This window comes from Pelodiscus sinensis, chromosome 4, assembly GCF_052426305.1.
Source record: "Pelodiscus sinensis isolate ZL-2025 chromosome 4, ASM5242630v1, whole genome shotgun sequence".
Taxonomy (NCBI): domain Eukaryota; kingdom Metazoa; phylum Chordata; order Testudines; family Trionychidae; genus Pelodiscus; species Pelodiscus sinensis.
The window spans coordinates 99882697-99954474 of record NC_143055.1 but is presented as its reverse complement, the minus strand read 5'-3'; the positions used below and the strand labels follow the sequence as shown (position 1 = coordinate 99954474).

General features: G+C 43.8%; 1 protein-coding gene across 3 annotated transcripts; it reads right to left on the bottom strand.

Annotated features, from left to right (window-relative positions):
- Window positions 1-30609: 30609 nt before the first annotated feature.
- Window positions 30610-69322, bottom strand: NDNF (neuron derived neurotrophic factor). Of its 3 annotated transcripts, none has more exons than XM_075929821.2 (4): window positions 68619-69322; window positions 37414-37602; window positions 35079-35203; window positions 30610-33306 (listed from the first exon to the last, which is right to left on the bottom strand). In XM_075929821.2, the coding sequence occupies exons 2-4, from the start codon at window positions 37599-37601 to the stop codon at window positions 31913-31915; spliced, it is 1707 nt and encodes a 568-aa protein (XP_075785936.1). In that variant the 5' UTR covers window position 37602; window positions 68619-69322; the 3' UTR covers window positions 30610-31912. The 3 variants fall into 3 exon arrangements, with proteins under 3 accessions (XP_075785936.1, XP_075785938.1, XP_089634138.1); XM_075929823.2 differs by lacking the exon at window positions 68619-69322 and adding an exon at window positions 67995-68261; XM_089778012.1 differs by lacking the exon at window positions 68619-69322 and adding an exon at window positions 64404-64425.
- Window positions 69323-71778: the final 2456 nt, after the last annotated feature.

Below are 71778 nucleotides of genomic sequence, written 5' to 3'. Positions count from 1 at the left end.
CCAGTAATGGGCCTATGCTATTGCTAGGATTTATTTTGGTTCTGATGTACTTAAACTCCTTCTTGTTGTCTTTGGCCTTGCCAACCATGGTATTTTCCCTAACGTGCATAGCTTCTCTTTCCTTTTAAATCAACATTGGCAAAATTACCTATTTTTTCCATTTTCAGAAACATCTGAACTATTTTTCTTGAATCTCTCAAACTTGTCTTGCCCAGCAAATCAGTTTGAAGCAGAGATCAAGCATGGACATTTCATCCTCACCTGCTAAAGTTTGGCAATTGCTTAATACTTTACCTTATAATACTCTATTTTCAACTTTACCTACAAGGAATAGAGTCGATTGAGGGAGGGGGAAAGTAACAGAAAATGTTGAGGATTTTACAGAACATTCCCAAACTCAGAGTTTCTTGTTTCACCAGAAAACGATAATGCAATTTTTTCAAGGAAATCAAACACTTTCCACAAAAAGTTTTGTTTAATTGAAAACTCAGTTTTCCGTTAGAAAAAGGTGATTTTTCAACCAGTTCTAATGCCTTTTGCTCTACCTATAATATATACATAAAATCACTGTTTATTTTTCCTTGATTTTAAGTTTTCATGTAAAAATGAAAGTCAAAATCTGCAAATTAGCATCATAAACCATTTTTTTTCTTGCGTAGACAAAAGCTGATTCAAGTACTGATACCTTTTACAGTATATCCCAGTGAATATTAACTTGTGGTACTGCTGCCTGTGCTGGACTATGAATAGATTTCATTCTACATGATCTGTCAAGACAGTATGTTTTATGAGCACAATGTGTTTCTACACATTTTTTGAATAAGGAAAGATGCTTAGACACCATTTACCAATCTACATATTAGTCCATATTCACCCTGCCATAAACCCACTGCATGAATGGCTAACTTCTGAGTATTACCATTACTTTAGCAACTTTAGGCACTGCTGCTCGAAGAATTTTAGATGAAATCACAGAAACTTAGGCCATATCTACACTATGAGATAAGGTGAAATTTATTAAGGTCGATTTCTTACTACAAAATTTTGTAAAGTCAAAGGTCCATGTCCCCACTTCATGCAAGAATTCAGTGCTGTTCGAAGTAGTACGTCCCCAGCAAGGAAACTGCTATCGACTCTAAGAGTGATGCACTGTGCCCCTGAGAACTAGAGCTCATGGAACTTGAACTCATGGCCATGTGTGCTGCTCAGATGTGCTCACAACTCTGGCAATATGGGAAATGAAATTCAAACTTTCCCCAGGCTTTTCCTGTTCACATGGAGAGCAGCAGAGGCACAAGTTGTGGTCAGAGCAGCCACAGCAGGGCACTGTGGGATGCCTCCTGGAGGCCAAAAATTTCTATTTTTGCAATGTTGTGTCTACACTACCGTAAATTTGGCCATGCAAGGTGGAATTTTGCATTACTCCTTGTGAAAAACAGTACTGAAATCGACTTCAGCATCCCCTGAAGTTGACAGAATGGGCTTAGTAGCGTGAACTCATTGTTTAGAAAATCTACCTTATGTGGCTAAATTCAACCTAAACTCCAAGTGTAAACCAGATCTTAGAAAGTCTGAGCTAAAAGAACTTTGCCAATCTGTATATTTTTCTGTATAGTAAAATTAAATACATACTTAAAAATAAAGCACAACTTATTACATTACATTTTGGAAAGTATCATACCCTGTCTTAGACTGAATAGAATTTGCTACTATAATAAATTGTAAGACTGCAGTATTACAAAAGACAGCATGACCTGCAAGTGAACTTTCATTAGTAAACAGATTAATTTTAGCTGTAAATTCAATCCATAATGCCTACATCATTTTCTTAATATATAAACAATTTATCAAATGTAGCAAAGATTAAAACTGGTAAAAGGTCATTCTTTTCCGAATGGAGACTTTGGTTTGTTGAAATCTAATTATAGAATCAAAAGGAAGTGTGAAGGCAGACGAAGCAGACAGCAAATAAGGGAAAACCTCAAAAAAGTTATAGATAAACATGCAGACAGAACTTCCTGGTGCTCACAGCGACACAGCTCCTGGAGGATGAGAAGCAGAGGAATGGCAGCAAATTGAGCCACCTCCCTCCTGCCAAAAAGGGCTGGCCCAGAACATAGGTGCTTTTAGTGGCTGCAGCCAGGAGCAGCAGATTTGCAGAAATCTGAGCCCAGAATGCCCAGAGCCCATAATCCCCCACACACTTAAACTCCTTTCCCCCTCCCCCCTGCCTAAGGCTCTGAGAGGGAGTTGAGGTGATGGAGGGATGTGAACTCTGAAAGGGAATTTCAGTGCTAGGTGCAGGCTCTGGGCTGGGGCAGGGAGCAGGCTCTGCGATAGAATATGGATGCAGGCACTGGGCGGGGCAATGCATTAGGGTGCAGGCTCTGGGGGGGGGGAGTTTGGGTACAGGAGGGGTGAGGGGTTTGGCCTCTGGCCTAGAACAGGGAGTGGGGGTGCCAGAGAAAGTGAGGATGCAGGCTCTGGGAGGAAGTAGGGTGTGGTACGGAGGAAGGAAGGGACAGATGGGTGCCCCACTTCTCTGGAGAATATGCCTCTGCTACCAGCTCTGGGAGAGGGAGGGAGAGGGGTGTCTCCACACACTGCTGCTTGCCTGTCTCCTCTGCATGCTCTCCTCCCCTCTTCATGTGTCCACTGGCCCCGCCTGCTGCTCCTTGCTGTTACCACTAGCAGTGCAGCAGGGCTAGAGTGGCTTCCTACTGCTCCCTCCACTTGGCTGTCAACATGTCCTTGTGGCCCCTAGCTGGGGTGCATATGTCTCTGTGTGCTGCTCCCGAGTCCTGTTGAGCTATAATTATTTGTTTACAAACACATGGGATGTGTAGCAACAATATGGTAAACATAATAAAAAAAGCATTCAGCAGCCTTCACATTTTAAACCTAGGTCAGGGGTGAGCAATAATGTTTGACAGGGGACCACGCCAAGATTTTGGTAAGTTGTCAAGGGCCACACTTTTCTATGCAGCAGGCATGGGATGAAAGTTAGGTACAGAAGGGAGGTTAGGGTAGGAGACTGGGGTGCAGGAGAGGGATGTGGGAACCGAGAGGGAGTTTGGGAGAAGGAGGGGGTTGTGCCCTGCGGCAGAGAATTGGAGTGCAGGGTCCAGGATGGGGTATGGGTGCAGGAGAGGATTCTGGCCTGGGGGGGGATGTAGGAGCTAGGGATGTAACAGCGGATTAACAAAACGTATCAGTTAATTCTATAGACTACACGCATTCCCCCGCCTCCTGTCAGTACATTTTTTAGCAGGCTGGCTCAGTCCTGGCTTGTGCCAGGTCTACAACCTATTCCCACTGCGGCTCTGCATTTAAAGTGTATTAGGAGCCTGGTGGTCAGACAGCCCGGCTCAGTTCCGGCTCGTGCCGGGTCCAAGGGCTCAGACCCTGCTCTTGGACGGGCTGCTGCCACCCTGCGCTGCTGTATATCAGAGGCAGCAGCGCTGGGAGACAGGCAGCTGGTCTGTGAGGGTATCAGGTCCCCTCGTGGACCAGTTCTAATACAGAGGCAGCAGCGCGGAGTGTCAGAGGGCTCCTCAGGACTGGGGCCAGAGTATACTGGCTGCCGGCCCCACCCCCAGGTCTATAGAATAGTTAAGTAACTGATAAGAACTCATGAGGTTAATTGACTATTCAATTAACCAATATTTAACATCCCTAGTAGGAGCAGGTTCAGGGAGGGAGTTTTGACCTGAGGCAGAGGGGAGGAGGGTGCAGAGGGTTTGGGTGGTATTCCTAAGGCAGGAGATTGGGGTGCAGGGTCCAGTAGGGGATATAGGTGCAGGAGAGGATTCTGTTCTGGGGGAGGGGCATAGAAGGAGGTGCTGAGTCAGGGAAGGGGTAGGGTACCAGAGGCAGGCTCCGGCTGGGTGGTGCTTACCTAAACAGGCTTCACTGCCTGCCAGCAGCCCACAGCTGACTGTTTTGTGTGGTTCTCTACATTGTGGGGGGAGGGCAGGCTTTACACACTGGCTCTTCCCCCCCCCCCCCAAAATCCTTCAGCTCCTATTGGCTAGAAACTGGCCAATGGGAGCTGAGAAGTTGTGCTGCACTGCTTCCACTCCCAGCAAAATCTCTCAGCTTCTTGGCCAGTTTCCAGGCAATAGGAGCTGAGACATCTTGCTAGGGGCAGGGCCAATGCACAGTGCTCCCCACCCCCCGCAGCGTAGGAAGCAGCTATCAGCTTTGACCTGCACTGCAAGGGAAGGTAGGCTGGATTAAAAGATTTAGCAGGCTGGCTCTTTTCTGAGAAGGAAAAATAGTACATTATATATTATCAGAATAAAGCTGCTCATGCAATGATCAAGACCATTATGTTCTAAATTAAAATATTACAGGAAAGGAATTTACAATTTATATTAGCAAATAAAAATAATTCCTAAGTTATGTGTTCAGATAACTATCCATATGTTCCAACACCAGAACTACAGCTGATCAGAGCCTTGTCAAAATATGCTGTTTTATCAAAGCTGAAACATTTTGGAGAGATGGTGATTTTGACCACATTTTTGTCTGGAAGATTCCTGAGGCCTGACTTGAAAATCTGAACTTTTCTATCCAAAACCAGCTGTTTTGACACAATTCTCTTTCCACTAAAATGTTCAAAGGGTTTCTGTTTCCTTCCAATGCAGCACAAAACCAATTTTGAAATCTTAAAAAAGTTGTCATGAAATGGAATTGTCTCCCACCAGCCAGCTTTAATTATAAGAAAGGAAAAAAGCTAATTAGTGGTCAGATGTATAAACTAGCATGTCAAAATTTAAGTAGAAGCAGAAATATGTTAGGCAGAACCATATTTCAAAACTCCAGAAGTAAATTGGTCAGCATCAGAAGCAAATGTCCAATGGCTTAAAATCAGAGTGTGTCCCAAAAGAGAATTTTTTCATCCATGACTGTTTTACTAGGTATAGCAACATGCTGAAAAGCTTGTTTGCGTCCTAACAGACTTTTCCTCCTCTTTTGGTAGTTAGAGTGAGACCAGGAAAGCAAGTGCCCTTGTCCCCGTAATGATTTCTTGAAATGTTCAATATTTATACCTTTTCTTTGATGGCTGAGATTACTGCATTCATGGTGTTCCAAGCTGCAATTAGCTCCTTACTGCACAGGGACCTTATAGGACTGTTGTACATGGATAAGGTCCGCCTAATGCAGTTCTCTAAAAAAGCAATTATTTCTTCACAGGAGCCTATCACAAAAATTAACGTGCTTGTGAATATTGTTTGAGGTGGTTCTCTCAGAAACTGACCCCTCCTTGACCCTCTTTCTAGCTTTGTGAAAACGGAGATACAGTACCTTCTGGGCAGATATGGGCTAGACCTCTAATAAACACACACTTCAGTCTCCTGTGTAGACATTTTCTTTTCATAGACTTTCTGAGTGTAGACCAGAAAATGCAGTTTGTTTTCAGCTCTCAATCACATCTTCTCCTTGGGCTGAAACAATGAGCTATTTGTCATTATCTGAGTTTGAGTTCCCTCAATGCCTATCACTACAGACCATTTGCACTGCAGATTTTGGACTTGCTTTTTTTCCCCCCATGGAGCAAGTTCCTTGCATTTGTTATCACTGTATTTAAGTATCTGATAAGTCACATTTCTCCAACATAGATAATTCTGATTTGTGCACCATGTTAGAGCTAGGAGGGCAATGCGGGTCTCTTCATGGTATATCTACACAGCACCTCAAAACAAGTCTTCCAGGCTAAGGTGTCAATGTGTAGACGACTACACGATTAACTAATAAGGATGAGCTTATTGGTTAATCCTGCCGACTACATGCATTCCACCCCCGTTGCTGCTCTGTATCAGAGGTGGCAAAGGGCAGGAGGGTGTCAGGCAGGAGCAAGTGCTGGGGGTAGGGTTACCAGGTAGGTTTAGAAAAAATACCGGACACACTTGATGGGGGGGGGGGGACTGGCCAGGAGGGGTGCGGGGCTGGCTGGGAGGTGGGTCAGGGGCAGCACGGCTGGCCAGGGGAGATCAGGAGGAGGAGAAGTGGCCGGCAGGAAGCAGCGGTGGCCGGGAGGGGGCCGGGGGCATTGGAGCTGGTCAGGAAGGGGTCCGGGGAAGCGGTGGGGGGGAGGGACTGACCCGGGCACGTGCAGATCCCAGAGCGCTGTCAGTCCCACACACGGTCTGGAGAAGCACGAGTGAGTCCAGCTGCGGCTCCACCACGCGCTCAGGAGCAGGGACAGGGCTTCTTCTCCTTCCCAAGGCGTCAGATGCAGCCAGGGCTCCCAGCGCCGATCGTGCTCCACCTCCCAGCAACTTCCCCAGCCAGGCTTCCGTCCGGCACACTAGAAATCCAGGAAATACCAGACATTGCACATGTCTGGTATTTTCTGGATTATTTTACCAGACAGAGGGCCCAAAAACCGGATTGTCGGGTAGAATACCAGACACCTGGCAACCCTAGCTGCGGGGGAGAGTCTGCTTAAAAGCCTCTATGGAGGCAGCAGAAGGTTGGGAGGGTCCGAGTTCCCTGCAGACAGAGGCTGCTTCAGCACCCCACAGAGCAGCCTCTGTCTGTGGTGAGCCTGGGTCCTGTACCAAAGGCAGCAGGGCGGGGCAGCAGCCGGGAATCGGTCTGAACAGAGAGCTAATAGAGAGGCAGCAGCGGGCTCCCTTGGAGTAGGGCTGGGAGTGCACTGTCTGCCGGCCACTCCCTCCCCTTAGGGACTATCAAATAGTCATGTAATTGCTAAAATGTGATGTGGTTAATATTTGACTGTTCAATTATACGCTATCTAACATCCCTCACCCTGGCCAGGAGACAGATTCCCTCTAGCAAGGCTTGAGCTCTCACAGACAAGTGCACCTGATCCCCTAGATTTTAGAGGCTGAGCTCTAGCCCAAGCCACAACATATATACTATTTTTAGCTTCCTTTCCTCACACATTGATTGACAGAGAGAACTAGACGTCCTCTATAGATGGGCTACATAGTAGAATCTGAGTTGCAAACACCAGAGTTATGAATCGACAGGTCAACCATACCCCTGATTTGGAACGGCAAGCATACAATCAGACAGCAGTGGAAACACGCACAAAAGCAGCAGCAAATACGATGTAGTGCTGTGTTTAATGTAAACTAATAAAAAAAAAGGGCGAGTTAAAAAAATTGACATGGTAAGGAGAATATTTGTGTGTTTCACTTAAATTAACATGATTATAAGCATAATTTCTTTTTCTGGAATAAAGTTGAATTAACTTAACATTCAGTTGTATAAACACTTGTCAGGGATAGTCCAGATCAGGTGGTCTCAAACTCATGGCCTGTGAGCCATCTGCAGCCTGAGCAGTTCCACAATCCAGCCTGCACATGGCTGTTGGCATGTGAGTCCCTGCAGCCTTGGAGAGGGTGTCTCTACCCTTCCTCCCTGTCTGGTCCCTGTTCCACCTCTGTCCCACCTCTTCCTATCCCTGCTGCACCTCCTCCTCGACCCTCCTGCCATCCTCCCGCATCACAACCTTATTCTCAGGCCCCCTCCCGCAAGGCAGGGACATGGCCTCAGGTCACGGGAGCCGGGTGTGGGGTGTCAGCAGGCATCGGGCCCCTTCATACTCACTGTGCTGGCAAGAGCTGTGGGGAAGCAGAGCAAATACAACAGGCTCTTCTCTGCCGCTATCTCTAGGCCCAGGGTGTGACGTAGTGGGGGGGAACTTGCTGGTTTCTATGGGTCTGTGGTAACCCCACTGGCTGCTGCCGGTACCACAGCCCAGAAGGACAGGGATGTGTCATTATGCAAAGGGATCTCTCAACCTGTCCGACCAGCTAACCCCCATGGAGAGGAACAAAGGAAGGTGGATGCTGCCCTGGCTGGGGGGCAGGGCTGGAGGAGAGTGAGTTAGTTTCTGTCTGGGAGCATGGAGGAAGCAGCCTCAGCAATGGCTGGGGGGTTTAGAAGCCGAGACCCCTTCCCCATATCAAGGGGGGCTGAGGCATCCTAGGCCTGCCCTGTAACCTGATGACATCTGTGCTGTGCTGTATACTGGGGAAGCAGTAAACCACCTCTATTCTACTGGCTGGTGGAGTCTGTTCGTGCCATTTCAGGGGTGCAGGAGACGGGGGACCCCAACGCGTCGTCACACTGGTGTCAGGGGTGGGATGTACTGTACCCCGTGAATGGAGCTTCCAGCGGCGAGCGACAAGGCGCAGTAGAAGCAAGAGCCCGGTAGCCAGGCATGCTGGAGACAGAGCGAAGCAGTTCCAGGGAATCGTGGGGCGCTGCAACACTAGACTGGTGAGTCTGCACTGAGGGGACCAGCGGGCCGATGGCCTACGCCCGACTCTTGAAGGCAGAGCTGGTGAAGCTGTGCAGAGAGAGGGGCTTGCCTGTGCAGAAAGCAACCAAGGCCCAGCTGATTGCCCAGCTGGAAGAGAATGACCAGCCACAGGGCCAGGATCTTGTCCCCAGGGGGAGTAGCCAGACCCCTCCTGAGAGTGTGTCAGGCTCAGAGAGGGGGAGGAGCACTGGAACCCACCGGAGAGATGAGACAGCTTCCCCCAGGAGGCCTGCAAGCTGTAGCCCATCTAGGGCAGGGGCCAGCCCAGCAGAGCTGCGGCGGCTGGAGATCCAGCTGCGGATCAAGGAATTGGAAGTAGAGGACCGAGAGAGGGACCGCCAGGACCGAGAGAAGGAGCGCCAGGACCGAGAGAGGCAGTGACAGCATGAGTTGGCCATGGCAGGGCAGCGAACCGGCGGGACACCGGCTGCGCCAAGAGTGGATGGGCCCCAGGGTCCCAGGACTGCCAGACGCTTGCAGAGGCTCGTGGTGGCCCAATTGAAGGACATGGGTGACATAGACGGGCTCCTCAGCTCCTTTGAGAGGGCCTGTGGACTGCAACGGGTCCCCCCAGCTGACTGGCTGCAGGAGCTCATCCCCGCACTGAACCAGGAGGCGGCCAGAGTGCTCAGTCAGCTGGAGGACCTACAGCCAGGGGATTACAACCGAGTCAAGGAGGCCCTGCTGCACAAGTTCGGGCTGACCCCCGAGATGTACAGGAAGAAGTTCCGGGGGGTGCAGAAAGAGCCACGGGAGACCTATGTGGACCTGGCCTCCCGCCTGGCGCAATACTGCCGCAAGTGGGTGTCTGGAGTCGGAGCCCAGGCCGCAGAGGAGCTGCTCAAACTGGTCATGATGGAGCAGTTCTATGAAGCGTGCCCACCCAAACTGAGGCTGTAGCTCAAGGACCGAAGACCAGAGACCCCCGAGGAGGCTGGGAGGCTGGCAGATGAGTTCACGGAGAGCCGGTCCAGGTGTGAACGGGAGTCCCGGAGAGAAAGGGAATCGTGCAGAGACCGGATCTCGGCTGAGCGACGGAGGGAGTCAACTACGAGGCAAGCCCAAGGAACAGGTCGTCTGTGCCCCAGAGAACCAGCCAGGGCCTGGACAGAGACAGCCCAAAGCCTAACTTGCCATCGCTGTGGGCAAAAAGACCACAAGAGGTCTTGGTGCACCAGGTCCCATGACCTGGGACTTTCCAGGGTTAACTGGCTGGAGTGGGAGGAAGGGCAGGCTGCGCCAGAGGCAGGGGCTGGCAGGCAAACCTCAGCTCAGAGAGGGGGAAGGATGCTCAGTGCACCTCCCCTGGGAGGTCTGACCCTCAGGAGGTGGATTTCTCCGTGTACCGGGTGGGGGCAGGATGGCCCCTGCGGAGCGAGTGCCTCATACCCCTGGAGGTGGATGGGAGGAAGATGACGGGCTTCTGGGACACGGGGGCGGAGGTGACTCTGGCCTGATCCGATATAGTGGCCCCAGACCGGATACTACCCCACACCCAGCTGACCCTGAAGGCCATAAACGGGTCCCCGTTTAAAGTGCCTGTAGCCAGGGTGCATCTGAAATGGGGGGCCAAGGAAGGTCTCAAGGAAGTGGGGGTGCACCCGCACTTGCCCACAGAGGTGCTGATGGGGAATGACCTAGAGGAGTGGCCCCATGAATCCCAGCGGGCTCTAGTCACCACCCGGAGCCAGAGCCAGCGAGGGGCTGGCAACCTGGATCCAGGGAAGGACTCCCGGCAGAGTCCTCAGGGTCCCATCCCAGTGGACACGGGGTCCAGCCAGGCTGGGACTCTGGACGTAGGCAAAGGTGGGGAGCAGGTCCCGATCCCTGCCTCAGCGGCTGAATTCCAGGCTGAGGTGCAGGCAGACCCCTCCTTGCAGAGGCTGAGGGACCAGGCTGGCCTCTGTGCAGCTCAGCCCCTGGGTGGAGGTGGCCAGGAGAGATTCCTGTGGGAGCGGGGATCTCTGTTCCATGAATGGCTTCCCCCCAGGAAGGTGAGGGCATGGGGGGTCCAGCGGCAGCGTGTAGTCCCCCAAAAGCATCGCCTCAAGCTGCTGTATTTGGCCCACGACGTCCCTGTTGCGGGCCACCGGGGGGTCCGGAGCACCCGGCTGAGGTTTCTCCAACACTTCTACTGGCCGGGGATATTTGCAGCCGTGCAGTGGTACTGCCAGTCCTGTGACTCCTGCCAGAGGGGCGGGAAGGCCCAAGACAGGAGGAAAGCGGTTTGGGGGTCCCTACCCTGTATGGAGGAGCCTCTGGGCTTGCTGAGAGAGTTATGGGAGGGGAAGACCCCCCTGGAGGGAGCGTCGAGGGTGGAAGCCGCCCTGGCTGTCCAGAGAAGGCTCGCTGGGCTCATGGCCCCGGCCCGAGAGACCCTGGCCAGAGATCAAGGCCAGCGGAAGGGTGGGTGCGACCACAGGGGACAGGCCTGTGCCAGTCGCCCTGGAGCGGTGCAGTGAGTGGACAGAGGGAAGCCAATTCATGTGCGGCCTCGCCATGGCCGGCCCGAGTCCAGGGGAGCACCCATGTCCCCAGGGCAGGTTCCCACGCAGAGGACCCGAACTTCCCTAGGTCACGAGCGGAGTGACCCTGCTCAGTTCGCTCTCGAAGGGAGGAGAACTGTGACGTAGTGGGGGGGAACTTGCTGGTTTCCATGGGTCTGTGGTTACCCCACTGGCTGCCGCCGGTACCACAGCCCAGAAGGACAGGGATGTGTCATTATGCAAAGGGATCTCTCAACCTGTCCGACCAGCTAACCCCCATGGAGAGGAACAAAGGAAGGTGGATGCTGCCCTGGCTGGGGGGCAGGGCTGGAGGAGAGTGAGTTAGTTTCTGTCTGGGAGCATGGAGGAAGCAGCCTCAGCAAAGGCTGGGGGGTTTAGAAGCCGAGACCCCTTCCCCATATCAAGGGGGGGCTGAGGCATCCTAGGCCTGCCCTGTAACCTGATGACATCTGTGCTGTGCTGTATACTGGGGAAGCAATAAACCACCTCTATTCTACGGGCTGGTGGAGTCTGTTCATGCCATTTCGGGGGTGCAGGAGACGGGGGACCCCAACGCGTCGTCACACAGGGTCAGATTAAGGCATGGGCTAGCTGGGCAGCTGTCCAGGGTGCCTACCTATGGGGGAGCCTAATGGCAGCTGTCAGGGGTGCGCAGTGCCCCTTATAGCTGCCATCAGGCGCCTCGCGCCCGGCTCCCGGATCGCGGGCTGCAGCAGCTCCCAGTGGCCACCCTGCAGCGCCAGCCAGCAGCGCCTTTCCCCCTGTGGCCATGGGGCCCTTCACGCCCAGGCTTGGTCCGGAGCTGCGCAACAACGGGCTGGGCCAAACCGGGCACGTGCGTCCTGCCACCACCAGCTCCGCGCGCCCTCCCCCATGCACCGGGCGGATGTGGGGCCGTGTATGCGCCCTCCTCCAACCCCGGGCACAATTAACCTGTCTGCCCGGGGTGCCGGAATGGCTCAGTCCAGCCCTGCCTAGGCCAGCCCAGTTGCTCGGCTTCACCACACTGGGGGCATGGATTTGTTTGGGAGATGGCAGCATAGCAGAGTAGGCTGCTACGCAGCTTCGCTTGCCTGTGGCTCCTGCTGCTGTGGTGAGTGCTGGGGAGGAGGGACCCGACCCCTGCTGTTGCCCCAGGCTGCCCAGGACTCCAAGAGCTAACCTGGGTAAGGGGGACCATCCTGTCCCTAGGCTGGTCGGGGCAACTCCCCAAACCGTTCTATGGATGGGATGATTCTGCACACACCTCCACCAGGCCACAGGGACAAGCTGGCAGTGTCTAGCAGCCAGAAACCACTCTAGCCTTGCTGCATTACCAGGGGTGGTGCCGGACCACCACAGGGAGGGGTTAAATCACCCAGGGGTGGCAGGCAGAGCCAGGGGTTGTGGGAGTGGGGGCAATGCAAACATACACACCACAGAGCCCTGCCAGAGGGGTTGCTCACTGGCCCACTAGGAGGCTTTGAAGTAACTTGAGTTTGAGACACCTGGTCTAGATAGTGCTTGGTCCTATCATGAGTGCAGAGGATGAGACTTGATGCCCTCTTTAGGTTCCTTCCAGTTCTATGGTATAACAACCGGAATATTTTGTTCAGAATTATGAACATTTCAGAATTACAAGCAACCTCCATTCCCCGGGTTTTCACAATCCAGGTTCTACTGTAGTAGCAGAACTGAGGCAAAGAAGACCCGGGGTAATGTAGCCACTTCATTCACTGAACAGTCACAGGCAAGGCTGATGATGACTATGAAATATTGTAGGGCTGTTCTTAACAGCTCTGTAAATAATTCCCTTCAGTGCAGAGTTGTGACAGTGATCTAGACCATGTAAAAAAAATTACAATTTCTCTGTTTTAATTTGGGTAAGTTGGAAATCAGCAATTGTTTTGAACTTACTTTAAATGAAAAAAAAAAAATAGAGCTAGACATTTTTAAGACCACTTAAGAGAACAGAGTATTTGGGCAAAAAAGGGGGGTGCGAATATTGCATCAGTGGGAGTTTCCATTATTCCTAGCTGATGTGCCTCCACCACTTTACAGTAATTACTAGTGACATTTCCTTTTGTCTCTCTGCACTAATTATTCATGATGAGGGGGAATCCCCCTGCAACATTGGAAGGGAAAAGGATTAAAGGTTGTGGTATCACTGCAGGGCACAACCAAGAAGGGCCACATGATTGAAGGACTTTTTGTGCTCAACACTGTAACTTTTAAGTCACCATTTTGTTGCAACTCTTCGATTTTTTTTCTTCCGTGTTAGTCTGGCATTGATAGTAACAGGACAGTTATAGACAGGAGGCCTGGAACAAATTGTATTGACATGGACTCAACACAAACCACATGTTATACTACTGATTCTGAACTCCAAATCCCTTAAAAGAAATCAAAGACCTAATCTACTTTCCTAAACAATTAAACAGGCCTTTTGTCAGGATTCAAGCAAGCCCCTTATGCCCTGGGGGGAGTGTCTCCATTTTTTCAGACCTATAATGTTGTTTGCTTTGTCTACATTTTTGTTGATTTGAAAAACATATGTTATTCTTTTACTACTATACTTTCATATGTTAGAAGCAATAGCCTTTTAAAAGTTTCTTGTATTTTTAAAAAATGCAACCTTATAAACTTGTTTGAAGTGTTGTGGCGTTAACATTTGATTGTAGATTACTCCCCCGAAAAATCCTTCTCCATCAATCAATAAAGTATCCAACATGGGTATTTCTTTTTAAAATAAATAATTGTGGGCTGCTTATAAAACTTGTCTTATATCATTTGCTACCACACATGAAATCCAAGAAAATTTTGTTTTATGCTTTAAGATCAATTGCTTTCACAATTTAGTTATAGCTGCATGAAGTTTATTGCTCAGAAATTTGAATTTAGACAATGTAGCTCCTAATTGACTTTCTTTCTAAAAATATAATCAAACTGTTAGATCAAAAATATACTTGCTCTTTTAGTTCCACGCTGTCTGCATGCTAGGTTTTCATTCATGGTGAAATGTTGACTCTATATAAATTCATGGTACTCCCATATCTTGAATACTGTGTACAGATGTGATCACCTCATCTCAAAAGAAATATCTTGGCATTGGAAAAAGTTCAGAAAATGGCAACAGAAATTATTAAGGGTATGGAACAGCTGCCATATGCTGCTCTTGCCCTCTGCCTTGGAGGTGCCGCTCACCTCTGGGACCACCCTGCTTGCTGCGCAGGGCATGGGTAGAAAAGGAAGGGGGGTACTGATGTCAGGGTGACCGTCCCTCCACCCTGTACTCCATCTCCACAGATCAGGGTGGGGGCAGGGATGAAGAGAGTTTGCTGGCTGCTTTTGGGAGTGGTGCAGGGCCAGGGTAGGAGTGAGCCTGCCTTACTCTCCTGCACCACCACCACCACCCAGAACCCACCTGTGATAAGCGGTGCCTAGCTGGAGCCAGCTCCGAACCTCAGCCCCAGTCCTGAACCCCTCCTGCACTGCAAACCCCTGCCCCCAGCCTGATAAAAGGGAGTGAGGATGGGGAGGGAGGATGGAGTGAGCAGGGGCAGAGCCTCAGAGAAGTGGCAGGAAGGAGGTGGGGCAAGGGTGTTTGGGTTTGAGATAGATCCTGGATTGCACTTCAATTCAAAAAGTAACCTTGTGCTTAAAAAGGTTGAAGACCACTGGAGTAATGGAAATGGGGCTTCAGGCTACAGTCTTATATTGTCCGGGTCACCTGCAAACCTCCCCTTGCTCATCTGACCAGATGTGGCAAAGAAGAAATGCACAGCCCCAACAAAAGCAAAAACATTTGCACTGAATTAAGCTTTCGGGGGGGGGGGGAGGGGGGGGAAGAAAGGAAGGGGAGGTGAATGCAAAAATCCAAAAGAAAAGTATTACTGAAGATTGCAAGTTTAATACTTTTGTGGTTTACCATAAATGTCACTGTTTAATATAGTTTCATTTAATGAGCATGGGTCTTCATTAATTTTGTTACTTTTGGTTATTCCTTTCATGTGTGCTCTACTCCTTAATATCTTTACTATAACATTTTAAAACAATTCTGTTATTTCTCTGTTGCTGGTGGAAACTAGTGTAGATTTGTATAATTTTTTCATAATGCTGGTGGTTAATTTACAAAATGATTTTTCTTATACATCTGCATGCTGGGGAACCATATGCACTAGCCAAGAACTGATAAACTCATAGCTGGAAACAAAACCCACTCACCTATATGTTAGTTTTGTTCAAAATAGGTGGCTTATGAGAATGTAAACTGCTGCATGCACTAATCTCATTTGTAATGTCATGATACAAGGTAAAATATAACTTTAATTGTAAATATCCCTATGCTGAACTTGTGTAAACCTCACAGGGGCAGAGTGGTTTTACTCTCCCATTCCCTATCAAGGACTATTGAGACCTAATGGACCATCTAAGACAAAAAGCTTTGTTGATTGCCCCATCCACCTATAAAGAAGTTATATTCAGGATCTCTCTTCCCATCCCTTTGAACTCTGGAAGAAGAACATATAAAAATTCTCACAAGAAGAAATAGTTCTCTTTGCTATCTGAGCTGTCACAGGGCCAGAGACATTACACTAAAGCAGAGATCTTGAGAGTCCCTAGATTCGCCTTGAAATACATTTTGAAAGAGCAAATTACTACATCTCTGTGACCTTTAGGAACCATAGATAGTAGCTCATTTTGTGTATATATGTTGACTTGCTTTAAGCTGTAATCTTTTTCTTAGTTAATAAACTACAGGTGTTGTCTTTGGTGTAGTCTTACCTGTTCTTTAAGTTATGTGACTGGTCTCTTGGGAAATATGAATATTTTGTAATCTTTAGTGTAAGTGACCATTTATCACTAAGTCCACCTTGTCTAGGTAGCAAGATAGTACCCTTTGGCTCTCCAGTAGATCTGTAATGACATGGCAAGCCTGTTACTGTGATCTGTGAGTTCACATATGTCCTGGCTTGGTAAAATTGAATTATATAGATCACTAGAAGACTTACCTGCATTGCCAGAGTCCTTCGGGGCAGGGGCTGGCAGTAGGGGCAGGAGTCAAGGCAGGGCCTTGGGGTTAGGGGGTGGAGGGCAGAGCAGGAGGCTAGGAACATGTTGGTGCAAGAGTCAGAGTAGGGGGGTTGAGAAGGTGCTCAGGGCAGAGGGGTCCCATCCAGCAGGAACCATTTTTCCCATCCCAGCCTCCTCAGCCCACAGCAGCCTTCCCTCCAACACTTTGGCCCTGAGGCCAAGTGCTCGGGGAGGAAAGGGTTTGAATCAAGGGGGCTACTTATCTGGTCTGGTGGCAGGTAAAGCTCTCCCCTGCACTCACTGCACCCAGTGGCCACTCTCAGTATCATGTCTTTCCTCTCTTTCCATTTTATGGAAAACAGTGTTTATAACACTTCTCATTTTCCTGGAACAACCAAACCCTGATCTTTCTTTAAGTTAGGATAAGAGGAAGTTGCATACCAAATTTGGTGGTCCTACCTCTTACTGTTTAGGAGGAGTTCTTGAATACACAGACAGACAGTCATGTAATTTCTAAATAGATGTAGATATAGACAGGGCTTTGTTTGTAAGAAAAAAGGTGCTGGTACTCCAGCTCAAACAGAAAAGCCATTCCTGCTGAAATGCAGGAGCCAAGCCACCCCAGGAAATAGGTGCTGGTATGCCAGGGGAAAATCCCATTGGCTACGTCTAGACTGGCATGATTTTCCGCAAAAGCTTTTAACAGAAAAGTTTTTCCGTTAAAAGCATTTGCGGAAAAGAATGTCTAGATTGGCACGGATGCTTTTTCGCAAAAGCACTTTTTGCAGAAAAGTGTCCATGCCAATCTAGACGCGGTTTTGTGCAAGAAAGCCCTGATTGCCATTTTCGCCATCGGGGCTTTTTTGCGCAAAGCACATTTTAGCTGTCTACACTGGCCCTCTTGCGCAAATACATTTGCGCAAGAGGGCTTAATCCCGAACGGGAGCAACATAGTATTTGCGCAAGAACACTGACAATCTTACATTAGATCTTACTGACAATCTTACATTAGTTCTTGTGCAAATTCAAGCGGCCACTGTAGACAGCTGGCAAGTTTTTCCGCAAAAGTGCCTGCTTTTGCGGAAAAATTTGCTAGTCTAGACGCAGCCATTCAGTTTAAGTATGTTGGTAAAATAGGTGGAATGCCATCACAAAAAAAGCGCTGGATATAGATATAGTTATCAACCGTTTGGGATATCTGTCCTGTCAGCCATTCCACACACTGTAACACATATAATCTTTTAAAATGTTGTTAAGATTGAGTTCAAATAAATCCAACTCTCTTCAATATAAATGGATTAGTGTAGGAATCAAATCAGATTTGATGGGGAGATCTTTCACATCTTAGGTTTCCTTTCCAGGTGTGTTGAATCTCACTGCTGAGTCTAGATTGGCAAGTTTTTCCGCAAAAGCAATTGCTTTTGCGGAAAAACTTGCCAGCTGTCTACACTGACCGTTTGAATTTCCGCAAGAACACTGACGATCTCATGTAAGAAATCAGTGCTTCTTGCGGAAATACTGTGCTGCTCCCGTTCGGGCAAAAGTCCTTTTGCGCAAAACTTTTGCGCAAAAGGGCCAGTGTAGACAGCTCAGCTTTGTTTTGCGTAAAAAAGCCCCTATCGCGAAAATGGCAATCGGGGCTTTTTTGCAGAAAAGCGCATCTAGATTGGCACGGACGCTTTTCCACAAAAAGTGCTTTTGCGGAAAAGAGTCCATGCCAATCTAGATGCTCTTTCCACAAATGCTTTTAACGGAAAACTTTTCCGTTAAAAGCATTTGCGGAAAATCATGCCAGTCTAGACGTAGCCACTGTGTCCTAGTTCTCAAGTATTTCCGTTCAGTCTCACCTAATCCCATCAATTCAGCATTGCTTCCTTCACACACAGATCTACTATCTATATGCTGTGTCTACATTGGCATCCCTTTCCGGAAAAGGGATGCTAATGAGACACTTCGGAATTGCAAATCCGCAGGGGATTTAAATATCCCCCGCGACATTTGCATTTACATGGCTGCCGCTTTTTTCCGGCTCGGGGCTTTTGCCAGAGAAAAGCGCCAGTCTAGACGCGATTCTCTGGAAAATAAGCCCTTTCCCGGAAGATCCCTTATTCCTACTTGAAAGGAAAGTAGGAATAAGGGATCTTCTGGGAAAGGGCTTATTTTCCAGAGAATCACGTCTAGACTGGCGCTTTTCTCCAGCAAAAGCCCCGAGCCGGAAAAAAGCGGCAGCCATGTAAATGCAAATGCCGCGGGGGATATTTAAATCCCCCGCAGATTTGCAATTCCGAAGTGTCTCATTAGCATCCCTTTTCCGGAAAGGGATGCCAATAAAGACACAGCCTATGAGTGTAACCCTTCTGCCAGGACAAGTTAATTGCAGCAAGGGCCGGGTTCAATATCTAGGGGTCTCCTCCCAACAACATAATACAACGCTGGCTCGAGCCCCCATCCAGTGACCTGGGAAATCTTACACATACCCCTGGGTGCCTCAAAGAGGCAATTCTTCCCCTCTTGCAAGCACAGAGCCTTGGTATAGCAGCAAATCTTTAATGACACAAGGTAACCGAATCAGCATTGAAGTGGGAAAACACCACAACTCAGATTCATAAACCAGACATGAGCAAAGACCCACCCCCCAGCCACAAATCACCCAAGGTCCCCAAAAGTCTAACACCCCAAAAGTCTCTCAAGTCCAGCAACCCAAAAATCACCCAAAGTCCGACACCCCAAAAGTCTCTGCCCCGGTCAGTGCTGCCCCAGGGTTCGAAAGTTCACCTGGCAGGGTTTTACCATCCCAACCTGGGTGCAATGGAGGCAGCAGGGGTTGATACACCTTACGCGGTCCACCGGTGGCTCCACCTCTCCGTAGGTTTCTGCTGCTGCCATTGACGCAAATCACTCCCCCACACTCCACCTGCTGTCCTGTGAGCCGCAGAGGCCATTCTACGGAGCAGTGTCTGCTAGTAGCTCAGCAACAGTGATTTCAGCTCACAGGAGATTTCAGCTCTTTAGCAGTATAGCACCAGGCTCCCCTCAGTACACAGTTATTTCAGCTCTTCAGTAAGTTCAGCTCACAGTAGAAGAGCCTCAGTGCAAGTGCACCACTGGCCCACAGTGAATCCAGCAAAAGAGAAAACAGTACAATCAGTGTGTTTTGGGCCCTCAGACAAGGCCCCCACCACCAGGTACAAAGATCTATCCCCCAACCTCTCTCAGCCTGACTGGGTTTGGACCCCATGCCCCTTGTCTAGCGAGTGTTACTTAGTTTATGGCGAAACAGTTCCACTATTTGATTCACATAATCAGGGTAACAACACTTGATCCCCCCTGCCTCAAAAACAGAGACACTTGAGATCCCACAGTGGCCAAAGTGACCATTTGGCTGCTGAGAGCACATACTAGGCAAGGTGAGCATGCCTATGCAAATGAATCAGCCCCTGAAGTCTTTTTGCATCACTTGCCACAGTTCACCCCCAGATGTCAGGGTAGGGCTTATCCTGACCTGCTTACATGAGCAAACAGATTTGCCCCCACAAAAACCCGACAGAGCATTGCATCTCCATTCTACTTTTCTTTATCCTTTCCATAAAGCCTCCTAGCATGTTATCAGTTAAGTTCACATGGGTAGATTAGACCAAGACACAATACAAATTAAAACACTATAATCATCCCTCAGGGGTCGTGAGCTTTTATAGAAATACAGTATACTGATCCATCTTTAGATGGAATATATTTGAGTATTGCATGAGATGGAAAATATGTTCATTAAAAAGTACTGACTTTCATTCAATTTTCAAAAAACTGCTCATTCATAATGTAGAAGTTATTCTTACTCCACACATCCAAAAAGAAGGGGTTAAAAATACAAGGGAAAAATCCACAAGCAATTATTAAAACATAGTTAGCAAAAGTGATGACAGGTCACGGATAGATTTTTCTATATGCAAATATAATTATTTTTATAACTGTATAACATTTATATGATACATCTCATTCACAATGTAGATGTTAACTCCATACTGAAAGCACATTAAGAGTTTGTTTCGTAATCATACACATTTGGGTCTTCAATTTATAAACAATCACCACAAAATCTCTGACTACTATACAGAAGGTTTTAAAACAGCTCCATCAAGCCTCATTACCCACCTGCCTTCATACAATGATTAAGAAAAGAAAAGCTACTCCGTAGCTTGAAGATTAAAAGAAACAGCAACAGATTCTGATAGGATTTACACTGGTGTAAATCCAGAGTAAGGTTAGTGCCTTCATTGTATCCAAGCATGGAGTCAGCTGTCAGGCTGAGAGAAAAATGTATTTCACAGCTCTCCACCTCTAATTAGCAAAACTTTCCAAGGATACTCCATAAAAAGTACATCGTGAGTGATCACTAGATTGAACTATTGCAAAGTCATATATAAATAGTCACGGTTCAGGTAAGAGTTGTGGTCACAAACACCTACAAGACTTGAATGGACAAAAGGGATTTCAGCCAACAATACCAGATGAGAATCGAGAAACAATTAGAATCCAAAATCACCAACAACCTGCAAATCTGTTGGACAAACCCCTCGATCACGGAGATAGGCAACTGTATTACCAAGAGTTACCTATGTCTTTTCTAGATGGCACATTTGCCATCTGTTTTCACTCTTGGCCCCATTTGGCCAGCTATTTGGAAAGTAAAGACACTCTACATTAATTTTCCATTGCAGCTGGACAGTAGAGTCGTGCGTCATTCACATACTAATGGTATTACAGCCTACACCAAGCTCTTTCACCATCTTCCCCAGCCAACTGCCTGTGCACTTTGAGCAGTAGGGGGTAGCAGAAAGAAAATCAGTAGAATCAGACATCAGGGCTGATGAGCCAAAAGGAATCTGAGGAGAAGTGTTGGAAGCACGCAACAGTCAGAAAGTGCAGGATAGTCAGTAAAAACTTGTGAACAGTCCTAAGACTGATTATACTCCAAATTCATATGGAATGTGAAATACAGTTAGCATGCAAGCAACATACACTCAGTGGGGATGTGAAAGTTTAACCAGTAAGCATCATCCTTAAAGAGTCTAGTTAAGCACTGGGGGCGGGAGAAGCGCCAGGCCCACTGCAGGTAGAGTGCTGCTCCAGCCCATGGGGCCCACCGGGAGCAGGTGCTGCTCTAGAAGTGGGAGAGAAGTGTTCCAGCCTAATCATGATGGGCCAGGGGGTCACCCCAGACAGGCTGGGCTGGCACACCTACTAGGTTTAACAGGTTAACCAATTAAATGGGATTTTACATCCCTAATCTAGAATAGCATAGGCCATTAACCATTAAAGATCTTTTAATAAAGATCACTACTGACACCATAAAAAAGAAGCATAAGAGAGAGCAAGAAGAAAGGAGAAAACAATGTCTCATCAAACAATCCAGGCAGAGCGTTGTTTTGGCGTCCTTGCATCTAATTATAATGGTATACATATATCCTGAAGCAGATGGTATTTGTGTTTATTTTATAGTTTCCTAAATTGCCTATCAAGAGCATCTGGGAAGCTGAAGAAAAATTAAACACAGCAATGGTGGGGACAGACTGGCTGGCACACAAACAAGTTCATAGGAAGAAAAAAAGAGCACAAGGACCTCTGTCTTACAAGAGGCCTGCCATAATTGCTGACCCTATTCTTGAGGAAGCGTAGGGTGCGCTCTAGCTCTTTGCCCAGGTGATGCAACACATCCCTAAAGGGCAGAGAAAGGCCACAACTGTACTGGCAAACTGCAGCAGCCCAGAGGAGTGTGCTGCACCAGCTGAAAGGATGCAGGAGCAGAGACACTCCCACTGAGCCGGGATAGAAATTCTACCTCCTAAATTAAGGCTGTAATAGAATAACCATTTAAATAGTTAACCAATATGCCTGGGCTTAGCAGTTACCGTTAATGGTTATATGCAGGCTCCTGCCCCTGCTTCTAAGTAGCCTGCTGCCACTTCAGAGCCTGCAGCACAGGGTGGCAGCCGGATCCCCAGGAGTGGGGCCAGCTGGCTCTGTTCCCAGGGAGCCGGCTGTGCTGCCGGCGCTGCAGTGTAAGGTTTATACCCGCAGCATATAACTGTGTAGCTGCTGAGATTTTCAGCGGATGCACGGTTACCTAAATAACTGCCTTTTAACATCCCTCCTGCTAATCAGAATTCCCCCAGGGCAACATGGCCACCACATCACCCTTTGCTTAGGCCTGCGAGCAATTTGTACAAATAAATTAAAATTAAAAGTAAAAGTAATTAAAAGCGGTAAGCACTTCAGCCAGTAATGAGCGTTCACAGGATACATGTCATGAATGAGATCATATTTAATAATCATGCTTATTTTCATTTATAATCATAGAACATTTTGAGTATGAACTCCCCCGCCATCCTGCTGCTTTTCCATATATATCTTATATCAGGTAATATGACTGACAGAATCTGTCTAGGAGAAGAGAGAATATATTGATATGAATGAAGAGTCTTTATTTTGCTCATCACAATGAAGGATCCCAAGTCTGCATCTCTCTGAGCACCCAGAAATCCATTTGTAGTCAGTAAGGCTATGTCTACATTCGCGGCTTCTTGCGCCAGTAATATGCAAATGAGGCGAAGTGTGGAATATCGCTGAGCCTCATTTGCATACCTAATGAGCCACCATTTTTTTCAGAAGAGGCTCTTGCGCAAGAAGGAACGTCTACACTGCCCCTTCTTGCGCAAGTAAAACCCTCTTGCGCAATGCCGTTGCACCTGTTAGTTTTCAGGAAGAACGGCATTGCGCAAGAGGGTTTTACTTGCGCAAGAAGGGGCAGTGTAGACGCTCCTTCTTGTGCAAGAGCCTCTTGTGAAAATAAAGTGTGGCTCATTAGGTATGCAAATGAGGCTCATCAATACTCCACGCCTCATCTGCATATTACTTGCGCAAGAAGCCCTGAGTGTAGACATAGCCTAGGAGTGCTGGGGGTGTCAGGAATGCAAGATCAGGCACAGCAAGTAAAGGAATTCTCAAGTGGCATTGAGAATTTTCTCCCAGATATGTGTGGGTCTTGTTCACATACCCAGGTCTAACTGTTTGTCAATCTAACTGGGGGGGGGAGGGGAGGGAGAAGTGGCAGAATTCCTTCCTGACCTTGGTTATGGCAGAGACGTTGGGTTATTTATGTCTGTTTTTAATTTCTTCTGCATCAGTGAGGGCAGGATACTCTCTGGGATCATCTGAATCTCTCATTTAATCAATGCTCCTGCAATGGCAGGACCATGAGGATTGGTGCACTTTGGTTGTTCCTGTTCACTATCTGTGGCACACATGATATCAGGCCTGATGACAGGGTGGGAGCACAGGGGGCAACTGCCCCAGGGCCTGGCGATCTAAAGGGCCCCAGGCTCTCGGTTGCCGCTGACACTGCAGCAGTGCTCTGGGTGACTGTAAGGGCTGGGAGGACACACTGCACCCTGGGTGGCCTGAAGGATATGGTGGGGGATTGACATAGCACACTCGCTGCCCTGCCCATTCCACCTGAGACCCCGCCTATTTGGAGAGCACAGAGCTGCCCCCTCACCCGACACACACACACACACACACACACACACACACACACACACACACACACACACACACACACACACACACACACACACACACACACACACACACACACCTTCCCCAGGAGTCCTTCATGGCTATCGGCTTCTTTATGTGACATACAGGAGGTGAGGCTAAATGACCTGGTGGTCCTTTCTGCTCTTAAACTAGTCTAAAGGCTACGTCTACAATGCAGGCTTCTTGCACAAGAGCACGTCCACACTGCCATGTGCTTTTGCGCAAGAGCGTCCATGGCAGTGTGGATGCTCTCTTGCGCAAGAAAGCTCTGATGGCCATTGTAGCCATAGGGGTTTCTTGTACAAGAAACCCCTGTTGCCTGTCCACACATACCTTTTTGCACAAGAGCTCTTGTGGAAAAAAGGCTTATTCCTAGTAGAAAGAGGAATAACTCTTGGGCAAAAAGCCCTGTGTTCTTACCATTAACTGTACTTTTTCTTGCTCAAGAATGGGCTTGTAGTATGGACGCTCCACAAGTTTTTGCACAGTGTAGACATAGCCCAAGACTGTAATCAATCATAAGAATCTCGTGAGGTAGGTAAGTGTCATTGTCCCCATTTTACAGATAGGAAATCTGTTATTTAAAGGGCATTTGTACTGGAGTTACTGCTATCTGCATTTAGGAAGTGATCGCCATTATTAGTTCATTTAACTTTAAATATAACTTTTTTTTGCTAGCCATAAAGGAATAATACTGAAATAAAGCCATCTGCACAACTCATCCTGACAACAAACTGAGGGCAGCTTATGGTCATCACCCTATAGGTGGAAGGTGGATAAAAGAGGAAAAACCATGACACAGATAGTAGAATCTGAAATGCTGGCTCCAAAACTCAAATGAGAATTTGTATCACCAGCTGCATGTTGTACATTTGTAAACCACTTTAAACAAGGCAAAAACTTCTTCTTTGTCTTGTATCAATTGCTAATAGAAGCATATATCTGCTTTACTCCAAAGCTGTTAAATGTATTGTAAATCCCTATAGTAACTAAAGGAGACTAATCAAAGGCTTTCCCCAATGACGGGCATAAACATGGAACAACTGGAAAAAATTAATAAGAAAATTATGTGGAAACTGAGCTGCCTGTTCTACATGGAGGCTTAAATTACACTGCCATCAACTGCTGCTGCTCAGCAGAAGGCTCTATATGCAAAACAGCAGTTTGGGGTGAACAAAACAAATAGAAATAAGCATGCTGGAAACATTTAGAGCAACTGAAAAATGAGCTGTTGGAAAATGTGAAACCTTTTCATTTAGCAAAGCATTATAACCTCAAAATAATAGATGCTCTTTTGTCCACGATACTGTGTATGTCAGTTAGCGTTAGCTTTGTGTTCATGAAGTTTAGTTGCATTTAAAACAATCCCACACTTTACAAGAGCACCGATATCACAATTGTTATAAGCTTCAGAACTTATGAAGGGGACCAATGAGTAAGAGGCATTGAATCATAGTAAATCATATTGCATGTTCTAATTCTCGTTCTCCTAGCTCTTGTGCTGTCTGAAGTGTACATTTTGTTTTAAAACAAGCAGAACTCATCTCTCTTGTGTTTAAACAAAGCAGGTTAATTAAATTTGCCAATAACAGAGTGCAAAGAGGCTTCCTGTATCATCTCACAAAGAGGTACTCCTCCTTTTACAACAAAAGAGTCTTGGGTCTTGTCCTTCAGTTAAATCCGAGAGACCAGATTCGAGATCATTGTAGGACAGGAGCCTTAGGCTACGTCTGTGCAGCAATGCTTTTACGGGATACCGGAGTATCCTGAAATAGCTCTCCCGCATGTTCACAGCAAGCCTGTTATTTCGAAATATAATGGGCTCACTATTCTGACATCCCTGTAAAGCTCATTCCACGAGGAGTAAGGGACGTTTTAGAATAGCAGGTTATTTCCAAATTTGGCTCTTCCCCTCCCACAGAGTTCAGGGCCAAGACTGGACTGGAGGAAGATGCGTATCTGGGCTGGTGATATAAACTTAGGAACCCCTCTTCTGGAGGCAGGCACCTAAAGCACCTGTTAGGCTAAGCGTAGACAGAGCTGTTTAGAGTGAGTGGCTTACCTGCTTGCCTAAGGAGGCAAGGCAGAGCTGTCCTGTCAGGCAGAGCTGATTCATGGGGCTCCAGAAGTGTTGGGAGGGCAGGAGAGGCATTATTAGGCAGAGCCACTGGCAGGCGATAAGTGCCGTGGGGAGATTGAAGATGAGAGCTTGACTGCCAGTGGGTGCTCAGCACCCATAAAATTTTCCTCATGGGCTTGAGCACCCATGCAGTCAGCACCTATGAGGGGAAACTTTAGGCAAGACAGACAGAGGAATGTCTGTATTCTCTGGGTGCACATACCCAGAGGCAGAAACTCAGACAGCTGGGGAACTTTTACGGTAGGCACCGGGTGAATTGAGATGCCTGCAGAATTCAGTTGCAGCCCAGCAGAGGTTTTGTATATTGGCTAAAAGTGATATTTAGGTGCCTAAAGCTGGGCTTTAGAGATCTGAGTCCTTTTTTGGAGCTAGCCCTAGAGGCCTCATTCTCCATTGTCTTGCATAGTTATATGCATCTTGCATAGCTATTTGCATGGTGCGAAGTGAAATCAAAGTGGGAGTGAAATACCACCACTTGATCTGGTAGCATTTTAGTCCTCATCTTGCATTGTTGAACACAACTTTACAAATTTCAGGAGAATAGCAAATCAGGCCGTATGAATCTTTGAATTTTCTGTGAATAAGTGGTTTCATGGGCCACCAACAGCCTTTATATGGCCCCTCATGGATCCCCAAGATGCTGGATATTTGCTTCCTCATTGGTGAAATGATTTGGAGTTTGTTTGTTTGTTGTATTGGTGCAGCCTCTTCTAATGCTACTTCCTACTTTTAAGCAGATGTGCTTGATTTAAAATCAGAGAGCCAGAACAGCACAATAGGCAAGAAAGAACTTTTACATTTTCCCATCCCCTTTATAATATCAGTGAATGCCAGACGAGTTTTAAAGCAACAGCTAACATTGTGAAACAGAATAGGACATAAAAGAAAATATTAATGCCTCAGAGGTGTTCCTTCCCTTCCTAACTTTCTTAGTGGTGCATAAGCCTCATGTATATCTTGGCACCCAAAACTTTATCAAATATTTTCTTTGCATAGCCCAGGAATTTAAATGTGCATTTTAACTTAGACCAGCAGGAATGCTTCCACTGTAAAACTGGAGCAAGGAAATAAGAGTAAAAAATACAATTAAATGGTCAAATTTAGTCCACAGAAAGCAATTACTTTGGGGTTATGAAGAGTAAATGTTATTATTGCAAAAGTCCCAGTCAAATATAGTCTTGGAAAATGCAATGTAATTATCATATAATTTATCCTACTCATTTTATTATTTACTGAGTGCTGACAATTTGCATGGAATATTTCAGTCCATAGAGGGAGATGTAGGCCCAGATCTTCAGAATCTGGATCAGAGTCCCTCTTCAGAGGTGCTTAAAATCTAAAAAACAAATCCTGCAACTGAATCTACCTGGACAGACACCTGCCTTTATGATGGAGCCCCACTTGATGTGGGAATCCCATTGTAGGATCAGGGCCTAAAATATACAGACAAAAAAGTTTAGACAAGTGAAATGCTGAATCTGGCTCTTAGAAACATGGTTCTTCTTCCTTGGATATTGTCTTGTTTGCATGCTATATATCCATGATGCCAGCTGAGCTCTGGGGCAGTGTTTTGCCTCATCTGTTGAATGGGCTGGCTCTGCAGAAGCAGACAAAAGACACCGACTTTATACGTCTATGACATATTAATGAAATCACTGGAATTGCCTGGGTGTGATGACATAACAAGCATGTATGACCTAAAAGGTGGATTTTGGGGTTGGTTATTTAAGATACAAAATGAGGGTTCTCCCATATACAGCTCCATTGAAATCAGTGGCTCATTGAACAGATTCCACTGAATGTGGCACTTATAATTTGGTAGGGAATAGCTTCTGCATGCTAATAATGGTTTGGCAGTTCAAATTTTAGGCCAAGAATGAATATCACAAGTGCAGTTATTGTTTGGTTGTATTTTTTCTTTTCTTTTGTCCCTTTTCTTTTTATTATTTGTACAGGTTTGATGCAAAAAAACAACACATATGCAATTTTGTGGAACACACAGATATTGGAACAGTGGGAGAGGCAGGCCATGAAGTTTTTTCATATACTGCTCATGCATTTGAGTGTGGATTTTCCCCAATTATCCATGAGTCGAACCTGCATTCTGATAAATAACCATATGGTCACTGTTCGAGAGGTTACATTTCCTCTGTACTTTCTAATCAATATGATGAAATCTGTTAAAATGTAATGTGAGGGAAAATATATTCAGGAATTTCTGGGAAGCAGCAGCACTTAACATGCTAAACAGATGTGTTTCAGCAAAGATGTTTAGCCATCTTCTGGGGCTAGGGAGAAAGATAGCCTGTCAGAAGTCTTACACTTACTGCAGCTTCAGTGGTACCTTCTGATGTGAAGGCACAACCTTTCAAATATGCAGCCAGGAATTGATATTTTGTGAACTAGCAGAAATGTCATTATGCTGTGATGTATTTGTTTTCCAACATGCTAATGAAAAATGTCCCAAGAACAAAGAGAGCCCTACTGCAGAAGATCTCCATAGATCCAAATGAAAATGTTGGACTTTGGGAGCACACTATATATATAGCTTGCCCATGCTTAGTGCTATGATAGGAATAAATAATTGAATGCTTAGCTGTTATTTTCACAAGATTGGTCTGATTAATTTAGTTACAAATTATTTACATATCCCTGTATGCTAACTCAGTAATGGATAAAGTTGTTTTTCAAATAATGGGTATGATCAGTTTTGTGAGATTTGGAGAATGATTGGTTTACCCACTTCTAGCTGACGCAATGGAACTGGGGTAGGGGCGGGGGGAGGGAGAAGGGGTAGGTGAAGGTTGGACTCAGTTATGGATACCTCAGAGAACAAAAGCTCTACTAATATGTAAATAAAGTGTAGGACTACTATCCTTGAATCTTTGCAATGGGTCTTATAGCCTTCTATTACAAGGCATGCTACCTAGACTCCACCATTTGGTAAAAAAATAATAATAATGGAGATATATCTATCACATAGAACTGGAAGGGACCTTAATAGGTCATTAAGTCTAGTCCTTACCTTCATGGCAGGACCAAGTACCATGCCTGACAGATTTGCCCCAGCTCCCTAAATAGCCCCCTCAAAGACTGAACTGACAACTGTAGGTTTAAGCATGCCAATGCTCAAGCCACTGAGCTATTCCTCCCCCCACCTGTTTAAATGCTTTTCCTTGTTCTCACTTAGGACAGTTTTAGTATAAAAGTAATTTGAATTTGACTGAGTATTGGAGTACAGTTTCCTGGCTAAATGATAAGAAAGGAAGAGCCAACAGATGCCGTTGATTGGACCAAAGATATTCAAAATCATGAAAAGAATCTTGGGCTAATTAGGGCTGACAACAGTCTTCACTGGACCATGGATCCACTGTCTAGATCATCCCTGATAGACGTCTATCCAACTTACTCTTAAATATCTCCAGAGATGGCAATTCCACAACCTCCCTAGGCAATTTATTCCAGTGTTTAACCACCCTGACAGAAACTTTTTCCTAATGTCCAATCTAAACCTCCCTTGCTGCAGTTTAAGCCCATTGCTTCCTGTCCTATTATCAGAGGCCAAGGAGAACAATTTTTCTCCCTCCTCATGACACCCTTTTAGATACTTGAAAACTGCTATCATCATGTCTCCTCTCAGTCTTCTCTTTTCCAAGCTAAACAAGACCAATTCTTTCAGTCTTCCTTCATAGGTTATGATTTCTAGACCTTTTATCATTTTTGTTGCTTTTCTCTGGACCTTCTCCACATCTTTCCTGAAATGTGGTGCCCAGAACTGGACATAATACTCCAATTGAGGCCTAATCAGCGCAGAGTAGAGTGGAAGAATGACTTCTCGTGTCTTGTTCACAACACTCCTGTTAATTCATCCCAGAATCAGGTTTGCTTTTTTTGCAACAGTGTCACATTGTTGACTCATGTTTAACTTGTGTTCCACTAAGACTCCTAAATCCCTTTCTGCCGTACTCCTTCCTAGACAATCACTTCCCATTTTGTATGTGTGAAACCGATTGTTCCTTCCGAAGTGGAGTACATTGCTGGGCCCAAGGGCAACTGCTCCCTTTGCATTCTCTGGTTCCACAAATGGGGGGTAGGATTTCATGTAGGCTGAGAGTGAGACTAGACCCTACGCTTCTCCTTACAGTTACCTATGCATTGGACTAGACAACCAAAAAGCATGCACTCATTTTCACATCCTCCATCACTAAATAACTACACATGTGGAGAGAGGAAAAAAGGCCTTTGGGTTAGATTGTCAATGAATTGTTGTCAGCTACAACAGTTATGCTTTCTACCAAGTGTTATAGAAGGGAACAATTGGTTGCTCTGCAGAGGGAGTTTTACCCTTGCACCCTTCAGGTCATAACATATTACATAACACAGTAACTATCTCTTTTGCTATCACTCATGTCTTTAAAGCTCTGTATAGCTCATTGATTTATTCTCCCACTGCTACTACCACCATTTTGGCATAAGGGCGGTTTGAAACTTGTTAATGCAAGGCTACTGACAGTAAGTAAATCAGTCAGATTAGATCCACTTTGATAAATGAAGATGTTAAAAATTATCTTGAGGTGGTGTGAAATGGCTCTGTGACTCTTCACTGGTCTTAGGACTGAGGAAAAGGCACATTATAGTATCCCTATTGCACATCCCTGCCATACATATTTCTGAATGAGAGTCAGTCACCAATATGGACTAAAATATGCTGTTTTTCCCATAGCCTCGCTCTCTCCATGTCCCCTACCCCCAAGCAGGTTCCAGCACCCACTATAAGTTTCCCCCCTAAGGCACGTATTAGTAAGATTGCTGATTTCCCTCGGACCTTCTTTTTGCAGGTTCAGAGGCCTGTTTTTTTACCCCCTCTTGAACCATGTTATTTAAAAGATGTAGATAAAAAAAAATTCTCCTTCCCCAAAGATGTTTCCCATCTGAGGACTGCTTGAAGTGATTCATATTCACTACCCATTTGTTCTTATTATAGTTAAGATGAGTCAAGCCTAAAGATGTGTGTCTACACAAGTGAAACCTTAAAACCAAAGATATAAAAAAGGTTGGAAACAAGTTAAACCTAGAAGTTTAATGTATCATAGAAAGTTTTAGATAATTTTCCTATTAGCAACCATTACTCAGCATAGCATGAACTGAAGAATATTTTCATTTCAATTTAACACGTTAGTGACATCTGAGTTTTACTTCTACGGTTTATAACATAAGGTGGTGTATGTCCAAAAGACAAAATCTTTCAATAATAATCTGCCAAAATATTTTTAAAAGTACACATGTAAACCATTTTCAGATCAGTAGGTCACCTGGCCTATTATATCTTTGAACTGTATAGTTTAGATTGTAAGACAACATGGAGTGCTAAGCATACGGACAGCACTCAAAAAAAAAAAAAAAGCCCCAAAATCCCAACAAAATGAAATCTATTTTCAAGCACAAAGTTAAAGTCTTTCTATGCCGTGCTATTCTTTTCATACTTTTATCATATCAATCTCAATGTTGCAGCAGCAGCTCTTTTTCCAATATCTTATATTAAATTACAAATTGCTAACAAATTTCCTCAATAGCAATAGTAATTCTACAGATCTTCAGACATCTTTTCTAACACATTTAAAACTCAACTCCATACAAGCCTACTGCATTTGGGTTACATTTGTATGTAGCCGAGTGCTTAGTCCCACCCTGGGAACTTCAAGATAAGTGAAGCAATATATAATCTAATATTTTTAATTTTATGTACAGGAATATAATGTATGACAACTTTGTACATGAAATACATACAGTATTTAAACATTAAAATTAACCGAATAAGAATTTACATTAGCAGTGAAACAGACATGTGCAGTCCAGTTAATACTTAGTTTAGATCTGTATATTAATCATATAAACGAACATTTAAAATGAAACTTTATAAAATAATTTACAGAAATCCTACCATCTACAAAAAGCAAAAGTGATTGTATGTGTATTGTGAGTGTGAATAACAACCAGTTGAGTGATTTGTCTCAGCCTTTAAGTAATAAAATAATTTAGAAGCAGTTCATGCAGTATGGAAGCAAAAATGATGGTAGTACCTTCAACGTTTCCTGCTATCTTGGACATCTACTGAGCATCAAACGTGGACCACTGGACACATGATAATACAATAGCCAGATGCTAATGAAAAGCACCAAGCTCAGTCCCTCCAGACAATTACTTATGTAAACATAAATATACAAGTTGATATTTTTTTTTCTACACAGTACAAATACAGGTCACAACTTCTCAGCTGTGAAAGTAGTCAATCTGTTTACTGAAAGTAGGATAGTGTTCAGACTGGGGGAGTTCCATATATTTCTATATGCAAGGTCACTAACAGAACTTCCTTGTTTTCACCAATTTACTCTGATATTTGACTGAGTGTCCTCCATGCCCTATGACATAAACATCCAGTAAGTAGGACTTGCCGGGCTGCAGGCCTTTAATTGTCTCTGTGGTAACTGCTTTCTGCAGATTTTGGCTATGAAAATATTTACAGAGGACTTTCTCTGATTTCTTCCTTGTGTCTGGACCCAAGCACTGGTTCTGTTCTCTTTTCTTTTGCTCTTCACTATAATTGTCATCCACTTCCTTTTTGTAGATGCAAAATTTGTTTCTTTCTTGTGTGCCTAGCCAGGCCACTGTGGCTGAAGAACAAGTACGAAGTTTATCGAAGGCTTTGATTCTTGTGTCTTCAGGAAGAGACGGAAATGACTGCTTATTAGGTCTTGTAGTAGCTAAGATCTTCAACATGGAGGCACCTTTCTTACTTCCTTTCAGCCTAATTAGATATTTAGCTTTTGGTTTTCCTCTAAGCTGGAACTGACGGACCTCCTCAACATTTTGAGACAAGAGAAGTTTTCCATCTCTTCTGATTTGGATCTGAATAGCGTCCAGGCACGAATGAACAAAGAAAGTAACTTTTTGGTGTGATGAAACAGGAGCAAACCGTAGAAATTTAGCTCCCTTTCTTTTGATAAACACATCTGTAACTTTCCCATCTTTCAGTTCAACCGTCTTCTGTTTGGCTTCTTCTTTAGTTCTGGCAAAGGTGCCAACATAAGCAGTACTCATATTTGTGTTAACATTTACTGCAAACATGTCAAAATAGTACTGTGTATCAGGCTTCAAATCAGACACTGTGAAAATATTCTTGTTCCCAATGCAAATCTTCTGCAGGTCAACTCTTGGCTTCGAAGACATTTGGCGACTAAGCTTCGATGATGATTTTAAGAAGATACGTTCTTTGCCAGGGTTGTTGTCCGAAGGGAAGCCAAAATGGGCAAAGTCGAAGAGGCTGAAATCCAGGCCTGGTTTTGGAGCCCTCATGAAGGCATCATCCGAATTGAGCTTAGCTTCAACAGCACAGAGGCTTTTGAAATTGTGTTCTTTATTGATGACTATGCAATACTGAATTGGCTGTTTCAGTAAAGATGCTGTAGGGCTTGGTTTCCATGCCAATGTGACTGTTGTGCGTCCAAGAGAGGTGACATCAACTCTTGGATCATAAGGTAATTCGGGATAAGGCTGGTCTGACTCTGGAGTTGTTGTTGCATACACTTTAAAATATGTATCCTTCTCAGTCGACAGCAACTCTAATTGGTACAAACCAGATGGGGAACTGGGAGACACAAAATATTCAACATCATTGCCTTTGTAAGAGAACAGTTCTGTTCCTTCTTCATTAATAATCTGTTGTTTCTGCTGCTCAAGTGGTTCTGGTTCACCTAGAATATGAACATACAAACATTTTTGTTAGAAAATGTGTCAAATGATGGTATAGGAGGAAAAAACTTATGTATCTACTTGTAAGTAAAATCTCAGAGCCCAATGAAACAGATTCTGGGGCAGAGGATACTCCCATCATAAATGATCAGGCATAGTTAATCAATCCACTTTTGACCAAGTAGTTCTTGGGTCTTCTTATCCAATGAAACTGATTTCGAGATCCTATTATTTACAAGTCCAACAAGTTGTACGGTATGTGGTCGTTATTGAAGACAGATTCACTTTGTGTTTAAAGGCAGGCATTTGACATTTAACACTTCTACAAATGTTTCTGGAAACTAAAGAGCAAATCCTTTCTCTATAGAACAACTACTGCATGGAGAGAAGCCCTACATGCAAGCCTCCCGACATTATTACCCCACGACAAGTTGTCTCTCAAAGGGCCACCACTAGAAGTGAGAGGGAAGTGAGAGAATTCAGTTCCATGTGACACTGGTGAAACAGTGGATAGAATACTGTGTCCAGTTCTGATGCCCACAATTCAAGAAGGATATTGAGAAACTGGAGAGAGTTCAGAGAAGAGCCACAAGAACGGTTAAAGTATTAGAAAAAGTAGCTTCTAGTGACAGACTTAAGGAGCTCAATCTAGTTAACTTAACAGAGAAGATTAAGGGGTGAGTTGATTACAGTCAATAAGAACCTACATGAGGAACACAGATAATGGGCTCTTCTGTCCTGCAGAGCAAGTTGTAACACAATCCAACGGCTGGAAGGCGAAGCTAAGCAATTTCAGACTAAAAATAAATCATTTTCCAAGGAGAATAAGTAATCATTGGAACAATTTACCAAGAATTCTGGTAGATTTTCCATCACTAACCATTTTAAAATCAAGACTGGAAGTTTCTCCAAAAGGTATGCTCAGGAATAATTTGGGGGAACTTTTATGGCCAGTGTTACACAGGTCAGGCTCAGTATTCAGAATGACCCCTTCTGGCCTGAGAATCTGTGCTTATTCAATCCTTGGCCTGACCCGTTGAGAGGGCCAACAAGTGTACCAATCTCTGCTAGCTGTTCTGTTTGTTTCTAGTATCTCATCACTGTCCTTCTGAAAATGGTTTGAGACTGCTAGCTCATTTCACATAAGTCACAATACCATTTCATGTCTATGATCTGGTTATTGATGGGCTTGTCACTGCTGCTACTGGAGAACTCAAACATCAAGGAGAATTCCTTGTTGGAATTAAGCTGTTTGTTAACAAATGAAATCCATAGTGCCAATAAACAAAGTTTTACTTTATCATATTTCCATACAGAATTAGAGATTTGTTTTCAAATATACATACCCCTCCCTCTGCTCTCCATTAACTCCCTAGTCACTCTTCTGCTTAGATTTATAACCTACTTTCTGCCTTGTTTACTCCTAGTTCTTTCTCTTGAAGTTTCCTTTAGCAGAGATTAGTGCATCCCAATGTGTCAAACTTACCTGGAGAACTGCCAGTCATTTTTCTATTACCTATCGCTCGGGGAGTGTATTCCTCTTTGACTCTCCATTTCACAGACTATTGCCTGCCTTCTAAACTAATGTGAGATTGGGTTTCATATTCAATCAGTAAGGACTCAGACATCCTCTTAAAAGTTACACACAGTTGTGTGATGTGTGTATCACATCATCACCGATTGGGGAAGACTGGAATCAGGGAGAGAGGAAAGTCTCCTGTTATCAATTCTGAGCCATAAAGTCCCAGGATTAGAGTTTTCACTGGTTTATTACCTGAACCTTCTCCACTGGCTTCTTCTGGAAGTTCCTGCAGGCTCAGCTTCCATTCCAAAGGAGCGTCACATGGTGTTACAGTAACTGCTAAAGGAGTGTTGTCTTCTTCCACCACAAAGAAATACCTGTGCAAGATGAACAAAAGTTTAATATTAATTATGACAACAAATAGCAGCTGACATTAATCTAGGCTGATGTTCATAGGATATCAGAGACAAATCAATAAAGATATAAATGAGAAAAAATATGATGTAACCCACTACTTAAGTTGAAAGTTCTTTTAGGCACGGAGCACCTCTTTGTATGTGCTTGTACTGTGTCTAGCACCATGGGTCTTCTATGCATAATTGTAATGTAAAGCATTATCGTATAACATGAAAATATACATAAAGTCTCATACCTGCTACCATTCAAGCTAATAGCAAAACTCCCAACTGACAAATCTGAGCAGGATGGGACCTTGTATGTCTTAATTTCTATGGTCTCATATATATCGTGCCCCCCCCCCCCCGAATACGTTTACACTGCACGCTTATTTCAAAATAAGCTATTCCAGAAGAAATACTCTGAAATAGCTTATTTTGAAATAGCACGTCTACACTACAGGGAAGCCTCAAAATTAGTCTGAGGCAGGCTTTCCTAATGTGGATGTGCTACCTCAATTTAGAGCCCTAGGAGGCACTGAGGAGTAATTACTTTAAATGGCCATTGGGAGGAGCTATTTCGAAATAGCAGCAGTGGAGCATCCATACTGCTGCTATTCCAAAATAGCCATTTCAGAACTGGCATTATTCCTCATAGAATGAGGTTTACAGAAGTCCGAAGAAGCCACCCATTATTTCGAAGTAATGGAACTTCTGTGTAGATGCTTGCATTGTTTTTTTCGAATAATGGCTGTTATTCCAAAATAACACAGCTGTGTAGATGCACCCTTTCTGGCATAGTAAACTGCTTTTAAGTACTATTTGAGGTATACCAAGTACCATGAAGTCCATGTGAACAGTTCTTGCTTTTCTCCAAAAAGTGAGTGAAAATACTTTGTGCTTTCAAATATACAAATTTTGTTTTTATTTTATATTGCTTTCCATAGATCTTAAATGGGAGAAAAGGCAAACTGGAGAACACGAATTCTTGAAAAGCAATTATTTCTGATTTGTATGTTATAAGCTCTAGATTCTGATAGTTTTATACTACATCAGTTTTTACCCAGAGATGAAATCCCACCCTCACTCAAGTCACTGGCGAAACTCTTATACATTTCATTTCATACTTGATGCAATCCTTCATGGTCCTTTCAGGCCAACTTAAACTGACTCTCTCCATACTTAATTCAAAGTGGAGTGTCTAAATATATCAAAAAAGAGAAAAGTATTTACTTAATTTGTTAATCTGTGGTGGGTTAATTATTATGGATATTTCTGGTCTTATTTGGGTTGTTTGGTTGGTTGATTTTTTTAAATAGAATATGACTAATTCTTTTCAATTTATCACATTGACCATTTAATCTATTCAGTGACTATAAAGTAAAACAAATTCTCTATATACTTCAACACTTCCATTTACCACACAGAGAACTGAGGATTTGGGGGTGGGGTTTTTTTTTTGGGGGGGGGAGGCAAGGTGATTGAATTTTGCTTTGTGTTTTTGGGTTTCAGTAAGGCTACGTCTAGACTGGCCCCTAATTCCGGAAAAGTCATGCAAAGCAGGTAAGTCAGAATAGGGAAATCCGCGGGGGATTTAAATATCCCCCGCGGGATTTAAATAAACATGTCCGCCGCTTTTTTTCCGGCTTGGGGGAAAAGCCGGAAAAAAGCGTCTAGACTGGCGCGATCCTCCGGAATAAAGCCCTTTTCCGGAGGATCTCTTATTCCTACTTGAAAGAAAGCGGCGGAAAAAAAGCGGCGGACATGTTTATTTAAATCCCGCGGGGGATATTTAAATCCCCCACGGATTTCCCTATTCTGACTTACCTGCTTTGCATGACTTTTCCGGAATTAGGGGCCAGTCTAGACGTAGCCTAAAAGTATATGAAAACAGGATGTTGGAAGAGCCCTACAAAATTGGTTTCCTTTTAATTTCCCCCTCTCAAACCCGGTTTGTGGCCTCGCTTCAGGAAAATGTTGTGATTTGTGGAGTCTCTGGACTCACACAGAAAGTGAAAAGTAACTGAATGAGGTTGGGGTTCAGCATGGGTAGGGGGCCTACTGAGACTGAAACAGACACTGTTGCTTTACAATGCAAGAATTTTTCATATTTGGATCTAAAAATTGATTCCAATAGAGTCAAAACAAATAAGTTATATTTAAAGCCCTATAAATTATACTAGTCAACATACTTTTTAGGTGCATCTCTGAAGAGAAAGCTGCTAATTTCAGCTCCATCTGGAATTACTGATGAATCATGGAAAAATGCTTTGTCCCGGATTTGCATCTGAAAAAGTTCCTCATCTCTGGTAGGTAATTTCTGTGTCCTGGAGTTGAGTGGGAGCAGCAGCAAGAACCCAAACCAAAGGAGCAAAAGCATCCTGCAGCAACAAAAGGAATTCATTTGTTGAATTCTGAGTGACAAGCATACTAGAAACTTATTTTTTGATACATGGTGTTATTGTTTCATTTTAATTGTAGATCTTCATTATTTGGAGTATATATCACACCAGGAAAGATGAGATTTTCTTAAAGCAATGTTTTTCTCATAACTTTGGGTCAAATTCTTAGGCAGTGTAAACTGTGTTGCATCTGACATTAATTTACCCCAGGAGAGGACCTGGCCCTTTAGATCTACTATATTCTTAAGCAAATTATATTTAAAATAGATGGTGCCCAAATATTTAAATGTTTTCCAAAGCTGTAAAAAAATGCTGAGAGGGTACAAATTGAAGGGTCTCTTGTATCCCTGATGTGCACATATAGCGTGAATGGTAGTAGTTACATATGTGCTTTATATTTCAGGGGAACCTTCAGTACATATGGATAACTATACATAAATATACTATGGAGAGGAAAAATCTTATCGAGGACCTTACAAAAGCATCTAAATAGGACTTTTTCCATCTCCAACTTCTATCATAATTGAAAGTGAACCCACCGATTTCAAAGTGAATCCATTTGTTGGGTATTTCTCTTTCATTCTATGTATTAAACACGTTTTTGTAGATCTATAATTTGACATTTTGCAACAATGAAATAGAACTTGCTGGATCTGAGAGCAAGCCACTAACACACGGCAAATATGAGTTATGTTGACATCCCTTTCTTTAAAATATTTTGGTTGGACTCCTAGCAATCTTTGAAAAGTAAAGACTTCCAGTCAAATTACCCTTTATAAAAATAGTGAATAAGGAATATATAAGATATTTTTCCATATACATTCAAAGCACATTGATATTAGAATGCCATTCACCAGTGCTTAGTCTTGGGTCTGGTGGAAATTCCAAAACACAAAGGCAAAGAATCCTTTACAAATTAGGAACAATAATTCATAACCCCATGACTTTCATTATTATGTCTACAACTAGGCCAGTAATGACTACTCTAGATCTATAAATTCTTCCTCAGTACAGTACATGATCTAATATGCAATGGATGTGATACATAAAAAAACCCAGCTCACTTACAAGAATAGTAGAGGGCATTCAAATTATATTTTGATAAAAGTTACAAAATTAGTGGAGAGATTTCTAGGCCTCTGCCATCTGTATTTCAACAAGTTTGGTGAACCAAGTCTGTATTGTCATTTTTATTTTACTGTACTTGCTATTACTAGTGCTATGTATATGGGTTTAAAACATTCTTCTGAGCTACAGGGTAGGTTGATTATACCTTTATAACACATTTTCTTCTTTAGATCAAATCTTACAAAGTGCTTTCTACCCCTACTTGACCATTCTTTGACAGCTTACGTGAAATATCAAGCCCATGACTCCTTGGAAAGCTCTGTGTGTGTGTGTGTCTGTGTCATTTCAGTCATAATAAACCTGCTCTTCTCCTTCAACTTCTTTATGAAAATAGAAACACTCAACTCCAATAGGAGCATCAACTGGCCTCCTCCTTTCCCCTGCAGGGGACAGCCTCTATGACACTCCCAAAGAACAGAAGCAGCCAGTCCCTCTCAGCCAGCGTACCTCCTTTCCTCTCACCCCTTCTCAGCAGAGACAACCAGACACAAGATCCCAAGGGTTCCCCCTCACTCCCTTCCACATTGTGGAGACTCAACAAGTTTCTCCATCTTCTCTCTTTTGCAGGACAGTCTACGAAAGGCTCCATTTGCCCCTCAATAGTGCCAGCAGGCTATCAGCAGGAGGTGGCAATTGGCAGCCTCCTTTTCTTCCCTCCACACAAACCTTTGTTAGAACTTTGAGACATTGGGTCCCAACAGCTCTCTCCCCTGTACTTCCACCACAGGGAGCACAAGCAAGGCCTCTTCCTCTTTTCCATCTTCACCTCCAATTGTGCCTGGAGAACAGCTTTGGAGATCTTTCTGGGATAGTCAGCTCCCCTTTCATACACAGTTAAAACTCTAGATTGCTTCAGTTCTCATGGAATCTGACACTATTCTTGTTCCCATTAAATGGCTACATCTGCCTTTAATATCATTGTCATTTAATTGCTCCTTCCATCCACAGTGTGCTTTTAAACTTTCTGCCTGTGTGTACCCATAGGTTCTTTGCATCTTCCTTTTCCTCTTCCCTTTGCCTTATCCCTTGACTTCTCTCCTACCTACTACCATCTGCTGTGGGAAAATCCATAGGAAAGAGATGTGAAAGAAAGAATGGAGTGAGGTTCGCCTTGCAGAGTCGCATATTTTTCCTTCAGAAGGATTGTTCATCTTGGTGAGGTCCCAAGGCCCTTTCAGAGCACCCAGAAAAGAGCTTGGGATGCACCAAAGTTAGTTAAAGCTGCACAATACTCTCATTATTATAATTAATTGGAGAAGGTCCTGAGAAGAGCAACAAAAATAATTAAAGGTCTAGAAAACATGACCTATGAGGGAAGACAAAGAATTGGGCTTTAGTTTAGGGAAAAAAGAGGACATGATAGCAGTTTTCAAATACCTAAAGAGTGTTATAAGGAGGAGGGAGAAAAATTGTTCCCCTTGGCCTCTGATGATAGGACAAGAAGCAATGGGCTTAAATTGCAGCAAGGGAGATTTAGACTGGACATTAGGAAAAAACTTCCTCACTGTCAGGGTGGTTAAACTCTGGAATAAATTGCGTAAGGAGGTGTATTACTATCACTGGAGATATTTAAAGGCAGGTTAGACAGACATCTATCCAGGATGGTCTAGATGGTGCTTGGTCCTGCCGTGAGGCCAGGAGACTGGACTTGATGACCTCTTGAGGCCCCTTCCAGTTCTATGATTCTATATCCTCTGTATGGAAAGCCATCAATGTGTTGGACATGGCTATTTTCAGCAGCAATTAAACTTTATTAAATCTGAATAGGCTGCCCCCTTATTTACTCTGTGACAGCAGTAACATGTCCTCATGACTAACAAAAGGTAGGAAGGTCCATCACTTACTGGCCTGGAGCTCCAGGGTTCCCCCCACCTCTTACCATGGTGACTGAGCATGCAGGGCCCTGCCACTAGCAGCAGCTTGGAGCTACTGAGTCTGCCCATAATGGCTAGGAGCAAAGGAGTCTCCCCTTCACTGGCTGGGATCTACAGGATTTCCCTGTTGTCCATGGGACTGGGAGCTGTGGGGTCCCCCTGCCAGCAGTGGCTTGGAACTGTAGGAGTCCCTACTGCACATGGCATCTGGAAGCTTGGGGTGCCCTGTCAAGCAGCTAGGAGTTGAAGGAGGCCCCACTCACATCTCCAGCCCCACTGCTCTGGGGCGGATGCAAAAAGGTCATGGAGGTTTCTGGAAGTCATGAATTCCACTACTTCCATGACCTTTGTGACAAAATCTTTGCCTTGTTTATCATAGAATCATAGAACTGGAAGAGACCTCAGAAGGTCATCAAGTCCAGCCCCCTGCTCTAGGTAGGACCAATTCCAACTATATCAACCCGGCCAAGGCTTTGTCAAGCCGAGACTTAAACACCTCTAGGGATGGAGACTCCATTACTTCCCTAGGTAATCCATTCCAGTGCTTCACCACCCTCCTAGTGAAATAGTTTTTCCTAATATCCAACCTGGACCTCTCCCACCACAACTTGAGACCATTGCTCCTTGTTCTGCCATCTGTCACTACTGAGAACAGCCTCTCTCCAGCCTCTTTGGAACCTCCCTTCAGGAAGTTGAAGGCTGCTATCAAATCCCCCCTCACTCTTCGCTTCTGCGGACTAAACAGACCCAAGTCCCTCAGCCTTTCCTCATAAGTCATATGCTCCAGCCCCCTAATCATTTTGGTTGCCCTACGCTGGACCCTCTCCAATGCGTCCACATCCTTTTTGTAGTGGGGGGCCCAGAACTGGACACAATACTCCAGATGCGGCCTCACCAAAGCCGAATAAAGGGGAATGATGACATCTCTGGATCTGCTGGCAATGCTCCTCTTAATGCAACCTAATATGCCATTAGCCCTCTTGGCTACAAGGGCACACTGTTGACTCATATCTAGCTTTTCATCCACTGCAACCCCCAGGACCTTTTCTGCAGAACTACTACTTAACTGGTTGGTCCCCAGCTTGTAACTATGCTTCGGATTCTTCCGTCCCAAGTGCAGGACTCTACACTTGTCCTTGTTGAACCTCATCAGATTTCTTGTGGCCCAATCCTCCAATTTGTCTAAGTCATTCTGTACCCTATCTCTGCCCTTAAGCGTATCTACCTCTCCCCCCAGCTTAGTGTCATCCGCAAACTTGCTGAGGGTGCAATCCATCCCCTCATCCAGATCATTAAAATAAAGATATTGAACAAAACCGGTCCTAGAACTGAACCTTGGGGCACTCCACTAGAAACCGACCGCCATCCTGACATCGAGCCATTGATCACTACCCACTGGGCCCGGCCTTCTAGCCATCTTTCTATCCATTTTACCGTCCATTTATCCAATCCACAATCCCTTAACTTGCTGGCAAGAATATTGTGGGAGACGTATCAAAAGCCTTGCTAAAGTCAAGGTATATAACATCCACTGACTTCCCCATGTCCACCGAGCCAGTTACCTCATCATAGAAGCTAATCAGATTGGTCAGGCATGACTTGCCCTTTGTGAATCCATGCTGACTATTCCTAATCACTTTCCTCTCATACCAAACTGGGTGGGGTTGCAACTTCTTTGGAGGATAGGGACATAATTCAAAATGACCTTAGCAAGTTAGAGAAATGGTCAGAGGTAAACAGGATGAAGTTTAATAAAGAGAAATGCAAAGTGCTCCACTTAGGAAGGAACAATCAGTTCCATACATACAAGATGGGAAGCGACTGTCTAGGAAGGAGCATGGCGGAAAGGGATCTAGGGGTCATAGTGGACCACAAGTTGAATATGAGTCAACAGTGTGATGCTGTTGCAAAAAAAGCAAATATGATTCTAGGTTGTATCAACAGGTGTGTTGTAAGCAAAACTCGTGAAGTCATTCTGCCGCTCTACTCTGCACTAGTTAGGCCTCAGCTGGAGTACTGTGTCCAGTTCTGGGCACCACATTTCAAGAAAGATGTGGAGAAATTGGAAAGGGTACAGAGAAGAGCGACAAGAATGATTAAAGGTTTAGAGAACATGACCTATGAAGCCAGGCTTCATGAACTGGGCTTGTTTAGTTTGGAAAAAAGAAGATTAAGGGGGGACATGATAGTGGTTTTCAAATATCTAAAAGGGTGTCACAAGGAGGAAGGAGAAAATTTGTTCCTCTTGGTTTCTGAGGACAGGACAAGGAGTAATGGGCTTAAAGTGCAGCAGGGGAGGTTTAGATTGGACATTAGGAAAAAATTCCTAACTGTCAGGGTGGTCAAATATTGGAATAAATTGCCAAGGGAAGTGGTGGAATCTCCCTCTCTGGAGATATTTAAGAACAGGTTAGATAGACATCTGTCAGGGATGGTGTAGACGGAGCTTGATCCTGCCTTGAGGGCTGGGGGCTGGACTCGATGACCTCTCGAGGTCCCTTCCAGTCCTATTATTCTATGATTCTATGATTCTAAGTGCCTCAATATGGATTCCTTAAGGATCCCTTCCATGATTTTTCCAGGAACCGAGGTAAGACTGACCGGCCTATAGTTCCCTGGATCATCCTTCTTCCCTTTTTTGAAGATGGGCACTACATGTGCCTTTTTCCAGTCATCCAGGATTTCTCCCGATCTCCACGACTTTTCAAAGATAATAGCCAAAGGCTCCACAATGACATTTGCCAACTCCCTCAGTACCCTCGGATGCACTAAGTCCGGACCCATGGATTTATGTATGTTTAGCTTTTCTAAATAGTTCCTAACCTGTTCTTTACCTACCACGGGCTGTCCATCTTCATCCCATCTTGCGTCACTTGGCACAGAAGTCCAGGAGCCGACCTTGTCCGTGAATATAGAGGCAAAGAAAGCATTGAGTACTTCAGCTTTCCCCACATCATCTGTCACTAGGTTACCTCCTTCATCCATTAGGGGCCGCACACCCTCTCTGATCACCTTCTTCTTGTTAACATGCCTGTAGAAACCTTTCTTGTTATCCTTCACATCCTTAGCCAGTCGCAATTCCATTTGCGCTTTCGCCTTCCTGATAACCCCCCGGCATTCTCGAGCTATACCTTTAAACTCCTGCCTGGTCATTTGTCCAAGTTTCCATTCTTTGTAAGCTTCCTTTTTGTGCTTAAGTTCACCAAGGATTTCCCCTGTAAGCCAGTCCGGTCTCCTACCATGTTTGCCTCTCTTGCTACGCGTCGGGATGGTTTCTTTTTGTGCCTTCAATAAGGCTTCTTTAAAATACTGACAGCTGTCCTGGACTCCTTTCCCCTTCATGTTAACATCCCAGGGGATTCTGCCCATCAGATCTCAGAGGGAGTCAAAATCTGCTTTTTTGAAGTCCAAGGTGTGTATTTTACTACTCTCTTTTCTTCCTTTGGTCAGGATCCTGAAATCTACCATCTCATGATCACTGCTTCCCAGGTTGTCACCCACCTCCACTTCCCCTATTAGTTCCTCCCTGTTTGTGAGCAGGTCAAGCTGCGCACGGCCCCTGGTCGGATCCTTCAGCACCTGTGTCAAGAAGTTATCCCCAACATTCTCCAAAAACTTCCTGGATTGCCTGTGTACTGCCGTATAGGTTTCCCAGCAGATGTCAGGGTGATTAAAGTCCCCCACGAGAACCAGGGCCTGCCATCTGGAAGCTTCGCTCAGTTGTCCAAAGAAAGCCTCATCTACCTCATCCACCTGATTCGGTGGCCTGTTGTTTGCTCCTTTAAACTTAACCCATAGACTCTCAACAGGTTTTTCTCCCTCTTTATACTGGAGTTCAGAGCAATCGCAGTGCTCTCTTACGTATAGTGCAACTCCTCCTCCTTTTCTCCCCTGCCTGTTGTTCCTGAACAGTCTATACCCTTCCATGACAGCGCTCCAGTCATGCGAGTCATCCCAATTAAATCATATTTCTTGGTCTGGGCCAGGGCCTCCAGTTCTTCCTGTTTGTTGCCCAGGCTTCTCGCATTAGTGTACAAACACTTCAGGTAAACAGTTGATCATCCTATCTTCTCCATTCGAAACATGGGTCCTCCTTTCTTGCCCCTTCCTCTCTGCATTTCTTCCCGATATCCGACTTGCCCACTCCCCTCAGGGTTTTGGTCACCGTCCCCCGACGAACCTAGTTTAAAGCCCTCCTCACTAGGTTTGCAAGCCTGCCCGCGAAGATGGTCCTTCCTCTCTTCGTTAGGCGGATCCCATCTCTTCCTAACAGTCCTTGCGCCCGGAACAGAGTCCCATGGTCGAAGAAACCAAAGCCCTCTCTGCGACACCATCTGCACAATCACGCATTTACGTCCTTTCCCTTCAACAGGGAGGATGGAGGAGAATACCACTTGCGCTCCAAATTCTTGGATCCTTCTTCCTAGCGCTACATAATCCGCAGTAAGACGCTCAAGATCATTCTTGGCCGTATCATTAGTTCCCACGTGGAGAAGCAGGAAGGGGTAGCGATCCGAAGGTTTGATCAGCTTGGTAAGCCTCTCAGTGACATCCTGAATGCGAGCTCCCAGTAAGCAGCACACCTCTCGAGATTCCAGGTCCGGACGGCAGAGGGATGGCTCAGTCCCTCTTAGGAGGGAGTCCCCGACCACCACCACCCGTCATTTCCTTTTGGGCGTGGTGGCCATGGAACCCCCATCCGTAGGACTACGCATCCCATGCCTTCCAGTAGATGGTGTTCCCTTCTGGTTTCTTCCTTGTGAGTTCCCTTCCAGAGCTTTCAGCACTGCAGAGCCTGTGGAGAGAGCTTGAAAGCGATTGCTTACCTCTATAGCATAGGGGGATTCCTGTGCTGGTCTTTTTCCCCTTCTAGAAGTTACATGCTGCCAGTTCTCTTCTTGGTCACGTACTGCCCTCTCTGGCTCTTCTGCCTGCCGTGCTTGAAGGATTAAATGCTGCCTTCTATCGAGGAAGTCTTCATCCTCTCTGATCAAGCGTAGGGTCGACACTTGGGCCTCCAGTCCTCTAATTTTTTCTTCCAAAATGTCGACCAGCTTGCACTTGGTGCAGATGAAATACGTTCTTTCTTCCGGGAGGAAGACAAACATGGCACATGCTGTGCAGGTAACAACAGCAGACCCATCACCAACCATCGCTGCTGTCCTGGAAAAGGGATTTAAAAAGAAAGGCAAGAGAACCTCCCGCCCTTCCCTCTCCCCTTCCAAACTCCCTCTCAAAACTCCCTGTTAGCACTCACCTGTTCGCAAGCTCCTTGGTCACTTGCCCACTGCCTTATAAAGCCCCTCCCCCTACCAAGGCTCAGCCAATCAGCAGAGGCTTCTAGAATTCAAACTTTCATTAGAAGCCAACAGTTTCCACCTGTTCCACCTGTTTATGGTCAAATCATGATTCAGTCTTTCCAAAATTTGTCAACTTTCTAACTAGTCCTATTTTCTTGAATTCAGATTGAAGCGTTTATACTCGTCAGCAAAGCTAATGACATCTGAGGTGTTGGAAGCAAAGATCCGGAAATCAAAATATTTGGCAACTCAAATCCCCAAAGTCAGCAAAAAAAAATCCTTCTTTATATCATGTAGGATGAGTTCTGTGTAATAAAACTCTTTGTTTACTGATATTTCAAGTATTATCCTCAGTCAATATGGAAAAGAGTTTTGACTGAAATCAGAACAATTACAACAGAGGACTTGGTAAGGTAAAGAATACTGACAAGTTTCTGAAGAGAGCTGTCCCCTCTAAATGAACCTCCCTGATAACCCAATGCTGTATATTCTCAGTTAGTTGCAGTACAATTTAAACTTTATTAAACTAAACTGCTGTAAAATGGAATTAATTTTCATGGACAACACTTTCTGAAATTGGTCATGGAAACATTGAAGCATCCAAAAAAAATCACTATTTGATTTTGAAAATGCAAGCCACGAGTTTTGTGCAGTCTTTTCAAACTAAGCCTAATTAACATAATTTTCTACAATATTTGGGCACAGATTGAGTTAAACCTTGAACATATTACTCACATAATATATGCATTGTGACAAATCTTTCTTATAAATCTATTTTTGGTCAGATTCATCATTGTAATAGCTAAGTGAAACTCCACTGATTTCCATGACCTCTCTCTTACAAGTAGTAAATAAATTGTGAGTCACAATTATTGCCTCACTACCTCACCACCTCCTTGCCCCCAAATTCTTGGAAATATTCAACCAGGAATGTTTTTATTTGTCCTGTGTAACCAGCTCTGAACCTGGTTTCTTTTTAGAATACATGCACAAGAGACAACCTAAACTTAGCTTGTTCAGTTTCAGAGTAGCAATCTGGAATACATTGTGTGACTTCTTGTTGTCCTGGCTGTGCCTTCTACAGGTTTTTCTTGTTTCATTTTTTTGTTTGTTTGTTTGTAAAACAGGAGTCAATATTTTATTTACATATTCCTGATGACTGGAAGGATTTGCCTGCTGTTTATCACTGAATTTAAGCAAAAGCCAGAGTAAACAGTCCTAAATGGAAATAATAAACACTGCTTTCCTTCTCTAGGATTGCAAAAGTGCCCTCTAATGGCCCATCTTCACCTCTCTCCTTTCCTTCCTCTCTTTCCAGCTGAGAGATTGAATCTGAGGTGAATGTAATGCTTGGTTGCTTCTGTGAGTCTGATCTCTAAATTCTGGACATTCAGAACTGGAAGACAGGAGATTATGAGACGTGGCTTGTGCTGCTGATCCGCAGCAAGGCAGCTACTAACATGGTGTTTCCCACTAAGCTTCAAAAAGAAAGGGGACCATGTGTCACTCTTACAGCCTCATAACACCAATCTTCCTAATTTACAAAGCAAATAAATAAATTGCAGAGCAAACATAAGTATCTCACTAAAGCACAAGAAAAATTATTCACAGAGACAGGCAAACATATACTGCAAGAACAAACACACAGAGTGGTTAGACTTATAATAAGAAGAGCACTACCACTAAAAGTATTCAGAGAGGTAGCTGAGTTAGTCTGTAACTGGAAAAACTTTAAAAACAACTAATAGTCCAGTAGTAACTTAAGGACTAATAAATCATGAGCTTTCATGGGCAAAATCCACTTATGAAATCTACATGTTCTGTTAGTCTTTAAGGTGCTAGTGAAAATATTAACAGCCTTTAAAAGAGTTTGAATAGTCACTCATTGTAATAGAAATAAACTGGCTACACTGTGTAATGGGCTAAAAGTATATGTTTTTGAACAGTTATCTAAATATATCAATGGCTGGTTTACTATTGTGCACTATACATTTGTGAATTCAAAATGGCAAATAAAATGGCATATAGGCCCCAATGGTTGGCACTTGTTGGAGGGTAGGCAAATAGAATATTGTTCCTTCAAAAATACCATAATAAAGGAATATTGTATATTATGCACACACACACACACACACACACACACACACACACACACACACACACACACACTCACTCAAATAGGCTAAACCTGATCATCCAGTCTGTGATTATCCATAACTCATTCCTGTCTCCTGAATCCAAAATTCATACGCAAACCATCTTATTTATTCAAACTTGCAATTACATAAACATTTTGGATGGTCTTCAAAACAGTCATATAATTGCAGTTTACCAACATATTTAGGACTCAAAGTGAACACAAACATCTGGATAATTTGTATTTTTAAAGTAGAGCGAGAAGGGAAGAATGATGGGAGAACTGAATCTCTGTATTTGGATCTGGATTAGATTTAAATTTAGCCTATGCTTTGAATTTATGTTTTGGGCAAACTAGGTTAGAGTTTTGGTCCAACAGCAACAAAGCTATACAGATAGCATCACAAAATATAGAGCCAAAATTGTAGTATTGTTGCTGAATCAGCAGGTAGTAAGACATTTCTACATCTTGGGCTGCATCTGAAGCAAATCCAAAAATAGACTTCTAGTTTTGGTCAAATCTGGAAACAAAACCTTAGGGATAGTAATTTCCAATATATGAAGAGGTAAGTTTAATACTTTAGTTTCTAGCTTGGGCACATCCAGCTTTCGAGTCTATGGAATTGCTTCTGGGAAAGCCAGCGTTTGTCCCTAAATTAGTTTTATCACCACATTGTCTTTCCCCACAACACACACACACATTGATTTAAGATTAGAGCTGATCAGCGGGAGGGGGCGAGGGGGGGGAAAGGAACACTTGTATTGTAATTTGTTAACAAAGTCTCCCTTTTTTCATCTAAAAATTCTGAGTTTCAAACTTTTTCAGGCAGGTTTAAACTACTGTACATGCTTATTTGCAAATAAATTATAATTCAGTGAGAGGAATGGATTAAAAAATGTATTAAAATTCACAAATACGTCTATGAATTATACTATCCTTAGCATTCTGGATTTTCATGTCTCTTATGACATGCTTGCCTATGACTCCATTTGACTTTTGCTGTTTGTGGTCAGAGCAAAGGTGAAAAATAAATATTTTAAAAGATTTCCATATAGGTCTGTATGCAAACAAATATATGCTATATTCTCTTACAAGGCACATAATATTCTCTTACAAGAACACAAGACAACATGAATATTAGATTGAACAATAAAGATTTGCAAAATTGCATTGATCAGAAATTGTAATACACAAAACCATCATCAAATGGTTTATCTATGAAACATATTTCTTTTATTCCCTAACTGTCTGCAGGTCAGAATCCTGTAAAAGATTTACAACAACAAAAAGGAGTTGAGTTTACTTGAAGCAAATGCATCTGGAATAAATAAAACCTAATGTTTAATTACAAGGAGTGGAAAGTGCATGATTGTAATTTAGTGAGGATAATTTCAAGGCACAGACTGCCACAGAGGTTCCTGTCTTGTGTTTCTTTTCTTTTTATTGTATGTCTGGTTAACTTTTTTTTTATCTATGTCCTATTTTTAAAATGGAGGGCATTCATTTTTCCTTTCTGTTAACCATGCCACATCTGATAATAAATCTGTAGAGTCTGATTTAACCGTAAAGAGAATGTAGCCTTGGAAAATAAAAGGGCACTTTGCATCTGCTCTGACTTACAGGAACACTAAGGTTAAGGATCTATAAGATTTTCTATTATAAACCTTTATTTTTCAGGGATTTTTCTCTCAGCTGCAACAAAACAAAAAGCCACCAAGCCTCCTCCCTCCCCACCTTTCAGACCAATACAAAAATCTCAGATGCAGAGCGTTAAAAAAATGATTTACCAATTTTGGTTAAAATATATTTGGCTAGTACTATATATGGGGGAAAAACTGAGAGTTTGTATTTTCAAATGATTTGAGGGAGGGTTACTGGATCTAAGTACAGGCAGTCCCCAGGTTATGTACAAGATAGGGACTGTAGGTTTGTTCTTAAGTTGAATCTGTATGTAAGTCGGAACTGGTACATATTGTAGGGGAAACTCTAGCCAAACATTTCTCCAGAGCTCAGTTTTATTCTCCCACACCTCACTTCCCTCAGTCCTTTATTCTCAAGCTGAGGTGTCTGCTTAGAAAAGCCGCTCTGCGTTTCCCTGGTCTGCTGGGGGAGGCGCTAGCTTCGCATCTCCCTGGTCTGCTAGGGGGAAGCAGCTAGTGCGGGGTTGCCTCACCCCGTTTGTAAGTAGGGATCCGATGTAAGTCGGATCCATGTAACCCGGGGACTGCCTGTATCTGTTTTTTTCAAAGCTGAATTTTGCATATTTAGGTCTGATCTTCAGAGGTGATCAAGGGTTTTGTGAAAGGTGTTCAGCAATCCCACCCACCCGCACTCCATTAACTTCAGTTCACATGGCCTATTGAAGGAAGTTCCTGGCACCTTTCAGAATCTACCCCTTTGTCCAGAAGTATAGATTAGTGCCTTTTTTGTCTTTTAAAGGCAAAGGGAAACAGTTATGAGAGCATTCACAGTATTTACTTTTCTCGGAAGATTTTGAATACACAGATTGAGTGTGCTTGTGTCGCACAGTGCCCAGATTAACATCTAATCTTCCACTGGTGTGACAGACTAGAATTATGGGGGGAGAGAGCATTTATGCACTATTGTTTCCATAATCTGAGGATTAAAGCTTCCTAAATCCAGACTGACAAAATGGACTATACTGATCCCCTTTGAAGCTTTTAGGACCCATCTTGTCAATCATCTGTGGATTAAGAGACCACCTCTTGCAATTCAAATGAAAACCTTGTTTTTCTTTGCTATAAGTGTTGTTTTAATAAAAGGAACCACAGTAGCATACAATAGAATAATCTGTAGAAATTTAAAAATACAATAAAGGTCAGGCCTATATTTTTAATTGATAGAACACTACAAGAGACCTGTATTGCAACAAACAGGTTATGTTGCCTGCAAAGTGCCAAGATTTTGTTATAGTAATATTTAGGAAATGTCTCAAGTGTAGGCATGCTGAAGAGGAAATGTCATGGAAATGTACTACTAAGCTATCAATGGTTATAAAGAGTGTTTAGTTTTCTAAAGTAGGATTTATATTTTCACTTTTCATGCAATTACAATGGTTTATGATTACTGTGGCACTGCCATTCTGAAGCCAGTCTGGTGCTACAGAGAAAGGTGAAGCCACACATTTTGGCCTTTCTACATAATGCCATTAAAAAAAAACAAAGGCTAGATCTCCAGGAAGGTAAGTTGTGAGGAAGGCCATACTAAATCTATTATATATGATCACATACAACAATGCCTGATTTTCCTCTCATTCCCTCTAGTTTTACCCTGGTGTGACTCAGTAGGGTCACTTCTGATTTACACTGGTAAAAGTGAAAGAGGAATCTGGCCTCCTTTTTTGAAGTAATGCCTTTGCAAAACCACACAGTACTGATATTATTAATTGGCATTTTTATATACCTGTCTGTGGAGAGACTAATTCCTTGGAGGAATTGGGCTCTTCATGAGAGTTGTGTTTCATGACAGAGTACTAATAATGAGCTTATTGCAAGTCTCCAACACAGCCTACTGTTTCCCTTTGCAGACTGGTTAACGCTTTGTTCAGCTGTTACCACCATAATCACTCACCCTGAAAAACCTTACAAAAGCCTTCAACATCTCTGTAAAACATAAAAAAATCCCAAAACCCGAAGCTCATTACCTCCCCTGACAGAAGTCTAGTCTTCCACAAATACTGATCTCAGAATGCTTCTTAGAGATCTGATCCAAAGCTCATTGAAGTTAACAGCAACCTTTCCATTGACTTAAATGGGTTTCTGATCAACCTAACTACTTAGATATTACGGAGTAAGCTAAGTAAATAATAAAATACTACTATTGTGTTCTAAGTCACAGCTATCATTGGAAGATCTCAAGAGGTTTTACATAGGAGAGAGAATATGATCCCCATTTCACAGATAGGGAAACTGGGGTACACAGTATAGAAATGTGATAGAGGACACAGTGAAAGTCAGTGCCAGAATCACTCAGAATCTAAGTCTTCTGTCACCCAATCCTTTTATCTAATCATAGATATTACTGTTCCCTAGATGAAGTGAGTTGGCCCTAAGTATTACTTTAGCATAATTTATGTTACTCTCTAGAGAGATTTTTTTCAGCAACAGTAAAAGGATAGCGCTATGGATACATGATTAAAAAGTTACAAATAGCACCAATATTATAGTATTTAGTATCAAGTTTGTCACTATTATTATAGAAGCACAGACCTGGGCAACCCTGAATGAAGAAATGACCAGTTGCCCTTGGAAAAACCCTGGACCATCAAAGTTGACGAAGGTTAGTATAGTCTGAAGTTATCATGAAAAGCCAAACACGACTTTGGAGGCATTAACAGGGCCTATATATCCTGTTGCATGCCATTATCAAGCTATCTGGATTTGTGACTGGAGGTAAGAAGAATTTTCAGAAAGTGTTCTACATAAACAAACAACCTGTATAAATTAGCTGCTATTTTTACTTGCACCATTTTTAAGAGTCTGCTGAGCCTTGGCAGCTGCCAGCTGATGAGAAGGTTGTTTATATAAAAGGAAGAAAATAAAAGGACTCAGTACCACAGGGAATTATGAGAGGTGGAGCACTGAAAGTGACTCCAGGTCAACTCTGATTTACAGTGCCTAAAGCAGGACCAGGGCACAAAGGCAGGAGAGGGCAGGGCCAATGTGGCTATGAATTACCTTTGCAAAGCATTCTGTGGCTAAAGGGGCTGATTCTACAAATACATGGGTAACAACGGGAGTGCTTGTCTTGTGCATAGTGACTGTTCACTGAAATGCTTCAAATGTGTATATTGCTTTTGGGTGAGTAACTGAGGTAAGTAAAGTTGTTCCATTATTTTATGAAGAATCTGAAAAACACAGAAAAGGCTATTACTCCCTCATTAACTGTTTCCCTTGAATAGCTACTCAAATTTCTCAGTTGTAATTTTACAATAGCTTTCATTTGTGGTTACTGTTTCTCAGTGGTTGACAAGTGGTTCCTAACAACTGCTAGTGCAAACATCCAGAACACCCAGGAGGGTAACATCAACAGCTCTCTTAATAGCCAGCTCTCATCAGAGCAAAGCAGTAGCCTTTGTAATGGTCCATTCCACACTGCATGAAACCTATAGGCTATTCCCTGCTTCCATGGCAATTCACCCAGTTACTGAAATGCCAGTGAAGCACTGTCCTGTATGGGTGGGTTGTTTATGGCCCTCACGTGAACCCTTGTCCTTTGGAACAGTGAACAAAGTAAGAAGCACAATGGAAAATCTTTAACAGATGACCCTCTCCAAATACATCTGTGAACTGGCTGTTTGTTAATTCTGTAAGGCTCAGTAGTTTAAGTAGTGACAAGCAAGGAGAGAGTATTTATTTTTGGGAAAAAATAATTAAAATTGTGACATTGCCTGTTTTACTGTTTTCTGCATTTCACTTGTCTTATTTTGGGGTATGTCTCAATTGTATGGGTCAGGTCCTCAGCTATACCAATTTACACTAGGTAAGAGTCAGGATCTCTCTCTTTAATGGGCACATTCACATACATTATAGAAGTTTTGTTTTAAAATTCAGCCACTTAGAATCTAAAATTGAATCTGAATTTATTATCCAAAATGTGTCTCATCTCTATGGCTCGGTCTACACTAGGGGGCAATGTCAAACTAACGTATGTAACTCCAGCTACATGAGTAGCACACCTTAGTTTGCCCTACCAAGACCCGCTTCAGGGGGGTCAATAGGAGAAACTCTCCTGTTCACTCTCTTAACTCTTCTCACACTGGTGGAGTACTGGAGTTGATGGGAGCATAATCAGCAGTCAGTTTAGCAGGTCTTTAATAGACCCCCTGGGAGACTGATCCCTGGTAACTGTAGACAAGGCCCTTCAACTTCACAGGCATAAGAGCACCCCTAGGAGTCATTACTTAACTAATATGGGATCAAATGCTATGCCTGTTTTAATTATTTGACTATTATTGCTGTTAGTTATAAATTGCCTGTGTCTAAATTTCCCTAGCTATAAAATGAAGTATTGTTAGGAGGAATATATTGGAGCACTATGAAATGGGAAAGTGTTATGTAAGAGCGAAGATTATTAACAAGTCATTACAGATCTGAACCAATGCTTTCAGTACTGAAGAGATGAGGTGGCCTCTTCCTTAGACACTCAGATGTCATCCACAGTTACAGAAGACGACTTTCCATGACACTGTCAGTTGATAAACACTGAATTGATTCCCATCATCACTCCTGAAAAATGTCATACAGCTTTTGGTCCTTCAGTTCAGCTGCAACAGACTTCCTTGAGAGGTGTGCACATGGAGAAAGCGCACAAACAAAACATGCATCCCCATCTGAGCTAAAGAGAGAGGGAAGGTCTTGCACAGCTTTACTTGTGCTCATAGCCCTTACTGACTGACACAGGTAGTTCCTTCATATGTATAGTCTCTCAGATATGAATAGGGCTAGTCCTATGAGTGAAACATGCAAATGTGGACCTGTTTTCTGTTTCACCATTGATGATTTTTTCTTTTTTGAGAGAGAGAGAGAGAGAGAGAGAGCGCATGCACCCCCAGATGGGGATACTTGTGTTTGTTTTCCCCCTCCCCCAGTTGTGCTGATGATAATAATTGCCAGGGGAAAATATAATTATTTGTACTTCCTGAACACCTATGAATCCAATCATCATATTGTCTGCTACAGGACAAAAAGAGCTTGCAATAGCTATGAGTGTTAATGTCCTCTTTGGCTACACCAATGATCTGCATCTATAGCATTTTTACACCATTCTATTAATGATGCATCATCAACATTACAAAAATACTGAAACTGAGGAAACGAACCACAACAGAAGTTGAGCATTCTGGAAGTAGACTAACATCTCTAAGGTCCTCTTGTTTTCCAAGTAGAGAAATGCTGAAACATCAAACAGTCGAAGTCTTAGCCATGTTGCATGTGGGCTGTGAATCCTAAATGTACAGAACTGGTGCTTGCTGCCTAGTCACTTAGTATAGGGAGATAAAAACCAACAAGCAACATGCACTTGTTGACCCCCCCCCCCCCCCCCGAGCGCACTGATATTATTCCCAAAGCTACTCCCCAGACAAGGACTATTCCAAGTCAATGTACTACCAGAAAAGTCAGTGTGTTGTCAGGAAAAAAGCAGGCATGCTCCTGGAGGAGCTACAGGACAATGACCTGCATACCACACTCTCAAAGTAGCCTGTCTGGCAATAGAGCATGTTCTTCGGTAGCTAGAAACAGGCAGCTTCGTTCCATGCTTCCAGGACCAAGAATCCAGGCATGTGGTGAAACTGTACCCAAAGGCTACGTCTACACTGGCCCCTTTTCGGGAAGGGGCATGTAAATTTCACCAGTCATCGTAGGGAAATCCGCGGGGGATTTAAATATCCCCCGCGGCATTTAAATAAAAATGTCCGCCGCTTTTTTCCGGCTTTTAAAAAAGCCGGAAAAGAGCGTCTACACTGGCCCCGATCCTCCGGAAAAAGTGCCCTTTTCCGGAGGGTCTTATTCCTACTTTGAAGGAATAAGACCCTCCGGAAAAGGGCACTTTTTCCTGAGGATCGGGGCCAGTGTAGACGCTCTTTTCCGGCTTTTTTAAAAGCCGGAAAAAAGCGGCGGACATTTTTATTTAAATGCCGCGGGGGATATTTAAATCCCCCGCGGATTTCCCTACAACGACTGGTGAAATTTACATGCCCCTTCCGGAAAAGGGGCCAGTGTAGATGTAGCCAAAGAGCAGACACTGAAAATCCTCCCACATAGGTCAGCCTGCATTCAGAGCTCTAACATGAGGTAAGCCTTAAGTGATACATATGGGTGTGAGTGCAATAATATAGCTGACAGTGCTAGACCAAACACAGGGGAAAGAAGCGCCAGTCTAGACGGGGATCTTTCGGAAAATAAAGCCTTTTCCGAAAGGTCCCTTAATTCCTGATTTGAAATCAGGAATAAGGGACCTTTCGGAAAAGGCTTTGTTTTCTGAAAGATTCCCGTCTAGACTGGTGCTTTTTTCTGGCAAAGCCCTGAGCCGGAAAAAAACGGCTGCCATGTTCATGCAAATGAAGCAGAGAAAATTTAAATCCCCGCTGCATTTGCAATTCCGACTTCTCATTTGCATCCCTTTTCCGGAAAAGAGGTGCAGTGTAGACACAGCCAGGAACTATTAATTAATCCAGCATATGCCCTTGCATCCTTTTATTTGCTTAGGTTGTTTAGCTTAGTTTTTCATTCACTTCTGATCTCCCCTGCAAGACTCTTCCAGTATCAGCATAATTTTGATAATACACAACACAGAGGGTAGCTAGAAGGGAACTTCCTATGTAAACATATGCGGCCCTTTCTGACATCTGAACAGCCAATGTCAAGCCCCAACCGTGCCTTTGACCATTTCACTGGCCGCACACGCTATTTTTGGTGGAATAACATTCTTTCCTCTGTGCTTTTTCCTAGGTAGAAGTATAAATATAAGCCACTGGCTCTTTTGCTTTTAACGTGCTGGAACTTTCTTTCCAGAGCCTTTTGGTACTAGAATCGTATTTGTGATGTAAGTCTGCCATGAGATGGGGACATCTTTGGGGCTTGAGTACACCGACAGTCACGAGGATGCTTTTTGATTTACTGAGGTGTCTGTTTTCTAAACAATTCTAATCATGTATTTATTGTAAGAGCAAAAACTGTGGAGAGTGAAAAGACTGATGGTCTAAACATGAGTGGTAAGGATATTCAAAACTGTCATGGTGAAACAGAGAGGTGATAAGGGGTTTCAAAATCAGATTACCAAGAGGATAGATATCAGCTTCACTCTGTTTCAGGTTTAGTGTTTATTTGTCCAGTCTTGCAGGTGAAAGGTTAGTTCTGTATGTAGTTACTCTGAACAAAAGCAGAGGGAACACATTCAGGCAGATAGGTCAGACTGTTCTGGGTCAATGGCCATAAAAACAATTTGGAAACCTTCAGACCTATTATATGTTCACCATACCACCTCATCTGTGAGCTTTAATACTGCTTCAAAACACAGAATGAAAACAGTTTCTTGAAGAAAGGCTTTAATTAGTTCAAAGTTCAGGATGTTCATGCTTCTGGCAAAGACGGGGGATTTCAAGGACATATGTAGAGACTATGCAGAAGAGCTCTGCCTCAGCTCTTTCTTGTCTTGCATTATTATTTCCAGATTAAAAGATGATTGGAATGTATGTCAAAGGAATTTCATTTTCCAGAAGCAGAAGATGTGGTAAAAGCTGTGATGAGGGCCAAAGACCTGCCTCAGAAGGATGTGTAAGGCTTAGCTAATGTTTGTGAAATACTTTGGGATCCTTGGAAAGTTACTAATCAACACAAAATATTATTTTATTATTAGTGTGGGTACAAATTAGAGAGGGGACCTAATTACTGCTGTCCGTTATTATATCCAGACAAAGATTCAAACCTGGCTAAACTTCTCCCCTTCCCCCACCTACTTTCAGCAAAAGAATAGGCTGCTACTTTTGGAATTTCAGGACACAGAATGTTACATTTGTCAGAATGTAAAATCCATCCTGCCAAATAGGGGAAAATGTAATAAGTATCCTGTTAAGTATTCTTTAATGTAGGATTAAAAAGCCCAACTAGGAAAGAACCTCTGTTATTATAGGAATAACTTCAGTGGATTACTGTTAATTTATACTGCTGATAATGTCAGAATCAGTCCCAAAATATCTCCAAGATTTTCAAGTCAATTTTTGTTCCTGAGATGACAGTTGGGGTATGTACATTAAACCCAGGCTCTGACTCACTTTGAGCCCAAACCTCTCCTGCTGTCTCTCCACAAGTGAGTGGGACCTCGGACAGCAAGCTCTCAGGTCCTGGGTCCAAGCATCTTGTTAGAGGCGAGGTGTCCAACCAGTTCTGAAGCAGTAGCTAATATAGTGAATTAGCCACACTCAACTGGCCAAATAGCCACAGGCTACATCTAGACTGGCATGATTTTCCGCAAATGCTTTTAATGGAAAAGTTTTTCCGTTAAAAACATTTGCGGAAAAGAGCATCTAGATTGGCACGGACGCTTTTCCGCAAAAGCACTTTTTGCAGAAAAGCGTCCGTGCCAATCTAGATGCGGTTTTGCGCAAGAAAGCCCCGATCGCCATTTTTGCCATTGGGGCTTTTTTGCACAAAACAGTTTTCAGCTGTCTACACTGGCCCTTTTTATGCAAAAGCATTTCCGGAAAAGGGCTTTTGCCCGAACAGGAGCAGCATAGCATTTCCGCAAGAACACTGACAATCTTACATGAGATCGTCAGTGTTTTTGAGGAAATTCAAGCGGCCAGTGTAGACAGCTGGCAAGTTTTTCCCGCAAAAGCAGCTGCAGCCACATTGTTCAAGCCAGCTAGCCACATGTGTTTAGCATGTTGGACACCATAGTGTTAGAGCAGTGGTCCCCAATGTGGTGCCCGTGGGCGCCATGGTGCCCGCCAGGCCATTTATGTGCGCCCACCAAACAATCTGGGCCAGCCCCACCCCTGGGCACGTGGCGCATGGGCGGCTCCTGCCCTGGGGTCATGGCAAATGCCGGTGCTGGCCCTGGGCACATGGGCGGCCCCTGCTCCGGGGTCGCAGCACACGCCGGTGCCGGCCCCGGGACACATGGGTGGCCCCGCCCCCCAGACACGCGGTGTGTGAGTGGCCCTGCCCCTGGACACGCATCAGCCCCAAAAGGTTGGGGACCACTGTGTTTGAGGGTGGGCTACAGCTGTGACATGGGTCCAAGCCCTGTCATCTTACAGTGCGGATGCAACTCAAGCTGCAAAACTAAGTCAGAAGGCCTGCCATGATGCAGTTCAAACATGTCAGCATTGACTGTAGGACCCAGAGGCAGCAATTGTAAATGGTTTACAGTTCAGTGTGGACACTCAACAATGTGGAAACACAGAGCCCACAAGTCCAGGTCTCACAGGCCCCAGGCATAGTGTGCAGCATACACGTAACCTTAGAGATTTAACAATATCATACACCAGCATTTCCCAAACTATGGGCCGTGGCCAGATACCGGGCTGCAGGAAAAAAAAAAAAATACCAGGCCTCAGCGTGGTTGCCAGGATGTTCTGGGCTCCCGGAGTGCCCGTGTGGCACCGGGTCTGCCAAACCCTTGGTCGGCCTGGGCATAACCTGCAGCCCGATGTTCCAGCTCCCAGCAGAGGCGTATCTAGGAGAGGTCGGGGGCGGGGGAGGAGGGAGAGCCGGCCACCAGAAGCAGCACTGGACAGGGGAATCCGGGCGGGCTTTGGAGATTTGGGGCAGGCTTTGGAGATTTGGGGCAGGGACAGCCGATGGAAGCAGAGCTGGCCAGGGGGAGGGGGGCTGGCTGGGAGATCGGAAGGAGGAGTAGGGGAGAAGCGGTTGCTGGAAGCAGGGCTTGCCTGGGCGTCAGAGCTGTCCAGGAGAGATTTGGGGGGTTGGGGGCGGGGCGGGCGGAAGCAGGGCTGCCGGGAGGGCGTGAGGTCGGGGGTAGGGAGCTGGCAGGGGAAGATGTCACGGGGTGTGTGTGTGGGGGGGGGAGGAGAAGCAGCAACCAGAAGCAGGGCTGGATGTGGGCAGCGGGGCTGGCCAAGGGAGATTGGGAGGAGAAGCGGGGGAGAACTGTCTGTCCAGGAGGGAGTTGGGGAAAGTGGGGCTGGCCAGAGGTGCAGCGGGGGAGGGAGGAGGAGGAGCGGGACTGACCCTGCCATATGTTGACCTCGGGGTGCTGCTCCCCCCCCCCCCCGCAAAGCACGAGTGAGTCCGGCCTGGGGATTCTATTATGCCCCCCCACTCCCTCAGTAGTTGCGAACTGGCTGGCTGGTAGACACACTCTTGCAGCCTGAGCACATTTAGCAGCCAGGCAGTTCGAAACTACAAACTGATACATCTAGTAATAATAAAACATACCTAATGAGAAAATCCAGACATGTTATATGTCTGGTATTTTCTCAGTTTATGTGTTTATATTTTTGGGCTGCAAAAAAACAGTACTAAAAAAAGGGGTTCCAACTAAAGTAAAAAGTTTGGGAAACCCTGATCTAACCAGCTTTCTGTCTGTCTTACACTCCATTTTATCCAATCAATATTCTTTAACTTGATGGCAAGACTATTGTGGGTGACCATATCAAAAGCTTTGCTAAAGCTGGCACTAAAAGTTTGCTAAAGCTTTGGGAGGACCAGAAACAACTTATTTGAATATTCATCATTTGATTAATACATATACAAATATGCAAATGAATGTTACCAGTCCTCCAAAAGTTTGTGAATGGATTTATTGGTCTCCATGTCAAAAAGTCTGGGAACACCTGTCATACACCATTCTGAACCACTGAGTGAGAATAAAATTTAAAGAATGAATAAAAATAAAGTTTAATAAGGGAAGCTAGGAACTGAGAGATTTCTATCAAAACAGGCAGTTGTCTGAATGTTTTTGGAAATGTTATTGAACTGCTTTGTTATTTTTTATGAAGTTTGAAATTTTTTCCCCTTACACCAATATGCTTCTTTTACAGAGTCAGCTCACAGCAACTCCATCTCAAGTATTGCATGTTTTCAAGAACATGTGATACTTTGGATTAAAATGCTTGGTTATTCCATATGCTATATATATTAGCAACAAATCTTGTTTGCTTTAGTCATGCAAGGTGACACGGCTTTACCTCCTTTTTCTACAGTAATTTTTTAAAACTTACGTACAACAAATCCGCCTTAACTTTATTATTAATGTTCTAATTGGCTGACAAAAATCTTCCTTATGAATTTAGAACTTCAATATACCACATGGCTATAGTTTTTTTTAATTCATTATGTCCCATTGGGGAAAAAGCAAGGGAGCCCTTCCCTCACCCCCCACAAAATACAAGATCCATTTAGTTCTACAACCTATTCTCATACACAAAAATTCTACTCGGAGCATAATCCCATGAGAATTTGCCTAGCTTTGCTAGTCAATTCCCTATTTCAGGAATAATTGTTTTTAACCCTCCATTTTGTTAGAGGAACAGAACTAGTGTAGAATAGGAATCTTTATGTCTGTTCCCTTGTGTTTGCCTTTGGATTCTAACCTTCCCCCCCCTTCCCTTGAAATTCTAAGATTTGGCTTTCTTAGTCACCATCACCCCAATCTGTAAACAGTTTCTCTCAGTATTTTGACATCCAGAAATCTGATGCAAATTAAACTTAGAATAGCTGAATATAAACAAATTAGTAGTAAATATTCTCTGTATAAACAAATAAGCAAAGTGCTCTCATCCTCATGCCATGCTGGACATTTTGGAAAATGATGCAGTCTACTTCACTGTTGTTAATCTGCGCAAAGAACCTGGGATTCTGTTACACCCCATTAGTATGAGAGATGCTTTTAACTGTTAAAATTTGTAGAAGAAACAGGTCCTCTAACACTGTTCTTTTGACAGTACCGAGTTTAAAATGGAAGAATATTAAAAGTATCTTTAAACTTTTAGCCTAATAAAATTGTAACATTCTTTAAAGTTATTTTTTCCAAAAGAAGTAATAATATACTTAATTTAGAAGACAATGATTCATGGTATAAGTGTCAGTTTCATTAGTGTGTCACATTGTAAGTGTCTGAGGGTCATACTTAGAAAGGCACTCATATCCGGGACCAGTGGTGAGGGGAATGAGGTGGAAGAAATAAATTATTGCCTTTTGTTTCTCAGATTTCCAGGTGTTGTGGGCTAGCACGACTGCTTCTGATCTCTGCCATAATGCAGACAAAAATCTCCTCGTTTACTGAGTTTCATTATCCAGAAAAGAGGGCAATATAATTTGTCAGAGAGTACAACTTTGATTACCAGAAGCTCAGTTAGCACAATCTCATGTATCCTTCAACAGACCATTAATTATGCTGAAAAATTTCTCAATTATCTGAATTTATTCAGTGTACCCATGAGATGCAGAAAATGAAAGTCATACTGGGTATCTGTTAAGTAGCGTCTACAGTAATGTTTAGTGTTAGACAAAGCAAATTAGGTTTTCACAGTATTACTACTGCTGGATTTGTATTACATATTAACACAAATACATTTTTGTTTTATAAAAGCACTTAACAGAGGACCAGATTTCTTAGCTTGTGTAAACTGGTACTATCTATTGATTTTCATAGAGCTATACTGATTTATACACACTGAGAATCCATCCCATAAGAGATTTCTGTTATTCTCGCTCAAAAAAGCGGTATCAGATTTCACACCTGTTTCCTTAAACTTGCATTTTAAAACTCAGTTACTCTGAAAAATATGGATGTCCTTGAAAAGAACAGTGTGCTTTTGACATACCTCACATGTCCTGCATGCAAAGGTGCATTCAAAACCCTCCATGTAATGCATATGAATTTCTTTTGATTGCGTTTTACCACAGCGTGCTAACGCATTTATTCTTCTAGGGTACATCTACACTGTGGAGCTATGCATCCAAAAATAGCTATTCCGTGTCTATTAAAGCAGCCCATTATTTCAAAATAGATTTCGAAATACTAGGCAGCTTATTCCGAGGTCCCAGTAACCCTCGTTACACGAGGGTTAAGGGGCATTTCGGAATAGCAATTTATTTTAAAATTTGGCACTGTAGACAGCACCAAACTACTAAATAAGCTATTTCAAAATAAGCTACACACTTTGCATAATTGCATAGCTTATTTCAAGCTAAGGGTGCCGTATAGACACACCTCTAGAATCCAATGGGTGTGCTAACAAATCTAAAGTTAAGTAATTAATCCTAAAATAAATACAAAAATTATTTGTTATTCTTGTTCTTTACAAATTTCAGAATAAATGCATACCTCCTAGAGATTCATTTATTTTAATTTTAAAAATATTCTTACTAAACTTTGATGTATTATGCCCTTAATTCCTCAAAATTAAGGGGTAAATACTTTCCCCCTGTTCAAGTTTTCAAAAAGAAAACATCTCCTCAGCCTTCCCAGGCTTTTCTAGCATTGTTAATTTATTTTAATGCTTGGGTCTATAGAAACTACAATTTATTTAATCTTGAAAAGTATCTGCTTATAGAAGATATTTTTGTTTTGTAACAAAAGTAAGTATTGTTATAAATGAGTATTTCCAGTTATGAAGAAAAGGAAATACATAATTTATAAACATTAAATACACAACTCGATTCTCTTCTAGTCTCACTTCTCTAGATATAAAAATAAAGTAACTACTGGCTTGAATGGAGTTTACTCCTGATTTGTAAAGATGTAATAGAAATGAGCCTAAAGCCTAAGTTTTCTATTTTCATTTAAAAGAAAGCATACTAAAAGATACTGAAATATATAATTGAAAAGCACTTTGACCATATCAGCCTCAGTGTTTGTAAGCATTATGCCATATATACAGCGCATATTATATAGCTCTTATTCCAACTCCATATTCCTTTTTTTAATCAAATAAAAACAATACATCTCAAGAGTATTCTTGGGCTTTTCTGCTGTTTACAAGCATATTTGTTTATAAAGGATACAGGGGGTGCGCATTTTATTTCAATCTCACTCTGCTCTATCAAATGAGAACTAAAAATCCCTAAATACTTTCTTTTATTTTAAATATTAATGTTTGAAAAGGCAGTCCAAAGAACCTAGATATTGTTTCACATTCATTCGGAGTCTTCTATGTATTGTACATTGTTAAATGTGCTGTTTCCATTAGACAACATATAATGGAGAAAAAGTGCCAAGTTAGCAAAAATGCATGGAAACACTAAATCTATACTGTATCTCCTGGCATAATTTTCTAATTCTCCCTCCAGAAAAGAAATCTGAAGATAAATATATGCATAGCAAACAAAAGCAGATTCTGAAAAGAAGGGAATCAAGGTATCGAGGGAAGACTGAAATAACCCCTTGAAAATAGTGATGTAATGGTTTTATATTATTATTATTATTAGTGTAAAGTTTAATGACTACAAAATAAATGAAAAGTCAAACAAGGCTTGCTAGTCCCCTAAAAATCTTTACTGTAACAGAAGCCTGTACCCAGATGTTCTGTGGTTAAATCTGTCACTTCATTGCATAAAAAATACTACATACAGTGAAACATTACATTATTGGTTCCCTTTATCCAAACCTGCTCAGATTTTTGGATTGCTAGAAAAACAATCTTTTAAGCTGACATGAGAGACACACAGATCTGTGTGATGCCATCTTGCAATGTAACCACTTGCAGAAATAAACTGGGATTTTGTTTAGTCAACTTCATTAAGGACCTTTAAAAAACAAAGCACAGAAGAAAAAGCATAGCTTGGAGTAGAATAAATTTAACTCAAGCTTTTTTGTTTGTTTGTTTACTTAAACACACCACCTCGGCCTTACCATTTTGGAGCTTGAATCTGAAAGATTTTAGGGATCCTCTAACTCCTACTGCTCTCAATGAGAGTTGCTGCTCGGCATGGAGGCGACTGGTGCCTGCGAGGGGAGGGAGTACAAGGAGGGCCACTCAGGGCATGCCTACACTAGGAAATTTAGAAGTAAGTTATTTCAAAATGACTCCCAAAATAACTTCTGAAATAGGGTGTCCATACTACAGAGAAGCCTCAAAATTAGTCCAAGGTAGGCTCCCTTAACGTGGACACGTGACCTCAACTTAGAGCCCCGGGAAGAACAAGGGAATAATTACTTTAAATGACTCTGGGGAGTAATTATTTCGAAATAGCAACTGTCAAGGGTTCATCCTAACACTATTTCAAAATAACTGTTTGGAAATAAGTGTTATTCCTCGTGGAAAGCAGGAAAAATTGCCGCAAAATAACCAGCCTCTTATTTTAAAATAATGGGCTTGGTAGTGTGGACACTCCGCTTGTTTTTTCGAAATAAGGGGAGTTATTTCAATAACTCCCTAGCATAGACCAGGGTATAGAGGAGTAGGGGGAGCATGTACGGGCACCTCATTCAACAATTAAAATGTTGGCCAGAGCATAGGGGTGCAGTGCACCTACTGAGTGCTATGACGAGTCACTTCTGGCTCAGCACCTTGCAAGATTAGATCCTTTAGTAAATTAATACTGACAAGCTAATCCTGAACCTCCAATGGAGCCGAAATACCTTATAATACCTTGTAAAACACTGAAATAGGGCAGATGGTCCCACAACCTTATGCTGGGACCTTCAATTGACAGCCAAACATCGACTATGTGATGGATAATGCATCTAAACTGAATCAGCAACATAGCACAGCATGATTTTAAACAGCTTCCTTGGCTGTTTGCAACCTAAATGTTGTTGTGGAGACTTAAATGTTGTTTCATATTGCATTTTCTCTGATAATGTTTTCCAAAGCAGTCTGCAAGATCTAAACAGTCACACACGACTAGACTATGGAACTCATCCTGATATCAGTGAGCAGCCCGTGTCATTTCAATGGCAATACTCTCATGAGTAACCGCTCCATAACCTAGATGCTGTTCAATACTAGACTGTGTAATTTTTCGCTCCTCAAGTCAATTGTGCTTATAACTGTGGTAAGCTTCCAAAAGAAAAGAGGAGCATATCTAGGAAATGAAAAATATGTCATACACATGCTGTTGGCTCTGACATGTCACATGCCTCATGAAAAAGGTCATTGCTAATTTTGTATAAGATTGGTACAGGTTAGATAGTATGTAGCAGCCTATCCTCAGATGCGTGGCATATCTTTCATTTCATTAACATGCAAAATGACAAAAATCTGAATTCTTCACCCTAAAATTAATGAAAATTTTTATTTTACTGTGAGCTCTACCATTTAGTTCTCATCTTGGAAATGTGGCATGCCTTTAGATACTAAAAAAACAAACTAAAAGAACAAAAAAAAAATCCAATAAATTTCTGGCATCTTTTAGAGTATATTCGTATTGAGAAGTACTTGTCATCTTTTGACATATCAGAATATAGGTCTAAGAAAAATTGTTATAGTTCCCCTTTAAATAGTATAAAATGTAGACAAGATTGTGCATCTATTCTGTGGCACCAATTTCTGTTTAAGAACAAGGTCAAAACTATAGGAGAAAGAGGAGAGGAAAAAAGTTTAAAAAAAAATCACTCCTCCCTCAAATATTAAATTCTTGACATTGTTACAAATACATAAAAAGGGCTTTTTCAATGGTATGGTGAACTTAATCTCAGCAGATCTACTTCTGCGGATACATATATCTGCATATCTTCTATGTGAGAAAGGTGTGGGGAATACAAATTATTCTTGGAAAGAATCAATTGAAACTTGTCATTTTTTAAATAGGTAGGGAACAGCAGTTGGGAGTGGATAGAATGAGAACATGGGATTAAAGTAGATCTGGAAATCTCTAATTCCACATCACCATAAATGTTATTTTATGCAAGGTAGGCTGAGACTAAATCAGCTTTCTGTGCCAGGTAATGCTATCATATAGTCTACTACTGCATATCTTGTATCTGATTCACGGTGATGTGACACCAGTGTTACACAGATATAACTTGCTTTAAATTTCATCAGATTTAAAATTACACTGGTGTAAAACTAGAATCAGGGCCCTGGCATAGATCCCAGGACTCAGAACAGGATTCTACAAAAAAAAGCAAGTATGATGTTATAGTTCTGTGAGTCTGAGAAAGAAACATTTTCTCCTACTCTTTGGTGGGGGAAGAAGGCATTGGGATATTAAAACAGCACCAGTAGATCCCTGGAACCAAAACTAAGTGGGTCATTCTATCTATTTGTCATTCTGTGTTTGTGCATCTGAGCAAGTGGGCTCCAGCCCACAAAAACTTATGTCCAAATAAATTTGTTAGATTTTGAAGTGTCACAGGACTCCTGGTTGTGGTTTTTTTTTTTTTTTTTTTTTTGCTGAAACAGATTAACAGGGCTGCAGCTCTGAAACTTGAATTCTGTCATTATGAACAGGCAGAGACAGTTTTATACATAACAATAAGCTAACCAGCTTTTGGGGAAAACATGATGCTTTACCACTTGAATGTTAAAAAGGGTCCAGAACAAACACACTTGTGGAACTGGCTTTTCAGATTAGGGATACCCTTCAATTAAATACTTTAAAAAAAAAGAGATAACAGATGTATCTGCAAGTGATTAAAAGATACTTCATAGCCTTTGTCTGAGTTCTTTTGAAATAAACGTGCAAGCCACACATAGTTTGTAGTATTTTCATCTTTGTACAGGCTTGAACTTCTTTTTAACTTATAGATCCTAATTCAAATGATGAGGACTGCCTGACTTCCTTGCTCAGTTGATGTACCCATTCACTCTAATGTAAAAACTGCAGACAAAAATAAAAACAACACAGGCTGGCTGAAAAACCCCTTTGTTTACAGTGTGCTAGGTAAGGACTCATATTTAAGGGTGGGGGGTGGGTGGGTAGGTAAAGTCTCACTAGTCACCTTTCTCTTCTTTGAATAGGAGCATTTCCCAGAAGGATAGGATATAACTTTATCTAAACTATCTTCTCAAAATAGAAAAATAGAAGAATTTCAAAATAATCCCTAAAACACACTGACATTGAAAAAGGGAATGCAAATATTTCAGAGAAGACAATACGGAGCTGAAGGTGTCACCCCCTCCCCGTCGTTGTGTTGGGATGCAGACAGAAATACAGGGAGAGCCACGGGGAGTTTAGAGAAAGTAGCAATTGACACAAAACAAGTCCCAGAAAAGCTGATCAGTCCTGGTGACTTTACACTCACGATGCAGATTTCCACACGCGAAACTGCTCGCCACCCCACCTGCGGCCCCAAGGGTCTGAGCCTGCCTAGGACGGGGGGGAAAAAAGAGGGCCAGGTCGGGGGAGCGGATGGCATCCCCTGTTCGTCAAGTATCCGCAGTTGGTAGACAGAGGCCTCCAGTGGCTGAACTTGGGTTGATCCCTTCAGCGGAGCGGTCTGCCTCTTGACTCCAGCGTCCCCGCTCTGCCTGAGTCAGACGCACCCACAGGTACCTACCACCAGCACCTTGCAATGCGTGTCCAGCGCGGCAGCTGTCACCCTGGGCGCTGAGAGGGGGGTTCTCATTGGGGCTGAGCTAAATCGCAGCCGCGGCGGGTGAAGACACAACAAAGCAGAGGCAGGATCAGAGCAGACAGACACGAGGGGTTGGCTCCGCTTGGAGCTCTCCTAGGGCTGCTGCCACTGGCTGCCCGGGGCTCTGGTCGGCGTGCCCCGCAGCTGGAAGGTGCGTGCGGGGAGGGGCGCCCACACGGTTCACCCACCAGCCCCCACCCACCTGCTTTCCAAAGCTCCTTCCACACCGGGAGCAAGTCAGCGCCTGGTGCCCCCCCCCCCCCGCCAGGCAAGTTTCGAGGCGCTGCGGCTCAGCCCCGGGATCCCCCCCCCACGGTGCATCGCTGCCCGGGAGTGCCCCAGCCGCCGGACCCGGACAGGAGGCAGGGCTGGGAAGAGACAGGCAACCGCCCTCAAAAAAAAGAGAGCGGACCGCGGCTCCGCTCCTCGCGCCCCTTGCACGGTCCCCCCCTCTGCGCCGAGCCCTGCGGCGCATCCCTCCCCCCAGGACTGGAGCCTTCCCCCCCCCCCCGTGCTGCGGGAGCCGGAGCCCCGCGCCCCGCTTACCTTCACCAGTCCTGCTCCTGCCGGGGAGACTCGGGAAAGCCCCGGCGGGCTCGCAGGTGCCGGTGCAGGACACAGGCAGGCAGGTCGCTCCTGCGCCCCGGCCTCCCGCCCCGCGAGCGCAGCCCGGCCGCGGGCAGGCGAGTCCCCGCTCGGGCGTTCAGCGCCCGAAGTTTGCAGAAGTGCACAAGTGGCCCGGGCGGGCGAGGGGGGCAGCGGCTGGAGCGGGAGCGGGGCCGGGGGGGGGGGGATGCTGCGGCCGGAGGGCTGGGCGAGGCGGCGGGTCGGGCGGATGCTGTGGGCGCGGGGCTGCCAAGCCAAGCGCCGGGCGAGGAGTGCGCTCGCAGCGAGTGTCAGTGCCGCGCAGAGCCGCTCCCCTCAGCCAGCCCGCTCCCCTCCCCCCTTCCCTCCCGGCTCCGCGCGCTGCCACACACACGCACACACACGGCGCAGGCCACCGAGCACCAACCAGGCGGCTGGGCAGCGCCAGCCAAGCCTATCACAGCCCCGGCCCGCAGGGAGCGCAGCCCACCCCGCGGAGGCGTGGGGGGCTCTGCCAGCGAGGAGACACGCCAGGGCTTCCCCCCGCTGCCGAGCCGGGGGCTAGAGCTCCCCACCCCACGCTGCATGGGAGTAGCCCGGTCACCCTGTGCTGTGCTGGCCAGGGCCCTTCCTGGAGCTAGATGCTGACACTTCAGCCTCACAAAAGTTCAATGCCTGCGGGCAAGAAGAGCTGCACCAGCTCCAAGGTGCCTGCCCCTGTGAGGAGAGCTTTGCAGGGTCCAGCTAACTGACTCCATTCACAGGACTACGCCCCGAGCAGCCCCGTGTTTCCCCTAACAGTTACAGTTCCCTCCTGCGGCCCTCTCCGAAAGTGGTAAAGGGTTAGCATCGTCCTGAATAGGAGCCTCTTTGTACGAAGGGGGAAACTGAGGCACGCGGTAGGCTCTGGAAAAGGCATATTTCGTTTACACCACTCTGAGTAATAATTAAGAGGGGAGCAGATTCAAGTCTATCAGCGTCTGGCAGTGTTTAGGGACAGCTTTTATTTCAGTCTACAAAAGACTAGGGACCAGTTGATCGGGGTTCAGCTCTGAGTTGCCTCCTTCCCATTAGTAAGGTTTCATGCTAGGTGTTTGGCTCAGACCCATCTCTAGAAGATTTGAATTAATATGTAAGTCTGGGCTGGCATAATTTCTCAGGAGTAACCTAACAAGTGGATATGCAAGATATCCCTTATAGTGAGGGGTTTTTTTTGTAACCACCCTATCATAGGGAAAAAATATCCAACAACTCTTCTAGAAATATGAGTCTATTTTCCAGTGATAAAGCCCCTACTTAACTTGCCATACTACATATTCATAACAGACTTCCATCACACTTTTGACAACAGGAACCTCTTCTCTCTGCTCGAGGCAGCCAACAGTAGAAAATAAAACCTCAGAAAAATAATAATGGAAGTTATTACTGCAAACAATACAGCCTATAATTACTTTTCTTCAATTTTCCATGGCTCATCCACAATTCAGCCACAATTTTTTAAACAGTTCTCAGTTTAAGCAGGGCCTTCTATATAAGCTCATTTCTATTCTTGTTATAAGATCAAGATGTCAGACTTGAAAAGGACTATTATTTGTCCTAAAACTCAGGCTAGAGTTGTTGGGGGAAGGGGGGGGGGGAGGTAAAAGAAGAAAACATTGCTTTCGTTTTATTTTGCTTGTTTTGTTTCTACAAACAGAGATGTTTGAAGTTGTTCTGGCTGTTGGAATGTTAGAAAAGAGCAGGTGAGGTGCTCAAGGGTGCATGGTCAATGGAATTTATCACATGGTGTCCCAGCTGGGGGGAAGGGGGTATGTGAAAGGAAGCACATGGCTCACTTATTTAGAGGAGGGAGTAACCTAAAAAATGTATTAAGTTACCAAGGAAAAAGTATCCTTGAAAAGAAACTGCTGCAAACATATGTAAATTAACCACAAGCAATTTTAAAAAGTCTGCATAAATTGATTGTTAGGAAAAAAAATAAGTAAGACTTCCATTCTTCTCCCCTCCCACATTTTGGTCAGTATGGTACATAAGCCATGGGGTTGTTTTTTTTTTGGGGGGGGGGGGAAGAAGAAGAGGAGATGACTGAAATATAAACCCAGGGGCAGATCATCAGCTCACTACTTACACTAGCTGAGGATATCCTCCCTGGGACTATACATTAGAAAAATCCAATGGCTTCCTGAGACCAATTCTGCTAGACAATTGCAAGCTTCCTCTCACCTGGTTACATGAAGGTGGCTAGTTCTTCTACTGCAAGAATTCTACCACTAAGGAATAGTTCAAAAAATACAAAATGTGGGATTAAGAAAAAGGCACCCCCGAGAGTGTTGGCCAAATCAATGACCTTTTCTCCCTTAGTTTCCATATTGCAAAAACTGGGATAATATTTATCTGATTCACACAGTGGGGTGGCAGAAGTAATTCTTAATTTGTTTGTAGAAAAGCTAAAACCAACTAGAATTCATTACACAGCCCTGCAAGGACTCCAATACCCCCCATCTTATTTTGACAATTGTTCTTGAAAAACCTTTTCAAAGGATGGCATTTCTGCAAGAATCTCACATCAGACAGACTCCTCTTCTGTCTACGGAGACACAGGTTGACCTAAGGATCTCTCTTTTGCAGGTGTGCATGCACTGACTTTTTATGTAAAATGTCTCAGTTAAAGCTGGATGTGTATAAAGCATGATCTCACTAAACATCTCAAACCCTCAGGCCAGCCCTGGGCACACTGGAGTGATCTGTGATGTGTGTAGAGACAGCAGTTATGTTTGAAAAGATAACAGCAAAAAGTTTTTGAGCCTGTGCAAAATGCTAAAGCTGGCTTTGGTTTTGCCTCCGAGGTCAATAGAAGTAAAATATTGCTGATGTCAAAACAGTTCCTGAGATTGTGCTATATATACACAACCAAATAGACTATTTTAAAACCCGAGAACAATTTTTAGTGCTATTGTTCTTGGAGTGTACGACTAGCTGGGATTTCAGTGGAAGAAAGCACACAGGGATGCTATTCGCTAGGAAGATTTCTAGTTTTTAGAAAGGTACAAGACTATTATTTGCTAAGTTGAAAAAGATTCCATGAAGTTCAGCCAAAACAACAAGACTTTTAAAAAAGTTG

Coding starts and splice junctions, on each gene's coding strand:
- NDNF (XM_075929821.2), bottom strand. CDS start 37,601: ATGCTTTTGCTCCTTTGGTTTGGGTTCTTGCTGCTGCTCCCACTCAAC. Junction 35,204..37,413: donor TTCAGAGATGCACCTAAAAA/GTATGTTGACTA, acceptor CATCTTGCACAG/GTATTTCTTTGTGGTGGAAG. Junction 33,307..35,078: donor AGCCAGTGGAGAAGGTTCAG/GTAATAAACCAG, acceptor TTCATATTCTAG/GTGAACCAGAACCACTTGAG.